This window comes from Haemaphysalis longicornis, unplaced genomic scaffold (genome assembly GCF_048455015.1).
Source record: "Haemaphysalis longicornis isolate Haplotype H1 unplaced genomic scaffold, Haemaphysalis longicornis Haplotype H1 scaffold_4, whole genome shotgun sequence".
Classification (NCBI taxonomy): Eukaryota; Metazoa; Arthropoda; class Arachnida; order Ixodida; family Ixodidae; genus Haemaphysalis; species Haemaphysalis longicornis.
Window position 1 is genome coordinate 101808726 of NW_027526361.1, and position 70871 is coordinate 101879596.

At 48.7% G+C, this 70871-nt stretch overlaps 1 protein-coding gene across 1 annotated transcript; it reads right to left on the reverse strand.

Annotated features, from left to right (window-relative positions):
• Positions 1-30306: 30306 nt before the first annotated feature.
• Positions 30307-53969, reverse strand: LOC144179181 (uncharacterized). The gene is made up of 6 exons (XM_077707432.1): positions 53454-53969; positions 49951-50054; positions 44001-44101; positions 43154-43285; positions 33417-33514; positions 30307-30912 (listed from the first exon to the last, which is right to left on the reverse strand). The coding sequence occupies exons 1-6, from the start codon at positions 53807-53809 to the stop codon at positions 30534-30536; spliced, it is 1170 nt and encodes a 389-aa protein (XP_077563558.1). The 5' UTR covers positions 53810-53969; the 3' UTR covers positions 30307-30533.
• Between the last annotated feature and the right edge of the window lie 16902 nt (positions 53970-70871).

Genomic DNA, 70871 nt, shown 5'->3' on the forward strand with positions numbered 1-70871 from the left:
GTTCAACGCACGCACTCTGTCTAGCGAAGGAGGCTTAGCTGTACTACTACAGGAGCTCTATGAAATTAAGTGGGATATTCTGTGCTAAATTGGACTCCAAGAAAAGAAAGAACACGGGGTGGGATTTTTAATGCACAGAGAAATAGCACGAAACGTAGAGGAGTTTTTCAGCATTAGCCAGAGAGTCGCGGCTGTTGTGATCAAGCTAGAGGCTGTACAGGTTGAAGATAGTACAGGCCTATGCACCAACAACCAGCTATGATGACGAAGCCGTAGACTGAGTCTACGAGGACATCGAATCAACAATGGAGAAGGCAACGACGCAGTTCACGATTGTGATGGGAGACTTTAAAGCAAAGGTCGGTAAGAAGCAAATGGAAGGAAGGCCAGTGGGGAACTTCGGAACAGACAATCGCAACAGTCGAGGAAATACACTGGTTGGATCTGCAGAGAGAAATAACATGACGTTAATGAACACATTCTACAAACGAAAGAATAGGAAATGGACATGGAAAAGTTCCGATGGTACAAACAAAAACGAAAGTGATTTCATTCTAAGTGACAACCCGGGTATCGTGCAAGACGTAGAGGTGCTTAGTAAGATTCAGAACAGCGATCACAGGATGGTTAGATGCAAGTTAAGGCTGAATCTCAGAAAAAAAGAACGAAACCCGTGAAAACTAAAAAACCCCACATAGAATAAGTCAGCGCCAGATCACAGCTATTTAAAATAACTACTCAAAACAAATTGTCGCTTTTGAACGAGGAGAACGAGATCAGTATACACAGGCTAAATGACAACCTAACACCGGCACTCAGTGAACCAGCAGCAGCCGTGGGGAAGCAATGTGTTGGGAAGAAACTGGAAAATTAACCACGAAAACGAAGGGGCTAATTGGAAAATGTAAGGACATGAAAGTGTCAAGTATAGGGTGTACAGGATCGAGTTAACCGAGCTGTCAAAACTGATGAACAGAAATAAAACAAAATACACACGTGCATATCACATGGCAGTGATCCAGAAAACGCTGCAAGTAGGGGGAACCTTGAAAGCAACTAGGAGAGAGCTAGCCATCGCCAAAGACAGAATGTACGCACTCAGAGATGAGCAGGGGAATATTGCGCCCACCTTGGACGAAATAATTAAGGCAGCAGTACAATTCTGCACCAGACTTTATGCAGCGACGTTAGAGCATGAGAAACTACTGACAATACAAGCTCAACTTGCGATGTCCCACTAGTAACTAATGAGGAAGTCGGAACGGCTCTCAAAGGCATGAAAATAGGAAAAGCTGCAGGTGACCACTGCATAACCGCATAACCGTAGATCTTCTGAAGGAGGGAGCAGATATGTTGTACTGGAAAAGCTTCGTTTACTATTTTCGGGATGTTTGAAGACTTAAAAGTGCCCATAGCCTGGAAAAACGCCAACATTATTCTGATTCATAAGAGGGGAGATCCCAAGGACCTCAAGAATTACCTACATCAGCCTACTTACAGTTGTTTACAAGCTCTTTACCAAAGTTATAGGTAGCCGCATTGTTGACAGCCTGGATTCTCATAAATCCAGAGACCAGGCTGGGTTTAGGAAACATTACTCAACCATGGACCACATCCATGTCATCAACCAAGTGATAGAAAAATTCGCGAATTACACTAAACTCCTTCACACGGCATTTATAGATTACGAAAAAGCGTTTAATTCTGTGCTCACCACCGCCGTGCTAGAAACACTCTAAAACCATGGAATAGAGGAAACGTACATACATAAGACTTCTACTAGAAGGCCCATATAAGGGATGCACGGGCAACCCTTCTCATGCAAAGCGATAAATTTCCGTTTCGGAAGAAAGTACGACAGGGAGATACCACCTCTCCAAAACTATTCACAGCATGTCTGGAGGGGGTATTTACAAAGCCTGACTGAGAAAGCACGAGGACAAACGGGGAATACTTGAGCCATTTGAGGTTTGCGGACGACATAGTCTTTCTGTGTGAGACTGCAGAACACACAAAAACAATGCCTGAGGAACTGAAATCAGAAAGCATGGCCGTGAGGCTAAAAATAAATACGAATAAATCTAAAGTAACGAAGAATAAGCATGCCAAGAACGTCTTCTTCAGCTCAGGAAACGAAATGCTGGAAGAAGTAACAGAATATAAATATCTCGGACAGATGGTTAGGGCTGACCCCAACCACGACGGAGAAGTCCGGCGCAGAACAGGTACGGACTGGGGAGCTCTCGGCAAGCGCTCCCAGATAATGAAAAGCAAGTTACCTCTGTCATTCGAAAGAAATATCTGCAACCAGTGCATACTCCCGGATATGACATATGGAGCTGAAACTGCGCGCCTTACTATACAACTAGAAAGCAAACTTAGGTCGGCTCAACGGGCGTTGGAACGAATGTCACTCAGGGAGAAGAAACGAGCTGCCTGGATCAGACAACAAACTAGAGTTTACGATATCATAGTTCAAAGAAAACGAAATTAACTTGGGCTGGCCACGTAGTGAGGCGAACCGACAACCAGTGGACAATAAGGGTAACAGAGTGGATACCAAGGGGTGGGTCTAGAAGAAGGGAAGGTTAAAATAACATGATGGGGGATGAAATACGAACTTCGGGGGTAAACTGTGGACTCGATTAGCGCAAGACACGAGCGATTGGAGATTAATGGGAGAGAAATTTGTTCTGCATTGGACCTTAGCAGGTTGCTGCTGAGGATGATGAATGTGAGTGTCAGTTACATAAGATATTTATGCTGTCAAGCGTTAGGAAGTCGCTGATGAGTATTCTTACTCGTCAGCGTTCTGACCGGTACCAGATTCTGGGCTTCACTGATATTCTCCGTACATCTGTTTCTCAATGTTAACAAGCATACATATATCTTGTGTGCCGGTCCCGTTCTCGCGTGCGCTAATGATTTTCATACTTTTTTGCACGGCTCCCGAAATGTGACATATCTACTGTGAATATTCCCTTCCTGCCAGAACACCATAATGTATTTGCAGTGTTAAACTAGGTAAACAAGAAATTGTGATGCATGCTTAGAACTCTCAAGATTGTTAAGGCGATAACCTAGTTGGTGGTGTAGCCCCGAGCTAGCCCATCAGGATGGCTAGGTTCCGCTGTCTCACCCTTCGAAAGACGCTCCTCTCCGTTTTGTTACTTCCGACTCACTGCCGGGTTACGGCGGCGGCGTCGTCCGCCGCTCTAGCCCGGCCGCGGCCGACGCTCCTGCTTTCGGGGCGCAAACCCCTGCGAGTTTCAGGTAACGGCTGGCAGAATCTCTGGTTTCGCTCTTTGTAGAGCCACGTGTGTGAATTCAAGTATCTACTTTTGAAATTTTTTGTTGAACTTTGCCACCACCACTTGATCAGGCCCCTGAACAGCATCATCAGAAGCTCGTTTCGCTCGTTGGCCATCACCAGGGGCTTCCTGTTTTCCCCACCGGTACCTTAACCTCTCGAGGACGTTCGTACTCCTCATGCTGCGGAAACCTACCTTCCAACGGCACTAGTTTCTATTTCTGGGCGCGCGCTCCTTTGCCCTTCCCCAGAACCCCTCTCCGACTTTCCTCCAATGCTGCCATTTCCCTTTCCCGGCGCGCGATCCTCGGATCGCGTACCTCGTCTCTGTTTTGTGCGAGTCTGTGCACCTAAAAACTATGTTTCATTCTTCCGGCGTGAAAAGGTGTTATCTCATAAAAAACAAAACAAAACAAAAAAAAAAAAAAAAAAAACAGAAGGTACGCGAATACGTCGGTGAACGGTTCGCGTCCGTTCTACAGCGACAACATTCAGGCATCCAAGTAAAACGGGAGTAAAAAAAATGGTAATCCACGCTGTGAAGGAGGTTGCAAAGCACAGCTTTACACGACACCCACAACAATTTCCCATGCGAAGTCACTTGAATTCACACACGTGGCTCTACAAAGAGCGAAACAAGAGATTCTGCCAGCCGTTACCTGAAATTCGCAGGGGTTTGCGTCCCGAAAGCAGGAGCCTCGGCCGCGGCCGGGCTAGAGCGGCGGACGACGCCGCCGCTGTAGCCCGGCAGTGAGTCGGAAGTAAGAAAACGGAGAGGAGCGTCTTTCGAAGGGTGAGACAGCGGAACCTATAGCCATCCTGATGGGCTAGCTCGGGGCTACACCACTGCGCGACACAAGCGCAGACACCGAAACGATTCGGCATGTGACCTAAGTGATTCCCACTTACACCGATTTAAACTAGTTGGTTTAGTAAGTTTGAGAATTTCCAGACATCTGAGGGAACTTTTATAATTGCTATTCATCAGAACCAGTTGCTGCTTTCGCAGTTTGTAATACTTGTTAAAATACAGTCGAATTGGTATTCACCAATTCAGAAAACGGAGTCCCATTCAGGCCAACAGTGCGCGAAAGGTAGCGTTTCTCTAGCGTCCAGATTTCTGTATGTGGTCTCTACATTTTGTTTTCCCGTCCTGCAAACGAATCCTTAACGTATGTTTGCCGTACGACCATTTAATTTCGTCGGGTCCGGGTTACCCAGGAGGTGCTGTCGAACAAGTTAATCAAGCCGTGCGAAGGAAGCGCGCAATGGACGCGAAGCACGTTAGAACTGGCCAAAAACAACCGTCGCTAAAGCAGACGACAAAGCCGTACCTCCAACGCGCCCACCGATGCGAGCAGGTAGCTGCGCGCGGGGAACACTGGTTAATAGCGCCCTAACGCAGCGCCATCTACAGTGTGCCCGGGAGGGAAAACCGCCCTCCCCCTCCTCATCCGCGTTCAGAGTTTTTTGTCCCGCACGCCACGAAGAAATAGTTGGTTGGTAGAGCTAGAAAGCTTTGCTTTAAAAATTGCAGAAATTCAGAGAATTGTCGACGAATACGTAGCCTTATTACTCCGCTTCTCCAGAGTGCGAGTTCTTTACAGCCATATATGGCTGTGCGAAATAGGCTGGATAATTTAATTTTTTGTAAGTTTTGTTTTGTTTCTTTTCGCCAATGATGCAAATTTATACCATTACAGCGATGAAGTGCCTTTACTTCGCTAATTACGTTTTTTTTTTTTCGGAGGTGCAAGGCGTATCCGTTTACGCTATATTTATTTGTATTTACAATGTTATTTTGCAGGCTTTTTTGTTTATTCTTTGATTTTGGGGGTGCATATGCAAAAAAGACGCACATTTTTTATTTTTTCAGAAGTATTGGGAGATTTTTTTTTATTTTTCTAATTTCTTGGTTTTCTAAAATTCTATCTGACCTCAATTTGCGCTATTACAATGGATAAAGGTCTTACTTCCGCCAAATCTGCAGGGCGTTACACGGTTTATGATTTTGCATCTTTGTGTACGTATTTTGAATGTTATTTTGCTGACTATTTTGTCTATTCTTCAGCTTTGTGGGGAGATGTAAAAGATGCATATTTTTATTTTGTCAGCTCGTTTTTGTAAAGATTTTATTTTTATGCTTTTGTTTTCGGTTTTTCAAAATTGTGTCCGACCAATTATCTCCATTTACGCTATTACAAATATTACAGGTGTTACTTCCGCCAAATCTATATTTTTGTGTGATTACAGGGCTTTACACGGTTCTCCATTTTTGGTATTTCTTAAATTCATGTCTTGAACACTTTTAGATGCGATGCGACTGCATCTCATTCACTCGCCTTGCCCCTCCATACGGCGTTGTTGTCTGTCCACCCCTCCCCTCCCCCCTCCCCCTACACTATAAAAAGAAATAATAGTTAGCGGCGCCCGGTTTCGATCCAACGACCCTGTGGGCGGAACGCGAGGTACATGGTGCTCTTCCCACTGCATGCACCATAAAACCGAGACAGAATCAAATGCTACGAACGCGCCTTTTATCCTTGACTCATTCAAACTACGTCAAGCTGCTGATACAACGCATGATGGGGCAATGATTAACACTTGCAATAAAAGAAAAGAAGCTCCCACTTACAGCAACAATGATGGAGTAAAGGTAGTTGCGACAGCGAAGCCCCAAGCATACCACTTAGAGAGATTGACCAAGATTGGCCAATAAAGCATAATATTAATCATAAAACATGATAATCACACGCGTTCCCGACATGTTTCACGCGATTTCAGAATCAATCCAACGGAAACACCAAGTGAACCCCACGATGCGTCGCATCTACACATGGTTCCCCTCGCGGGGAGGTGGGCGCAATTTTTCGCGGACTTTTTTCGTTTATTCTTTGGCTTTTCGCGGGAGGTGTATTTGATGCATAATTGTGATTTTGTGAGATCGTTTTTCTTTTGAAAATTTATTTTATTTTTTTTCGCGTCGGTGTAAATGTCGATTTCGTTGGGGAGTTTACGGTTTCGGAGAGCGTTGAGCATTTCTCCTCCACTAGTTGGCACCGCATGGGCTTCTCCTGACCTCCCTTCCATCCAAGGCAAACGATCCCTTAATATTCCATGTGCTACCATCCTCTAAGCGGAACTCCATGCTATTGTTCAAGCCATAGACTACCTCATGTTTGACTTTGACTCCTCCGTGCCTTCCCAGATACGCATCCTGACAGACTCTTTCGAAGCCCTACAGACTCTAAAATGTCCTACGTCGACAAATACCATCGCCAACAAAATCATTCATCAGATCTCCATCTTGAAATCTAGCGGCATTCATGTTCGCATCGACTGGTCACCTGGACATGAGGGGTCATCACCGGGGAACCAGGCAGCCCACTCGGCTGCGCGGGAGTGTATAACCTCTAGTCCTCCGCTGCTACCCGACTTGGCTCCTCCACCTACTGAGACATTACCACCAGCGATACAGCTTCTACGTTACAAAAAGGAAAAAAAAGACCGCCTCAAGGCCCTGACTCCAACCGGCTTTTTATCCGCCCTGCCTCCGCTCCCAAGATCAGCCGAAATTTTCATAAACAAATATTTTGCTAATGCTAGCCTTACCCCTGAGACCTTCCGGAAATGGTACACCCCGTCTCTACCGCCTCGATGTCCCTTCTGCGCCTCCCCCACTCCCGCCAATCTCCAGCACCTAATTTGGCACTGCCCGAAGTTCGTGCGCTACAGAACCTTCAAGCCTCCTCCAAATACAGCCTCTCTTTACATCGACCCTCGTACACTGGAACCCTCCATGCTGGCTTTAATTGCACACTTTTCCCTAAAAAGCGGTCTAGCGCGAGCAGTCTAGAGTCGTGAGCCTGCTCTCCTCACCCCACGCGGCCTCTTCAGCATTCTTAAGGAGCCCACCTGTTTTGGGTCGAACTGTACGCATTTAAGATGTCCCAAGTTACAACCCCCCCCCCTTCTATTTCCCCTTCCGCCACTTGACGTAGAGTCTTCCTGCCACAATAAAGGCTACCTCCTCTTTTATTTTTTTTCTTGTTTCTCGGGTTTTCATAATTCTGTCCGACCAATTTATCCATTTACGCTATAATGACGCTTACAGATGTTACATCCGCCAAGTCTGCATTTTTGCGGGAATGCAGGGGTTTACACAGTCCTGGCTCTGGGGGCTACCCAGCAAAGAACGCTATGCATAAAAATATAGGGCATCTATATCCCTATCCCGTTGTATTTGCCGGGTTTTGGCTTGTCATTTTGCCTTAAGTGATATATCTGTTCTGCCAGTGTTTTTGTATGAATTTCTACTTTCTCCCTTCCACTGTAATGCCTTGAAAAGGCGCTGTGGGTATTATAATAAATAAATAAATACTTAACATCCTTTTGATTCCTCTGAAAGTTCAGAAGGCATGCATGTTTGAATTGGTAATAACACACCTACGTGGACAATAAAATGTCAATTGTCGACTTTTTATGATTCAGACTTTCCTGAAACAAACCGTGTGATGCGTAAACGCCCAAAACCAAACGAAGATTGTTTGTTCAATTAGGGGCAAAGCCCCGTAGGGGCTGGGGCTGTCGGCGTCTCATGTAGTCGCGGCTCTAAAACACCGGGATACTCGTTTTCCAACGCCTCGCGCTACTTCTTAGCATGCTGCGGCGTGTGACACTAAGACAACTTACGACCAGCCTGTCTCTCATATAATTGCCAAAATCCCGTTAGACGCAAGAGACGGCGCCACCACCTCAGCAAGCGCGCGATTGCTCCTCCCACGAACGCTTCTCCAGCGCCAAATAAGCGCTCACCGGATGGCAAGAGAGAAACTTACAATCTTTGAACACACTTATACACTGCATGCTTCGCCCCATCCACAGGTTTCACGTTAGTGGTAATGGCCGGGGATTATTTTGCCCCCAATACGTACTTATATGCTCAACATGGAGTAACCATCCCCCGATGCATCAAGGCTGCTTTCTGCACGTCGGTGACACACCCAAAAAGGGAAAATCGGCATTTCCAAGGGCGTTTACAAGGGTGTTTACATAGTCAGTGCAAAGTCTGCAGTTCATGCCCTCCGTTCCCATCAGTAAGCGCTTCAGAGTATCACCCGTCCTCGCGAGGGCAACCTAGAATTCACCCTTGACCTGTACACATCCTCCAGTGTGACTTAGTCCAAGCTGTTGCATGAATGCGTCAATAATCATGACCTCCATCCACATCACCAATTAGCATCGTTGCACTATGGCTATACCGTCATTTATCCGCTTCCGCCTCTGCTCTGCTCGAAAACAAGTCGACAGCGGTACAGTGGCATACCCGCACCGTATTACAGCTTCATCGATAGGCTTCAGGTTGAGAATGTGGAGCCCGTGCGCTAAGATTTGTCCCTCAAATTTAAAGGCAATTTTTAACACAAAAGAGACAGCCAGCAGAAAAAAGAAAACTCTTTTTCTACGTGTCCTTTCGCCACTCTTTGGGGAACTGACACTCCACAGCTTGGCTACCACAACAGTCGAATTTACTGAACTGCCCAGCGTACGGCACTTTCCATCACCAAACGGCCAGTCCAAACGTTTGTTCATGCTAATAAATGCGAGAGTTATTCTTCAACAGAGATCATAAGGCCCTTATGCAAGAAATTCGTTGTCACAAAAATCCCAACCAATTAGGCGATCAGAAAGGAGCAATCATGTTACGTCACTAGGGTGTGAACATAGATGAGTCCAAACAGAGGCAACCGCCTACGCGACTCAAAAGGCAACGAAAGGGGCCCCTACTAGTGTCAATAAAAAAAGAAGAAAAGAAAACGTCAGCCGGATTAAATTGACCCTGCAACGCTTTCGATAAGCGCTTTCACTCTTTCTTTCGCGTCTGAAGCCTCTGCGAAAGCTATAGTTATCGCCAGCACGGAGCGGCACTGCGTGATTTACTCGCCGCACAAGATACGCCTTCCATTTCTACTGTTTTTGTGGCTTTGTTTTTATAGTTGCTATCAAAAAGCGTTCATTGCTGCAATTAACTGAAGGAAAACCGGACAGCCGCTAAACGGGCTTAATGACGTAATTCGAGCCGTCGAAGAATGTCAATACCTGGAAAGAGAGAAAAATCTTTTGAGCGAGTTCACACGTTATTTGATGGGCATAGAGCAGTAATCTTTCGTTGAAGTACTTTGCGACCCCCTAGTCTAAGTTGTGGGTGTGTTGGGTGACTACGTTCTGTGCGCACATAAGATTTCCAGAAAGTTGAAGAAAGTGTTGCAGGGTCCCTTTAAAGTAGCGGAGTACCGCCCTCTCTTGCCATCATTCGTGAAAGTTTGAGAAAGTAGGATGACCTAAGGAGAACGGAGAAGGGGCGGCTCGCATGCACCGTGGAAATCGGGAGCTTTTAATCAGGGAGAAGCGGTGCTGAACAATGAATTAAAGGATTTGCGTTTAAATAATTATCGGGAAACTGCACAGGAAAGTACGAGCTTGGTTTCCCACATAAGCCACAACAAATAAGCTCTACTGCACCTGCTTGAGGCGAAGTCTTCATAGAAACATCGATGTAAGCTGTTGCAGTCGATTTTATTTTGGTTAACAGCGATTCCACTTGAAAGCGACGAGATGACTTTCAGTTCGCCATTATAAAGTCCGTTTTTCGCTTTTAACGAGTTTTGCGCTGAGAAGCAGGAGATCTCAGACCTGCGAAACAAGGTCCAATACTTGTGCTTTCTTCCTGGCCACCACCGGCCGCGATATTGCCATTTCAGGAAGACTCTGTGCAAATAAACATGCAGTTGAACTTTTCAGACGGTCAGCAAGGCGTATGCAAACGTTACTATTGAATTATTCTATGTATTGTCTCTGTGAGGATGAGCCGGTCTTCGTCAAACTTCTCTGTTATCATCGTGTACTCCATCACTGCGGTAGATATAGTTAATAAATATTACAGCGTAATAATTAAGTGCGGAGCCTGTGTTCCGCTCTGTTTTCGTGCAAACATGACGCCACGTGCCGTAGTGGATAAAACGACTTACGCATGAGTGATGCGCTCAGTTCCGAGAATATTTCTGCATTGAGCCAGATAAAGACAAATAAAGTATCAGACAGAGCCCGCCGAAATCTTATGCGCAATAATTAAATCATACCATACCAAGAAATACACATGGTATCTCACCACAAACGTTATAAGATTCAGCGTTATTTTACTGACTGGGAAAAGTAGGAGCAACGACACAGTGTTTCAAGTGGTGCAGGAACATTCGGAGGAGCCAACAGTTCGGGATACATAACAATTCGAGTTTATGGTACGCTTTACGACGAATCCCGTGATGGCATCTCTGGTGCTATGTGAACTGTATTTCGTGCGACACACTATCTGTTGATGAAGTTAATGGGCCCAGGCAACCCGGAATCTCCGTGCTGTGTTTGTTGGCAATGACGACGATATAAGCTTTGTTCCGAGCTCACCAAGAAAGGGGAGGACCAGGAAGCCACATTATTTAGCTGTTTAGCAAACTACATAGCGATACACCCTCTGGTCGCTCTGGCCTCATGGCAAACGGAGCTGAACCCACGCCGTGCGTGATCGTATATGGAGCGGCAGTACGTACTCCTTCACATTCGCAGAGAGGCTATGAAGCAACCACTCAAAACCTGTTTCGAAGTGGCACACTGCAGTTGCGGGTGGCATCAATCATTTCGTCTTAAATCGTTTGCATATATCGCTAGCCTTGACACCAGTAATCAACCATGAGGACTACAGCAACGTCTACAGCTTGCACGAATAAAGTGTTTACTCGGAATTTATGTCGAGGCTGTAATTCACAAGAAAACAACGGTGCATCGACCATTTCCCAATTACTGAAGACAATGCGCGAATAAAGCTGACTCGACATTAGAAAAAGTGGCGTCATGAGTCGCACACAGGGTGCTCTCGCGAGCCCCAGACAACGAGCATTGTCGTTGCTGCAACATTTGTACTGATGTGTTCGAAACGCGAAGTTTATTGCAGGATTCGTTCTGCTGGCCGTGATACTTCGTTTAGCGGGACATATAATTTCAAGTATCTTCCTTTGTTGTTGCCGTTCTGGTCTTTCACGACAGCAGATCAAGCAGTCATCATTGACAACACCAAGCACCCCCATTATATCAAGACGTAAGTCACCGCAAGGACAACGCAAGTAGAAACTGTCTTATAAAATTTTCCTGTTTCCGTCCAAAAGAAGCTAAAAATTTGTTTCTTATTTTTTTAGTTTCTGCTCTTGACTTTATTTAGTACAGCGTTGCAAATTCTGCGCTGCCCCGGGGCACCCTGTACCACATGGTACGGGAGTGTTCGGCAAACCCCAAGATTCAAAGAAAGGCGCACCCGTTCAGTGAGAAGTGGGAAAAGGAGCTGTCCAGCTACGGTCTCCAGTCCCAGCTTAGGATGGTGGAAAGGGCCTTGGCCGCAGGGGCCTCCAATATAGTGTCGTGTACCGAGGACCCCGCCCCATATTACGATGCTCGTAATAAAGTTTATTCTCCCTCTGCACAGAGTTGTGTTCCGGGGCTTTGGAAAGGATTCTCTACTGTAAAAAATATTTAATAAATGCTTTTAACCTTCGTTCTGTGTGCGCAACTCTCCGCCGAGGGCGCATTGCTGTGAAGTAATATATTTCCAAAATGTAAAAAAATGCTGCTGGCGCGAAATCTCTGCCTAGACGTAAGTTCGTAACAACACTTGTGTGGTATCCCATACACGTTTTGGAAACTAGAAGCGTTAATTACACTATTCGAAGTTAGGTCACAGCATTTAACGCGCCAGTACCTATTGCGCCACGTGGTCATTCCTATACACACCCACCTTAACGTTCTCTTAATAATATCAGCTGCTATCCTTTTCTTGAGGCTTACACGGTTGGCATCAAAGCAATATCTAGAGTGGCTTCGAAAGGGCAATTGTGTTTTAAGATATACATCATAATAAGATACTAGGCAAATTTGGCAGGGTAGGAAAAATAACGCAAGGATGAAACTTTGCCTTATTGGCTATCTACTTAGTGCAAATATTCACAAAGTACTGAAAATACATTACCTCTTCCGGATAACAGTGAACTCGTAAAAGAAGCTGAAAAAAAAAAAACAAGACAAAAGGTGAAGCGTCAACGTCCGCGAAAACAGCGATTGAACGTCGACGGAACAGCAGCGCTGAATTAATTCAGGCCGAGGAGGCCAGTTTGCCGTTCAACGGGCAGATTACGCTCACAGAAGTGCAACGAGCAAATTACACACAAGCTGCACGTTTGTAGAGGTTTATCGCATACCTTTGTTTGTTATCGCTCCTTTGTAATACGCAATTCTACCGAAATAGTTGGATGATATTGTTGTTCATTTAACGTGCTCGCTTTTCTTGGGAGACTTGTGTTGACTTACGTCACGTCTGCCGCTTGTACGAAACGACAGAAAGTGAGATATGAAAGGAAGAGCAACTGATGATAGAGGTAGGCAGGTATAGCGTTCGCTAGGCCAGCTTGCGGTCTGCCCAACGCACTGCCGCATGACAAGTACTCGAATGACAAAAAAAAAAAAAAAAAAAAAAAATTCACCCCACCTCCCCGAAGGGGGATCGTGAGGAAATGCGAATGCATTTCTTTTGCGCGAGAGTGCGCGGAATTTATAATTAATGAGGAGACGGTGATTTGTAGCGTAACCATTTATTTAACACCTGTTTGTGTTGTCGTTGACTTGACGGCCACGATCACTGCCTTGTGGTCGGTAAAGTGCACAGTCAAAGGGTCTTTAAAGGGGTCCTGAAATGCCTTCCGCCGATGCATGGATGTACATGTAACCAAACAAAGCAATGTATTAGCAATCTCCTCCTGCAAGAATTTTGTTAAAGCGATGAGTATTAGCTGAGAAATCGTAAATCAAAAACCGCGAATTATCGTCGCGCCGTATTTCCTCCTCCTTTCAACTGTTTCTTCGCTGTTGGCCTCCCCTCCCATGATGCTCCGCTCCTCAGCGGTGACGTACTTCCGCTATTGCGCTCCCACAGACTGCCGTCTGCTACGGGCCAGCTCTTTCGGCTTTTTCATCTCTGTAGACACCATGGACACAGGCTGGAAAAGCGAACGAATGACCTGGCCGCATGTGTGCGGCCTGGCCTTGCCCTTTCGCGGTGTACGTAGCTGCAGGGCTGCAGTTGGTATCGGCGGAGAACTCGCAGCCGCGTGGGGAGAATCGTGCGCTCGTTCCCTTTGGTGCACCGCGCACTGTTTATCCAAAAAGCGCGGTCTCAGATGTGGCCCCGCTGGTACCGGGTGTTATTTTGCGGTGGTTGTAATTCCTACTACCGGCGGCATGTGAAAAAAGACATTTTCAACCGACACAGAACCCGTGCACAAAACGCGCCGGATCGGATCGCTTTATCAGCGGCGATGAACGTGAAGGCGAAGAGCAAACCAACGCTGCACTCGATCAGCGAGAACCCGTGTTCTGACAAGCTGCACCCATGTGTTGCATTCAACACTGACGGGAAAGCGTTTGTTTGCACTTGTTTGGATAGTCGTAAAATGTCCAAACACTCCGGCACTCCGCTAGCAGATCAGCCGGCGAGACATTTCGGAAAACATTTGACAGATGGCGCCGTATGCATTAGTGTGTCGCTACGCAAAACTGATGAGACGCTCTACTAAAACTCCCATCGCGGTGTCACGTAGCGGGACGCAAAAATTTAGCGTTTAGCGTATGCAAAGGCCACAAACGCTGTACTAAAACTCTATTAGCAGCAAAATAGCCTGCGTATGTGAAACCGCTTGCGTTTACAAAGCTGCACGCCGAGCGCGTACGTTTCAAACCTAGTGACATCGTTTAAATACACTGGCAAGCACAGTGTAACGTAGTCAGATATCAACCGTATGCTCAGGCGACAAGCAAGAGCTTGTTTTATGTGGGGCGGAGATTGCGCATAAAGGCCCGTTCGCACTTGTGACGAAAGCGAGTGAGAGCGGCAGGAATTCCGTCGCTTTGTCGCGCGACGATCGTTTTTGTCGAATGGTCGGGACAAATTTTGGTTGCGCGACAGAATTCCCGTCGCTTTCGCTCGCTTTCGTCGCAAGCGGGAATGGAAAGTTCTGCCGCTGCCGTCTGCTACGCAGCTCGGAGGTAACCGCGCGATCTGCTCGAGCCGGATGAACGCGCACACTCCCGCACGGCAGCGCCCCAAGCGGCAGACGGCCGCGTACATCGCTCCCGGCGCCCACCTGGAGCCCGCCCTCGGAACACTAGCCAGTATATTTCAGGCACTATAATGGAGGAAAGATTTTTTGCTTCCGATGAACCTAGTTCTTTGCCCCTGTGTTTTTAAATACGTGAAGTGGTTAGCACGTCGTCCTCACGCAGCTCTGTATCGTCGTAGCATCGCTGATTGTCCGAACGAAGCTTGCAGCTAAGCCAATGCAGCGACCGAAGCTGTGTGTGTGTTTGTGCATCGCCTCCTGTGTGTTGTGGACGCGTTCGTTTCGCGATGAAATGCGACATTGTACTTCTGCGGGTGGATAGTGCTTCCCATGGTCTGGATTATCTTTCTCCAACGACGTACCACTCAACCTCGCATTTGGTATGTGCAGTGTGCCTGGCTAAAAGCCTTCTCGCTTGCGCGCCAGAGTTGTGACTTGCTGCTCGTCCCCGCAAACCGGGTGTGAGGTGAGTGCCGTATTTACGACGGTCAGGAGGAGGCAACTCATCGTCTGTCAATCGCGGTTCAGACTTGCAACGCATGTTGTGACGTTGCGTTCGTTCGAAACGCATCTCTGGATTGTTTTGAAGTTGAATTAAATGTACGCGTCAAACCCGGGCATTCGGCTCAGGGTGTTCTCTGCGATTGCACCAAAGAAGTGCCACGGGACTTTCTTTATGGTACGTACTCACGTAAGATAAAATCCACGTCGTGTTATGGCCGTGTTGCATTCAATACAAACGGTTAAGCGTTTGTTTACTCTTGTTTCGTTTGTCGTAAAATGTCAAAGCACTCCGGCACTCCGCTGGCAGGTCAGCCGGCGAGCCGACGCTGAGCAGACGACTCATCTCTTTGCCGGAAGTGCGTGAAAAAGCCGCCCAATAGCAGGATGTCTAGCTCATGACGAACATCTGGGAATCGATGATGTAGACATGTGAAGATGGCGGCGTCCAAAAACACGAAGGAAAGGGTGAGAAAAAAGCGACAAACTTTGCAACAAAAGTGTGAGCTTTCCGCTGCGCGTAAAAGAGTAATACTTGGCACAGGTGACGTTGGCGACCCAATCTAGCGATTGCGCTAGTTCATTTAGTGTGCTCAAAATGCCTTTCAGGGCCCCTTTAAGAAGCATGCGGGCGTGGGAGAGTGGGGCGAGCGTCGAGAGGAGAAGCACCGAAGCACCGCGCCTACCCTCGCCTACACTCTCCCACACACGCGGGAGCTCCGGCGAGCTCCCGTGATGCGAGCGCCCTCACACGCCCGAGCGCGCTCCTCCTCTCCACTCACTCGCCGCTGATCCGCCCGCACCACCTGCTCCGGTTGCTAGGGGAGAGGAGGAGCGCGCGCGCTCGCAGCTGTTGCTATGGGAGAGGGGGTGAGAGCGGAGAGATAACACCTGCGGGCGCGTGGACGCCGCACGTCGCCTGACATGGCTCGACTAAGAAATGCATTCGCATTTAAAAAGAGAGGCGTATCTGCTCACGTCGCTGCAAATAAAGCCCGTCCATACTGCTGTCGTCCGCCACCCATTAAGTAGCGCCAGAGCCAACCGACCCTCACCCTCCCCCTTTCTCCGGGCTATAAAAGCGGATGTGCCGCCATGTTTTGAAGCGAGCGTTTCCGCCGCCGATCGACACCGCGACCGCGCTATCACGGCGCGTTGTATACGCGCCGTATTGGATGGAGCTGCGTTGTTACTTTGCTTCCCAAACTATGTCTACGCCCCTCACATAGTGCTTTCGTCTTCCGCATGGTGAACGTGATCGAGTGGCTTCAACCTTTTCCTCGTTTTCGTCTAGTGACTGAAGCGGTAGCGCCGCCATGATATTTTTAACGGTGAACGCTCAGCCGCCTGCTTGCAACCACAACTGAGTCATCGCGGCGCGCCGATACACGCATTGGTATTTTTCAGCGCAGAACGTCGGCGTGGACAGTCAAAAAGCGTTCGGAAAACGTGCATAAGCGTGCACGTGTTTATCGCCCGTGACTTCTCTCCCAACGCCGGACACGGAAGGGAACAGGTTTTCCGAATCCGGCGGAAGCTCAGCTACGTGCCGGCACTCTTCAAAAGATGGCGCTACTTAAACAAGCGGCCGTGGGCCTCATAGAGGGGCTTTATCTAGAAATGTCCTGAAATAAATGTATAAAAATGGCTGCAATTGCCTGAAATAGCAAGTGAGTCCAAAACAGCTGCTACGTCTAAAAAACGTCTAAAAGCCCTCTTGCTAAGCCCTCATTAATTGTCAGGTATTCGTATATCTTGCTCTGTGTTCAGTTTCTTATTCCGTTTTTTTTTTGTTTCTTTAGAGTACAAAATGGCGCCCCGTTTATGAAGTGTGCTTTAAAGGGACACTGAAGTGATCAGTAAATATTGCTGGATTACGAGCGCAAATTGTAGTCCGGATTCCCTAGGCCCTGTTTCGACCACTCTCAGCGCGTTTACGCGATTTTATGTAGTATAAAAATCAATTCGAAAATGTTGTCCTCCTCTCTGCATCCTCGCCCATTTTCTGTGCCGTTTTCGTGCGACGTCAGGAGGAGATGACTTGGCTTGACTGCGCCACTGCACGGCTCGCCGGCCTTCCGACTGAGTCAAGTCGGCTAAGCGTTTCGTCCGCCGGCCGCCGACGGGTCGTCGCAATTCATTCACTCAGTTGAAACGAAGCCAGGACACGTTTGCGAATGGAAGAATGTGCCTTTCTTTACTTTGTTAGTTTGTACACTGTATCTAGCTCCAAGTTAGTTCGCTTCACACAAGCGCTGCACAAGCGCACATGCGACGTTTCGCTTACTGGTACGCCAGTACAGTGGCGTAGACTTCTTATTTTTCCGGGGGAGGGGGGCAGACCTGGGGTGCGCCTCGAAGCGGCGAAGGGAGGGGGGAGGAAGCGGTGGGGGGGGTCCCTATGAGATGACGCGTCATCACCCGCTACAAAGAGGCTACCACTAATAATAATAATAATAATAATCATAAGGGGCACCTGCAGCAGTGAGGGCCTTTTACATTGTGTGGGCTAACTACGAGGTGTCCCCAAATAAGACGTCCCGCAAATCTATGAACCGTGAACTTCAGCGGTTTGACGCATCCAGTAGAAATTTCTTTGAATACGTGTTTTACTGGTCCCATTTATTCAAAAATATTGCTTGACTGAACCATCACCACGAAAAAACGAGTCGATTTGTTTTTCTTTTAATGGGCAGTTCGGGGGTAAAAAGAAAGGGACACGAGAAAGGGACACGACAGGGGCGCTACGCGCTGCTATGTTCATTTCCGTTAAGAGCCCCCGAAGCGGGTCTTTGACCACTAATTTTCTATCCGTGTGTGTGTTGTGCCAGAGCGCCCGACACAAATTCGGTGTACCTGGCGACGTGCCGATGGCGGGGTTGATTCGCGCTTAGGTCAAACCGCCCGCGACAGACGTGCCCCTACTTGGTGGGAAAGGCGCCGCCGAGTCTGCTCTCCCTTTCCCATCGTGACGGCTGGACCAAATCATGCCTGGGACGAACTAATCCCCGCAGACACGCAGCAAGTAGCGCCTGGAGACAGCGCCGCAGAGTCGCCTTCCCTTTCCCGGTCGCGGCGGCCCGGCTGACGCAATCGCTTCGCCTCCATCCGCCAGATTCATAATGCGGCCAGTGATAGCTCCGAGTGGAGGCATTGGAACTGCACGCGGCTGCAACGGAACCCTGGGGGTATAAAACCAGCCCGGAAGCAGCGGTGGTGCGGCGGCATCTCATCGAAGGCCCTGAGTTGAGAAGTGATATCGCGCTTTTCTTAGCCATGTAACGGTCTTGCTACCTTTGTATATGTTGTATATAAATGCTACTTCAAATAACCGTCAGCTCGGCTACTTCGTCGCTATGGTCTGCGCCGCGTCGACAGCGGACTAGGCAGGGCAACGTCGCAACAGTAGTGACTGAGCTGGGATGGCCCAGTCCCAACAGTGTATGTGTATGTGTTTTGGAGGCTTGGAGGGGGTATCGCTCGCAGTCGACGGCCGCAGTGCACCCAGTTGCTGCCGGTGCTTGGCAGCCGTTACAGCACTGTCCAACTGCTCTGGCGTGCTTTGTGACCTCGAAAACAAAGTTTGCAGACAGGCTTTTTGGAGGCGTGATAGCTTGCACTGACGTCACTGTATTCCCGTGTTGGTGCGTTGGTTGCACAGTGGAAATCTGCAGCTCTTGGTTCGAGAAGCGCTGATGAAGCTGAGAGCTATCGATAAAAAAAGTGCGGTGGCGTCGTTATGGGCAAGCAACATGTTTTACGAGACGTTCCAAGACGCGAGCTAGAAGTAAAAACCCAACGTCTGGCGTTGGCGTTCATCATATAAAACGGCCCTTTCTCGAGGCCTTCCACAGTGCGAGCTTAAACTCGGCACAAGTTGCTAGCGAGGAGTGGTCGCCCCACCAGTAAACAGCAGATGAAGGTAGGGGAAGAACAACCACCGAAATTCACCGTCGTCGTCAGCTTCATCATTACACGGTGGCATAAACGAGAAGCAGCGCATCGGCTTGCCATTCGAAAGCAAAACGCTCCTCCAGCAGCTAGACGCCAGCGCTGTTCGACAAAATATGCGAGGCGAAACAAGACGTCACACGCGTTCGACTGGGCATTATGATGTCCGATTAACAACCCACAACCTGCACGGTGGCGCTATACGCTCACTTGTAAATGGACAGCACGAGGACATAGTCCTACCAAACCTGAGCAAAAAGTTTCAAAACGGAAGCGTAATAAAATCATGTGGTTGACACAAACTATGCAGTCAATTTGACGCGAATCACGAAAACTAACTGCGACTGTTTAAATGAGCGGTTCCGCTCACGAAACGACTCCAGAGCATGACATGCATCTATGAAAACTGCTTAAGACCAGATAAGAGCGACTTCAGTGCGCGTAGTGCATGCATTGTGAGCAGCCCCCACCGCTTCCCCTAAAACAATTTGAATGAAGCAAGCGGAACGAAGCAGCTACGCGTTCCCAGGCCACGCATTTGTAAACAAAAATAACTGCTCCAATCAACAGGTGCCGTAGAAACAGAGGAACTGTGGCCGCGCTTCCCACCGGGACCTAACCCACTCGTTTTTCCCTTTTCACCGCGACCCCTTAGCGAGCGACCACCGATAAACGCTAACAACGCCAAACAAGGACAGGCAAAGGAGGGAGGTGCAGTTTTCGTTGCCTGATTTTACCATCCTTGAGAGTTAAGCAGCACAGCGCCACCGCTAAATGTCTGAATCTCGTACACGTGCGTTCATACTTGAGTTTGTGATAGAACTTGTTTGTACTGCTGTACTCACGAGTGCGTGTACTCACGAATGCAAGCACTCGAAAATAGAGTATTCATGAGTATTGTAATCCAGTACTCATACTCATGACTACTCATGAGTTCTGTACTCACGAGTAGTGGACTTACCCCTGTACTCAATCATCATACTCACTTTTTTATTCTGGGTGTGTACTCACTCATCATCGTACTCACTCGTGAGTTTGAGTACAAATGAGTACAAATGAGTGTACTCACGAGTGAGTGCGCCGACCTATGCTCCCGACAAAATGTCGCTTTGCTGGCGCGCTGCTGAAGCCAAGCTATGGTGGCTAGAAGGGCCACCCTTCTAGCCACTATTCGCCCCGAGCGCGAACACAGTCGGCCCCTGGCGGCGGCGGGACGAACCGCTCCTAGTGTGGATGGCGCTCTCGCGTCGTCTGCTTTTTCACGTTGCGTGCGGCGCAAGGCGCGTGCTGCACACGACAAAACAACCAATATGTGTGCTCGTTTGGCAGTAAGCAATGACATAGTAACCTCTGCGTGCTCGTTTCCTCTAGAAACGCAATAATCAGCGGCCGTTCCGGGTTAATGCGCTGGTTTAATTCCACGAAACATCTTCGCTGTGGGTGAAACGTGTTATAAACATTGCTTCCACACATTGCACTGTTCTTATTGTTGAGTGCAGTCGTCTGCCGTTTCGGGAACGTCGAAGGGTGCTTTTTGAAGGTGGCGCGGCGATTATTTAAAGGATAAAAGTTTAGTACGCGAAACGGGTAAGAAGCGACAAGACCTGTGCATACGCATGCGAATTCCACACCCTTGTAAAATTGCGCTGTGTCCTTATAGAAAGAAGAAACAAACAAAAACATTTACACTGCACACGACCCGTGCGCTGCGTGCGCTATCGCCCATACATTACCGGACACGTATTTTACACCCGCAAGCGTCTATGTGATCGTGTCCTTCCCGTACCTTTTCTAAAATAAATACCATTTTTGGACAGTCGTTGGTTATACTCAGGAGGAGGAATAAACATTTATTCAACTGTATCGAGTTGCTAATTTTACGGATTATTTAAAATATTTCTATGGATGCGCAAGAGTATTTAGGGGGAATGTTTCGGCAAAATTAAGCAGTTGTGAGTTTGCGTCAGTCATATGTGGCATTTTGTGTGTCATTTTTATTTATATCATTTTCAAATCCGACATGAATCACCTTCTCCAGAAACGTGTCTCACTCAGCATAACCAAATGCCTAATTTGGTCACGTCTTAACCTCTTAAGGTGGACCTAAGTTTAAAGAAAGAGGAGAAAACGCGTAATATATAATGCACGTTGTTGCCCACATGTGTGTGTGTGTGCCATGATTCGCTGGTTTTTTTTTTTTAATTTTTTCCCACAGTGCTTGCTTTCAATACAATTTTGAAAAAAGCGTCCCACAATTCCTGGACAATCTCGGACGAAAGGGGAGTTAATCATTTTGGAAAATACGTGTACTTTTTCACCGCTACAGAACACGACGCCTAGTGTAGTTTCGATTGTAAATAATACTGATAACCATAGTTTGGCTTTTCGCGCGCGTTACATGCGTTCTCTTCTCGCTGCTCTTGCAACGTTGGCAGGACCCCCCCCCCCCCCCCTTCTCTAAAAAAAAATGAAATGCGCAGAATTTCATTTTTTAAGCAACCGTCAAAAATTAAATGCCAAGACAAAGGCGATATTCAGTTTACAAAACAAAGTAGTTACCGGGAACCCGTTACGCTGATTTGCAACGAGAAATAAAAAGGAATGTTTTACTACATCTGCAACAGCGCAACTTCATTTATTGCCGTCTTTAGGGTTCGTAAGCGACCTAATACGCAAGAATGCAAACACATATCGCCGTGCAGGCACCTGTTAGATTTTAAAAGGAACGCAAATCGTCAACAGAGCAGCCGTCACAGAAAATTTGTGCTCACTGTGAGGTCCCAGAAGCCTTGTCACTTTTCGAAAACCTAGCTAAACATGAGATGTTGATTGTACTGCGTGCGTTGACAATTCAATTCGCAAGTTCACTTGCGACGAAAGCAGCAAATAAGTGATCCGAAACCGTTATTCATGAAACCTTCCTTCAGAGTCGCTAAAATTTCATTTAAAAGACCCGTTAGAGCGGTTACATTTATATCTCTGCGCTGATTGAAATTCAGTAATTTTATGTTGCCTTTTGAACACAAAAAATATCGTAAGCTCTTAGAATGAATTTCGGGGCAGTTAAGTAGTGTTACCATTTCAGAGCATCCCACAAATGCAAGAATGCGTCATGCTACCAGTGAAAGCGATTGAGATTGCCGTTGTAAACTGAATTTCAGAGATCGAGGCTTCCTGATTTGTTTCTATTTATGCTTTTATTGAAGGCTCAAAGCCATAGTCTGGAAAGATCGAGCTTGCTACGAGCCACAGTGTACAAGTTCATTGTCACAATTACGGCCATTCTGAGATTCCCGATGAGTCGTCGCGTTTTTTGGCGTAGTAATGAAACTGACTGCCGCATCCATGCTATACATTGAACGTTGAGTAACCGAACTGCAGCATACCACTCTTGTTTGCACATGTCGCGCGCACATACGGCGAGAAAAAGGCACGAAGCGCGCCCACAGTGTGCATTCTTACGGGCCGCTCAGGGGAGCATCCACACTAGCAGCGCGACGCTGTCGCCACCTACATGTCGAGCTCGCGGCGAATAGTCAAGCGCAGCGCTACATTGTTGTCAACAATCCGCACACTGAGCACGTCTAACTCACCGTGAAGAAAAGCGACACGGCCCTGCGTTTCCCCCTGCCCATCGGGAGGACGGAACTGTCTTTCAAGATTCCAACCCCTATTGTAAACAATAGTTGGCTGACAGGACGGCCAACAGTACGATGTCGACGGGCGCAGAGCCGAGACAAGCCCTTAAAAAAATCCTCAGCCGGGCAGCCGGGGCCGGAGGGGGCTCTGCCCCCCCGTAAAGCCGTCCGGGGGGGGGGGCACGAGCCCCACTGCCCCCCCCCCCCCCCCGTAGTTGGCGCTTCTGCGCCAGTAGGAAAATATAAGGCCATTTGAAGGCGGGAGAAGAGTCAGCGAAGTCAATATAGGTACAAAGGAAATAAAATCAAGTGAAAATTTTACCGTACAGCGTAAAACTAGGGTGCAGGAAGCACTTTTTTGTGCTCGACGAACAAGCACAGCGGTCAGCAGCACGACTACGCATCTGCGAACGCTTTTCCGTCTAAGAAACGCAATTGCTAGACGTGAGATATTGTGGAAACTCGGGCGACGCCTACTGCACGAGTGCAATACAACAAATAGTCACCTAAGCTGCTTGAAATGCTAAAACTAAATAAAAGTGTAAACCGGTTATACATTATATACCTTATATTTCCGAGCTCAGCAGCGCGCGCCCGTGGCCGAATGGTCTGGGGCGCTAGGTATAATACTTGCAACTGTTTTGCAAGTCACCAGGTCGAATCCCCGGGAATACATTCTTTTTTTTCTATAAGTTGACTTTCGCTTTCGGCCGATGTTTTCTGTACTGAGTTCACCTTTTTTTGGGCCGTAACGTTCGCTGCTCCACGAACTGGTTCACAGAACGCGCGCAGGCTGACACTGGCGCGCTAGCGAGTTCTCGCTGGCGTGCTGTTGCCATAAGCACCGACTGCTTGCGGGCAGTGGGCACAGGCCAGAATCAACAGACCTTTGGCCTGGTGCGAACACGCGTTTTACGATAGAGGCATGAGTGAGGCAAGCTCCAAATATAGGGGAAAAGCGCATGGCATTTGAGCGTCTGCGGGGACGCGGAGGGCGTTCATCCACTGCGTAGGCCTCGGCTAGTGATTGCTACGATTCCAAGCTGTCCTGGGAGGCTTATCTTATGCATTTTACATGTTTTACAGCCGACAACATGGCAGAAGAGCGATACGACGATTACTAAGATACCGAGAATGCCCATCTAACGATGCCGTCGGGTGTCAAGCATGTTGTTTTACAGAACCGAAACCGAAACTTGTTTGAATGCTAACCAATCACGGTGCGTCTCCTCCCGTCGTCACAGCCTTTAGTTGGTGCGGCCGCCGCAAACCGCGCAGGGTAGTTTTTCTTCTTTCGCGCTTTCTAAAATAATTACCGACTTGTCAACCGGATAAACGATGAAAAGAGTGTTAATTTGAGCCAGTCTACGTAGTACAACAAAAACGGGAGCTTGACAAATTCACTTCCGTGTCCCTTTAAAGGGTCTGTGCAGTTCTGAATACGTACACTGAAACAACGCTTTATTTCCTTCAAATTCTGTTAAGCAATGCAAAACATTCAGGAAGCGAGGCCTAGTCAGGAGTCAGGTAATCGTGTTTTGCCTCGCTTACCTTGGCAGCATCGAGTAAATGGAACTGTCATAGCTCCCCGGTACCACAGAAGTATAACCGGTTATACCCAATTGCAACAGTACAAAAACAGGCCAACCGGCAAAGAGAATTTTGTCCACCCGAAGGTGGAGAGAAATTAACGGGAAAAGCTATCTTGTGACCCACCGCGAGGGGGACGGGCCCGGGGGGACCCCCCTTGTCCCCCCTAAGAAGAAGCCGGATGGGGTGGGTTGCTGGGAACGGGAACTTGGGCATCGGGATGGGTTATGGGAAAAAGGATGGAAATGGGGAGAGCGATTTTGCTCCAATCCAATTGTCTAACACTTTTTCAAGACTGATTGCTCAGCGCGGGCATCAGACAGTGCCAATTGCCAAATGTGCGGTCCCTGCCACGGTTAATGCTCACCCATAGGGTCCGATAACTGGGCCCCAACCGTCGGAGACAGGAAGTAACCTATTTGGTGGCGACGGTACTGGTTTACCCGTTGCTTCAGCAATGGTACGCCAACACTACGTGCGAACTGTACCGCTTGAGCGCAGTGATTACGGCGCAACATTGACCCGCTGGCTTCCTCTCACGCTGGATTACAGGGGCGCGTTACCACCCCCAGCCTTTGGCCTCTTCCCACACTGGATTACAGGGGCTCGCTACTTCCCCTAGCCAAGAGAGTCATAATTGCTGCACAAATACCATCTTTCGAAATACACGGGATCCTCTGAGGAACTCCCAATAGCTCCGCACTCTCGCCCCCAAGACTGAAGGTTACAAGGGCTCATCAAGTTCCCTCGGTCAGCAGACCAGCTCGAATTAAAGGCCCCTTCCATGCTCCGGTTACAGAGGTTCGCTACACCCCCGGCCTCATTGTGTGTACCCATGCTTCAGCATGGCACGATAAAACGAACTGTATAGCATATACCCCTCTGACTTGGGTTACAAGGGCTCGTCACCTCCCTCGGTTACAGGGGTTCGCAACTCCCCCGGCCTCATAGCAGCGCTCACATTGCTTCACCAACCGTGCGCCACTATAACACAAACTGTACCGCTCGAGTGAAGTCACTTCGCAACATTGACCCCCCGGCCTCCACCCACACTGGATTACAGGAGCGCGTTGCCGCCCCCGGCCAAAGAGAATTATAGTTGATCCACAGAAATTTGCGACCACAAATTTTGATCGAATTACCATTCCAAGCACCAACCTCGGTAGCCACCCAGGCTGTCCGGGCGTGCGTCCTGCGGGCCTGCACTTGCCCTCAGAGTGCCTTGGGAGTTGCTCAAGCTCCCATGGGCGTTGAATACCCAATACAGTGGGCATGGCACACCACTGACTCCTGCCATTGCGACGGACCAAAGCAGGACAGCCGAACCCGACCGACACAGCCCAGTCCGCCGGCGGGGGGGGGGGGCACGTGCAGGCCGACAGTAAGATTTCCCCCACACCTTGGCAACACTGGCCACTTTCCTGTCGTACTTTAAATGTACAATGACCGTAAACATCGTCTGTCAGAAATAAATTGAATAAAAAAAAATGTCGCCGATAGACGATAGCCTCCTGCCGCCTCTGCCACGTGAACGCCCCTTTTCTCTCCCCTCCCATGCTTTTCCCTCGCTTTAGATCGTTGCGCGATAAACACGGTGGAGATTTGCTTAACTCAATTTAATTTTCCTGCGTTGCACTGTTCGTGCCATCTACTGGAACCTTTTGTTACGGTTGAAGTTGGGACATTGCCACGAGGTCCAGGCTCGCGCGAGCTCTGTTTGCATTTTGGGGACGAAATCTTTTTTTTTAGGTGCGTATTGGAAAATATCGAGCGCACATTTATTTTCAATTAGAACACTGAGACTACCAATTTGGCATTGATATTATGCTTCATATACGCCCGGTGTTTTTTTTTTTTTTTTTTTGCTCATCAGTGTTGACAACCATGAAGTATGTTTCAAGATTCAGTTGTTCGGCAAGCTTTTGGCTATATACAAATTTCTCGGTCAACAATTTTTGAACTCTTAGCAGGATGTCTGAATGGAGGGACAGACTGACAGACAGACATGCAGGACAATGTTTTCCGGTTTAATTGATCCTAGAAGGGCTATTTAAAAGAAAAAAAAAACATACGGCTATCATTTGGATTGAAGCTGTGGTTGCCTACGCTAGCAGAGCGATTCTTCTTGTTCGATAGGTTTCTGTTGACGCACAGTTCCCTTATTCACGTTTTTCCTCCCACCACTCCTGCACTCCTTCCACCCTGCTAGTCACGCTGCGCTGCACACTTTTCCTGAGGCTTCCTGCTAACTACTGCGTCATGTTTTAAGTGCGAATGCACTTTATAAGCGACCCCGAACCATCCACCGCCGCCGGCGGCGGCGTCCGCAGTGCTCCTCTATAAAGAAACAGCATCCGGCGCCAGGTTTCGATCCGCGGACTTTGCGGCCGCAGCGCGACGCTCTACCGACCAAGCCACGGACGCGACGCTGATATCAGTGTTAGTGACGCGCCTTATATCTTTAACGCATTCAAACTACGTCGTCAGCGGCGTGCGTTGGCGACTCAGCGGCGTTATAGCGGCTTGATAACTGCGTGGTGTACACGTGATACTACAAACCCGATGGAAGAGATGGAAGAGAAGGCGGCGAGGCGGTGGGCTGCGGGGGCCGAGCGCAAGCGCCGCAAGCGGGCCGACAACCGTGCATTCGCACTTTCACATTCTCCCCCTCGGGGAAATGCGGGGGAATTTTTTGATAAATCCTTTCTCAGTCTCTTCCTTGTACCCTCTCAATATCGCGTTTTTGATAAAGTCGAAGTGTTTACAACCCACTAACCAAAACTTATGGACTGAAGAGTACCAAACATACTGTCCTAGTATGAAGAGAAAAACGGGGCACTGGTGGCGGCGCACTCGTGATTCGGTCGGTGATACCTCACTGGTTTTATAACTATTGGACGAGCTATAAAAAGCGTTAAGTCAGCCTTTGCATTCCTGCGTTTCAGTACCTACCGGTGAGATCAAGGTTACAAGTTGTATTATATAACCGTACTACTGCTTCCGCAAAGCCTTAAAGGAAAATTGGGCACATTACAGCTCAGCGGTCACAGATAACGCTGAACGTCGTGTTACGTTCGCGGGATCGAACTAAGCATTTCTCAGAACATCGATTTTTAGGGGTACTTGGGGCATTTGTTGTGATGTGCAAAAGAAAAGTTCACAATAGTGTTACGATCACGACAGGCACACGCACTCACGCTCTTCGCGTTCAGGTGACGGCATAGGCGTGTACCGGAGAAGTACCGGCGGAACGCGGTCGAAAGTAACGGCTCGCGGAGGAGCACGAGGCTTCAAATCCACCGAGGCTGTCGGTTTCCGAAGAGGCTTTGGGAGCGTTGTGCGTGTTGGAGCAAAGGCAGCCTCCGAGCCTGGAATCGTCGCCGAAGTGACGAAAACGGGGGCCCCGCTCATCCTGCGTTCGGAAGGGCGAGCTGGAGTCCCAAAGGCTGGACGAACCATGTCAAGGGAAGCCATGGCGGTTATGATGATGACCATGATGATAATGCCTTCAACGTTTCTCGCACGTACCCACAAGAGGGGATTGGCCAGGGCTAAATCACTATTGTAATTCGTTAGGTCTGTAAAATAAGAACTTATTTCCGGAAAGAAAGACGCCGTGAAATGAAAGTCCACTATGATTAATACAACAGAATGAACACCTGGGCGAGTTGGTACTGGTTCACAACTTTTAGTAACAGCGCGCACAGACAGCGCTCGTCTTGTCTTATTTCTTTTTTGTCTTCCGTATGTGCGCGCTGTTACTTTAAGGTATGAACCCTATGATTAAAACCCCAATTACACATTGATTACGTATCCTTCAGCAATTAAAGCGACATTAATCAGAAAGGTAAGCTTGAATACAATTGTATATATCCATCTTCGCATACCCACAATTTGTTTCTCCAATAGATAATATAAGTGCAACCGGTAGGGTCAACCCGAAACGTCCAATTGTCTAGCAGTTGTCTAGCTGCCGAGAAGCGACGGCGGGAGAAAAAAAAAATGTTGGATTGTTTTCGGGACCTGGCACCGCACACATAGTTCCGTAGGTCAAAGCCCTGTTCTGAACAGACAGAAATCCTGCAGCGCAGCTCAGTGAAGGTCACTTCGCATTGTTGTGACCCATAAAAAGTGGCATTTCACCCGAACTTTAAATATTTCTGCTCTTCAACTGATAGGACTGCGCCTGAACGAGCAGCGCCTAGATGCCAATATCTTCTTAATCTTGAAGATGCAAAACGAGCCAGATTAGGTATGCGGAATTGAAAGGTAGCTGTGACAGCGAGATTAGCTAGGTGGTCCGTAAATAAGAATAGCACGTGCACTGAAGGCTCGAGGTGTTGGGGAGTTGAAGGGAGGGCCAAATATTTCGGTGTAGAAACATCCCAGCGCATATTCAGAGGAAAATCGTTTAGGGATGTTTCGATTCGTGAGCCAGGATTATCGACAAGCCTCCTGGGGGCGTCCATCCTGCGGTGTTCACCGGTCTTGTACATCTCGTGCCCACAGCTCGTTGCGGTGTTCCTTGTACCGGCGGTGCCCGCGTGACCGGTCGCCCCCGCTCAACGGGTCCACGGCGAGGCCTTGAATCTGCTGTCTTCAGTAGTTCACGTGGGCTTTTTTTTTTTGCGGGTGGGCGCAAGACGATCGAGTTGTTGCTTTTCTTTGTGTTTTATTTCCGAGGAGGGTCCGCCTTGAGCTTTAAAGGCACGAGTATCTGGTTTCCTACCTCATCTCCCACTCCACCGCGCTCGCTTCCATCTCCCGACTTGGCGTCCTCCGGCTTAATCTCTTAAACGGGACACTCACGCTCCCCCGTGCTAGTGGAGATGGGCCAGCCGCATGGGGAGGAGGATCGCCAGCGTTTGTTTCGAGCAAACCAAGCACCCGTTCAACAGGATGACCACCCCAATAGCAGAATGGCTGTTGATAGACGACTGAGAAACAGGGGAAGAATAAACTCGGTGAAGAAGCGACCAATTAAGATGGATTCGAATGGTTCAGATGACGCAGGGTGGGAGAGGTTAGAGATGTGCGGGAGAGGTGCTGCTCTACCTGCAGTACACATCCCAAGGGTGCTTTGCTTGAGTTCACGTTGCTGTTGTTGCTGTTGTTTTGATTACGTTGACGATGGTGTGACGTTCGGTCGTTGCCACCGGGGCCACCGTTCGTACCGTTCCACGTGCATACAATGCCGTGCTTCGCGGGCACGAGCCCAAGCCCACCTTGAAGCGCCCGCAACGCTGGTGGGGGCGCCACGTGCGCGCGAGGAGCGAACAATGTTTCATGTTTAACCCGGAATAAAATTGAAATGTCATGATTCTTCTCCTCGAACTGAAGCACACAAACCCCGACGGCATTATACAACCTTGATCTATACTTGACACTCACGTAACCTGCGAATGTGCGATGCAATTAAACGACCAAGCAGTGGCGTAGGCTTGCCAACTTGCGTCAGATGGCAATGACATGAGCCCTCAGCGATCAGAGGCCTGCTAAACTATTTTTAAATCAAATTTTCGCGCTAGTGCAGTCAAGATGACGTCACTTTTTGACCGAATCTTGCGTCCATCCCTTTTGTTTTTTGTTCAGATACAGTGGGCACCGCTCAAACATCTCACCGCCAATACCCGTGTCGTCTGCTGCACAATGGATTGTTCTGCTAGCACATGCGTGTTTCGGCGGATTTCTCTTGTATGTAGACTCTAGGCCAGTGGGACATTGTGTTTGTTTCTCGAAAAAAAATGTTGGTAACTGTTGCTTACGGCTTTGCTAGTAATGTTTTTCAGGTGTCATGATGTCCGATTTGTATTCCCTTGCCTATTACGTCAAATAAAAAGATCGGCTTGACGCGACAAAAGGTTTCCAGGTGAGGTAGATGGCAGAAAAGGCAGGCGTAAAAGCTGCCCTGTAGCGTAGCAGACGAAACCGGCGGAACGGCACGGCAGCGGCGAAGGGCACTCTCGAACACATGTTTTATCTCGTCGAAGCTTTCCGTTCTCGTGGTTGGGTCGCGCCACCAACATCTGTCCGCTGCTGTTATTTTGTTCAAGCTTACACCCTCCATGTTTGTATCTTCGAAAAAATGTTTAAATTCGACGAGTCCTTTTTTCTAGTTTATTGGAAAGAAAACCGGATGCTTTGCCCGGTACCTCACTAAGAAAACGTGCGGTGAGGTCACAAACTAAAAAGCAAGCTCCGTGTGTATATTAGACAATAAATGTGTAACACAAAGCATGCGGATTAAACAATTAAAAGCCTGAAAATAGGAAAACATAAAAACAAAGCAGGCTTAGGTAAACCTTGTGCATTCACTAAAAAGCCAGCTGCTTAAAGTGAATCCCGTCTGTCCATAGAAGGATCATCATGGTGGAACTCGTGCGGATTCTCCCAGTGGCGCGGGACATCAAAAGGACCATCACGTAGGTCGTTCCATTCTCGCAACTGCATCTTTTTCAACGCCAGCTCCACTTCCGAATCGAGATCCCGAAAGAATGTCGTGCGGCTGCTTCGCCGGTGGAGGTCGCCGAAGTCGCAGTCGCAGTGTCCATAGGGAGAGCAACAGTAGCAGACGTTGGGGAGACACGATGCAACCGCTACTTGTGGCCTTCCGTAGCCTATGTCATCCCAGGAGCTCCCATTCTGCATTTTGCCGTGGCTTGGCCCGGGTGAAAGGCGTAAGTCAGAGGCCGTTGCGGACAGGCTGGTTCTGGAAGCAAGAAAATTTGCAGTAAGGATGAGAAAAAAAAATTGAACAGAAGTAGCAGTTCCGCTAGTTTTTTTCGCGCAACCAGGAAGTAGTCAACTTGATCAGCACTGTCAATACCATGTTGCTCAAGGCTTTGTTCAGCTGATTACTGCATGGGAAGGGTTACCGAAGAAGTGAACACTCACTCAGCACTTTGTGCGGAGAGTGCGCACAGGACAAGCCCAAAGCCTGTCTCTTCGCGAGAGATGCATCAACTCTCCCAACAAGTTGAGCTTAAGTAAAAACACGCCTAGGTACCGTTATGTGCGACAAAATCGTCCGGTTTCAGGTCTCGTGATTGGGAATGTATTTTTTTTTTCAAGATTTCAATCTCGCTCAGAGCATCTACCACCCAGTATGTCAGTGTCTCAGCATGAGGCGAACCCGCGAAATCAGCTAGAATAGACACCACCACCACCACCAACAACAACAACAACAACAACAACAACAGCAACAACAAAACATTGAAACACGACCCTCGAAGAGCACTGTTGCAAAACAAGACCACGTCTCTTGTTCGTTGCCGCAGAATATGGGCCAGTCAAAGATCCTTGATGCAGCACTGCGGCATCAAGACGTATAGGCACGCATCCCCAATTTGCTGAAGTATACCTATTGTAAATTCTAACAATGAAAAACTTGAAAGCGGAGAACTGCAGCGCCACAGTTTGTACAACAGAATGTTTATTATTTCTTAGCTTTTGTTAAATGCCTTTTTTGCAATTAAAACCCCGTTTGCACAAAAAGTTTGTAATGCATTTTTCTCACACAGTTTGTGCAACATCTGCTTGCGTTGTTCTGTGTTCCTGAAATAACGTTTGATCCGGTATAAGCAGTACACGACTCGTACACATCTGAACGACCTACTGCAACACAGGCAAAAGAAACCTACGCAAGGGGCTATTTTTATTTGGGACAAGGCCCATTAATTATGGTGCATTAGTTGTGCTACACGCGTACTTTCAAGAAAGATTGTTTATCCGATGGTTACTTGATCGAGCACGTAAATGTAGGCGCAAAGAAATCAGTTTTGTATCTCGGGGACACCTTGCTGAAGCGTAGGAAACAAAGGCGAGATCAGCAGTTAGGGAGAAAATGGTGTAGCTGGCACGTGTCAAAGTTCCTTAAAATAGCAGTACATGAAGGCGTGTCGTAGTAGAAAAAGCAGACTACAATCAAATGAACCAGTTTTGAGGCATTGCCCAAAGGATTTCGAGAGGAAAATTGTGCTAGAACAGAAATACAGCTTCCGCTGAAAAATGAAAAAAAAAAGTCCAACTCCCCATTTACTTCGCTGTTTGTTTTATGGCTTGAAGGAGGCCATACATTTTCTCGTCAGGATCGAATCGTGAAACCGCCTGCCTTGTAACCGGAATATACAAATAATTATATTTGACACTCGGGATGAGAAATGAAGGGTACACGGAAGTACACTATGAAACAATATTTAGAAATGAGAACGTAAGGAAGGATGGCGGGCAAAACAGACTAAACAATTTCGTAGGTTTCCAAACTAAGCTACCATTCTTTGAAAATTCCCCCAGGAAGCGGCATCCTCAGATGCGCGGCAGAAGCCATTCAAAAATGGCACCAAACACACCCTTATGAGGCTCCACCTAGTAACTGCAAGTTGCGTCATCACGTGATGACGCTTACTGTCATACTTATTTAGAAAGAAAGCATTCACTGACTTTTTGTTATTCAGTATATGCCGCGATGGTGCTGCGTTACTAGTATTGCGAAACGCTTGTTTACGTCTGGTCGACTCCCTATACAGTTCGTGCTCACATAATTTGTTTCTTTTTTGACAGATTAGAGCGATCTTTCGCGCCAAAAGTGCACTGCGCTAGTAGCAATGCCTCGATTTTCTCTGAAGCCAGGCAAGAAGAGACAGTTTGAAAATATGAAACGAAAACTTAGAAGTGGGATTTCACAAAACATCACTGACCGAATAAACATTTTTTCTGCAACCAATTAAATTTCCGGAACAATTTATGAGGGTTTTATTATTGCTCATTACACGCTCTGAACCAAAATAAGTATGTTGTCGCAAGAAGTTTTTATCCCCACTTTTTTTTGTCGAATATCATTGAAAGTTGTGCTTGGAGTAACTAAATATAATTTTTTTTAAATCAGCGGTTATTGCCACTATTCTTTTGTCTCAGAAGAATGCCGGAAGTATTTACCACAAATAGAAAATGTTTCGTCTCTTAGCCTGTAAAAACATTTCTAAAAATGATCCTGAAGCTCAGAAAAAGAACTAAGGAACTGTAGAATGTTATTTTAAAAGCCTCTGAGTATCACAATGTGAAATGTTGCACACAGTACGTGTATAGTTTAAACGCCATACGAAATTTCAAGTTGATTGCTGAAAAGTTAGCGGAGCTAGCCGCAGACGTATTTGAACACCTACTGCACTATCCGTCCCCCGTTAAGACAACAAGTTCGGACGATGTAATACGAACCTGAAGGCAAAGGAGTTGATCTCCTGTGCAAAGTTCTTCAGCCCTTCAGGTCCACGGCAGAGAATCTCTGGTGCCCACGGATGCGCCTGGATCGGGCTCTAAATTTTATAAGAAATTGTAAAACGTTACGAGGTTGAAAGATTTGGGCCCCGAATTTTTTATTTCTAGCGAGAATTGTTTTTCTGCGTGTTTTCGTACAGCTTTAGACCTCAGGAGCATATAAATAAAAAATTACGCTAATAGTGCAAGTATTTATTAATTTACAGGGACGACATTAATTAGGTCAATAGGCAATTAAAATTTTTTTCAAGTAAAAAAAAATTTTACGTAAACTTACGACACCGTGCTCTTACAGAAAAAATATAAAGCTGGTAATCTAAGTATTTACATATTTATAGACATTTTGACAAACCGGAATTTCCGTTTCCTTACCCGCCCTGTCGTCTTACCCTGTGTCCACTGAAGCTTCTGTTTCATATCGTGCAGCCCCGCGAAAACCCAACAATGGTGATGTCTATCGCAAGAGACATCCGTCGCCCAGAAAACTAGCATTTTTCGTTTAGTTCTTAAACGGGCCCTGAAAGGCATTTTGAACACACTAAATGAACTAGCGCAATCGCTAGATTGGGTCGCCAACGTCACCTGTGCCAAGTATTACTCTTTTACGCGCAGCGGAAAGCTCACACTTTTGTTGCAAAGTTTGTCGCTTTTTTCTCACCCTTTCCTTCGTGTTTTTGGACGCCGCCATCTTCACATGTCTACATCATCGATTCCCAGATGTTCGTCATGAGCTAGACATCCTGCTATTGGGCGGCTTTTTCACGCACTTCCGGCAAAGAGATGAGTCGTCTGCTCAGCGTCGGCTCGCCGGCTGATCTGCCAGCGGAGTGCCGGAGTGCTTTGACATTTTACGACAAACGAAACAAGTGTAAACAAATGCTTAACCGTTTGTATTGAATGCAACACGGCCATAACACGACGTGGATTTTATCTTACTTGAGTACGTACCATAAAGAAAGTCCCGTGGCACTTCTTTGGTGCAATCGCAGAGAACGCCCTGAGCCGAATGCCCGGGTTTGACGCGTACATTTTATTCAACTTCAAAACAATCCAGAGATGCGTTTCGAACGAACGCAACGTCACAACATGCGTTGCAAGTCTGAACCGCGATTGACAGACGATGAGTTGCCTCCTCCTGCCCGTCGTAAATACGGCACTCACCTCACACCCGGTTTGCGGGGACGAGCAGCAAGTCACAACTCTGGCGCGCAAGCGAGAAGGCTTTTAGCCAGGCACACTGCACATACCCCATGCGAGGTTGAGTGGTACGTCGCTCGAGAAAGATAATCCAGTCCATGGGAAGCACTATCCACCCGCAGAAGTACAATGTCGCATTTGATCGCGAAACGAACGCGTCCACAACACACAGGAGGCGATGCACACACACACACACAGCTTCGGTCGCTGCATCGGCTTAGCTGCAAGCTTCGTTCGGACAATCAGCGATGCTACGACGATACAGAGCTGCGTGAGGACGACGTGCTAAACACTTCACGTATTTAAAAACACAGGGGCAAAGAACTAGGTTCATCGGAAGCAAAAAATCTTTCCTCCATTATTGGCGGTGAGATCTTTGAGTGGCGCCCCCTGGCTCTGACGTCGGCTTAGGGATTCGCGCCGCTGTCGTCTGCTACACTCATCTTGTGAGGGGCAACAGTGCCTGGGCTAGGAATCGCCCGCTTCGTTGCTGTAGTGCGTTAAAAAGCGTATTTCTAGTGACTCAGTTATTTTGCCAGCTTATGACGCATCTGAATAATTCGAAGCTGTATCCCCCACAAGTTTGCAACACACGAAGAGATAGAGAACAACTTTCTTCATAGTATCGGTCAGAAGATCGTGTGTAACTCGTCCTTTCTTGCTTATTCGCGAGGATCAGCGATCAGAGCTTCTCGATAAGTATTCAAAATGCGTAGGCTTACCTGCAGTATTTTTGAGATGGTCCTATGAAGACTCAACAGTCTAATACTACGTACCAAGCAGCGGTTTCTACACGCTCATCGCGCAGCAGGAAATAAAGCGGCTTTCTTCTGTTTCTTTCGTTGTTGTCTTGTATCGGATTAATGTTACTTGCTTTTTTTTCTGCCCAACGCATTAATTTTTCTGCGCCGTCACCAACTTCTTATTAGGAGGTTTCGGGATGTTACGGGAGCCTCACAAAGGTCGTGTGGATATTTCCTTCATTTTGTATGGCATACATTCCCTTCTTCACAAATTGGCTTTCATTACGGCTGCGTGCAAGAAGGTGCATATCCTCAGCGTGCTTTGTTTATTCACATGCAAATACAATGAGAAGGTTTGTGCTACGCCACCGCGATCGCGCCCTAAACAACGTGGTCCACAGTACTCGAAGGCGGCTTTTATGCTCCGAATTTCTATCGTAATTATATCCTTATCATAACGAACTGACTCTCAACTCGAACAATGATGAAATGATTACGGTGTTGAAGGCATGATATACTCGCTAACTAACGTAATAACAAGTATACCTGCATATATTACAAGACTCGAAACCGAAGAAGAATTCCAAGTAGCTCTTTATTGCTTTTCAGCCCTTCCAGGCGCGAAGAACAAATCCTATTCTACTCGGGATGGCGTTAAATGATTTGAAGAAAATTACTTTTACTCTCTTGTCCTGGGCTGAGGACCCGGCCCACTAACCAGATCGATTTAATTGTTAAACAAAGTTTTCCCCTCCTCCCCTTACTCTTCCTCCTCTTGAGTGCAGTTTTCCTATAACGCATATCCGAATATCGGGAAGATATGGCTGTGCAAAATGTTCCGAAATATCCCTCCAGGTCTTAACAAACATATATGGGTTACTATAAATTTAACGAAGACGTGACTCGTTTTGCTCAATAAACCTCCATACTGGTTAGATGCCTGGTATAGAATCAGCACGCGCGTATACACACTGGGTTATTTGGAACTCAACCTACAGTTTTTGCAGTCTATAGTGCATGTCGGCAAACTTTCATGCCTTGACAACGTAAAGTGATGTGACAAAACGCGTTCGAGCGTTCGGCAAGGTTGCAAAAACTGTTTTACCTTACATATGATTACCGGGAATCGTGATGCCTTCTGCCAAAGCCGACAGCCCTGAAGGCTTAGAATTTGTTTTGATCTTCCATTTTCGCTGTTGTCGGTTATTAGCAGCTGACTGTTCCTTTTGTTCGAATGCTTACATGATAAGCTGACGCCTAGCTCCGACTCTTCGCGCTCCGCACAGGACCGGCTTCGCAAGGAATGGGGTGGCGCCGGCAATGCTTCTCCTGTAGCGGAATCCAAAACTATACTTTAATTGACACCATGAGCTAGTGTGTGCGATTTTAAGCCTATTATTATGATAAAAAGTTACCCACACGCCAATTCTGGTGCGGACAAGCATCAGACGTTGACCGAGCGCAAAGAAACAGCAGGGAGAGCGAGCCTGAGTGAAGCAGACGACAAATGCGAGAATCCCTAAGCTGACATCACGGAGGCGCGCTTCGCAGCGCCGCCTGTGTTCGCGCTCACCGCCAATACTAACCATCGTTATCATAACGAACTGGCTCTCAACCCGAACCGTTATGACATGATTACGGTGTTGGCGGCTTCATATACTCGCTCACAGACGCAATAAATAGTACTCGTGCCGGTTTCCAGTATAACAAGAATCGAAACCGATGAATATGTCCAAGCAGCTCTTTATGGTTTTCCAACCCTTCCAGGCGTAAAGAACAAATCCTGGCATACTCTGGATGGCGTGCTATGAATTGAAGAAAATTACTCTTACTCTCGTGTCCTGGACTGAGGACCCCGACCACTAACCAGCTAGACTTCACTGTTAAAAAAGTTTTCTCCTCCTCCTCCTCCTCTTGAGTGCAGTTTTACTATACGATCTCAATATTGAAAAGATATGGCTCTGAGAAATGTACCGAAATATCCCTCCAGGTCTGAACAAACATAGTGCTACTATATTTTTAACGTAGACGTGAGTAGTTTTGCTCAATGAGCCTCCATACTGATTATAAGCCTGGTATAAAGTCAGCACACGCCTATACACACAGTAGGTTATTTGGAACTCAACCTACCGTTTTTGAGGCCCATAATGTGTGCGGGCATAGTTTTATGCAGTGACAACATGACGTGATGTAATACAATACTTTCCAGTTTTCGGTAAGGTTGCGAAAACTGTTTTACTTTACATACGATTAAATGCCTTCTGCCGAAGCCGAGAGCCCCGAAGGACTGGAATTTGCTTTGGTCTTGCATTTTAGCTGTTGTCGGTTATTAGCAGCTAGCTGTTCCCTTTGTTCCAAAGATTGCTGAATACAGAAGCACACGCCTAGCTTCGACTCTTAGCGCTCCGCACAGGACCGGCTTCGCCGACGCCGGCAATGTTTCTTCCGCAGCGGTATCTAAAACTGTGCTTCAAATCACGCCTTGAGCTAGTGTATGTGATTTTAAGTCTATTATTTCGATAAAAATTACGAACACGCAAAGTGTGCTGCGGACAAGCATCAGCCGTCAACCGAGCCCAAAGAAACAGCAGGGAGAGCGGGCCCGAGTGAAGCAGACGACAAATGCGAGAATCCCTAAGCCGACGTCACGGAGGCGCGCTTCGCAGCGCCGCCCGCGGTCGCGCTCACCGCCAATAGTGCCTGAAATATACGCCTCGAGATTCGCGATCGCTGCGCCGCCTGCCGCCGCTTCTCCGCGGCGTTTGCGGGATTAGCGCTGCGTGGCTGATATGTGGTCATGCAGTGTTTTGGTTTTCTTTCGCTTCTCTTTGCCTTTCCGCGCTCTAAACAACTTGTTATGGTGACGTCTGTAAGTTAACTGCACGTTTAGGGCACTTAAACAGCTGCGTCTTGGTAGAGCGCTCTAACGCCAACAAGAGCTACACGGGGAGGCGGTTCTGCGCGCTTCTTGGCCGCTCTTGCGGGCGTCGGCGATGGCAGCAGCATATCACCGCTGTCACCTTCCAACACGTCAGCACAAGTGAATTCTATTTATTGTCGCCTCGTTTAGACCTGATATTGGCACTGTAAGAGGTTGGTTCGTTTTGCAGCGCAGACAACAAATGCGGCTTTGCTTCGAATATGTACGTCGTAGAAAAATATGTTTCGGGGACGTGATAACCCAATAGCTGACAAAAACTTGTGCCTTTTATGGGAATATAAGCCACGCGAAAATGTTAAGTACAGAAAAGAAAATGTTAAGTCAGATATGTGCCCACTCATGCCTTATAGTAAGAACCAAGGTATATGTTAATAAAACCATGGGAAAATGAATGGTCTGCAAGTAAGGAATAAATAGAATAGTCGTACGGGAATGAAAAAAAAAAAAAAAAAACGAGTGCAGTTTCTGAAATGCTAAAGACGTTTGTTTGAGCAAGGTAGTATTCACCAGACCAACTAGATGCGAAATGTACTGATATTTCGCTAGACATGGGGGGGGGGGGGGGGGGGGATGAGGAGGAGGACGCTCAACTATCGTTGTTTACAAATGCGGAGCGAAATCAGCGAATGAACGTTTTAGTAATCACACACACAAGCTGCGTGTTCACTTTTCATTTGTTTTTCGCCTTGAAAAACGGCTGATCACTCGGCGGACTCATTTTTTGAAGAATACAGGGTAGGCAGTTCACAAGCGATACGAGGTGTCGTTGGAAGAGTTGATTGATTGATTGCAGGGTTTAACGCGCCGACGCAACAGGGACGATGAGGCACGCCGTAGTGGAGGGCTCCGGATTAATTTTGACCACCTGGAGTCTTAACGCGCGCCGAAATCTCGTACACACGGGCTCGTTGGAAGAGTGTCGTATCTGATAAGGGTCTCTGATTTCGGTTTATGCTAGATTCTGCAGTCTCCCTGTGTCACGACTCGTATGACGGTGTTTCGAAGAAGAGTTTGGTCACGGACGCGGATTACTCTATAAGCCCACTTTCACGCTTCTCGTCGAGGATAAATGTAACAGATGAATCTTTGCGAGCGCTCACCTCGGGACAAGTCGACCCAGCATTAAACTTGTCGTCGTGTGCTGACTCCGGAGTGTAATTTTGCATTATTTATCGTACTTCTTTGGTACAATGTTTGTGAAATTTATGCCGCATTGGCTTGTTCATGGTACTGATCAATATCTGATATGTGATATTGGCAGGCGTAACTTGCGTGCTGTCAGGTATGAGTGCTCCGCTAGATTTTCTAAGTGCACAAAGTCGATTTACATCATAGTGTGTATGGCCGCTACATGACCATCGGAGGAAACACTGCTTACGGAGACACAGTCACTAAATTTCAAGGCAGCGGAATTGCAATCAGCTGCATGCAAATTCTGGCTTCGGGACGCCCGCCTGTGACACACGCCCGGCGCTCATATAGATCTCACTAAGTTCGCGTCATAAACGTTTATACTCTCGTGAACATACCACGCTTGCAAACAGAGTGCCTGCTCCACGTTATTCGGTATTTCGAACGCAGACAAACGGTAAATCGCTGTCTTGAACGAGCCCCAAAAGCAACGGCGACAGTGGGGAGCGGGCCGGGGACTCCCGCGCCTGCTTTCGAAGCGGGCCGCTAGGGGGATTTCAGTGGCGCCCCTACAGGCCGCGCTCGAGGCGTATACTGGCTAGTGTGCCGAGGGCGGGCTCCAGGCGGGCGCCGGGAGCGATGTACGCGGCCGTCTGCCGCTTGGGGCGCTGCCGTGCGGGAGTGTGCGCGTTTATCCGGCCCGAGCAGATCGCGCGGTTACCTCCGAGCTGCGTAGCAGACGGCAGCGGCAGAACTTTCCATTCCCGCTTGCGACGAAAGCGAGCGAAAGCGACGGGAATTCTGTCGCGCAACCAAAATTTGTCCCGACCATTCGACAAAAACGATCGTAGCGCGACAAAGCGACGTAATTCCTGCCGCTCTCACTCGCTTTCGTCGCAAGTGCGCACGGGCCTTTATGCGCAATCTCCGCCCCACATAAAACAAGCTCTTGCTTGTCGCCTGAGCATACGGTTGATATCTGACTACGTTACACTGTGCTTGCCAGTGTATTTAAACGATGTCACTAGGTTTGAAACGTACGCGCTCGGCGTGCAGCTTTGTAAACGCAAGCGGTTTCACATACGCACGCTATTTTGCTGCTAATAGAGTTTTAGTACATCGTTTGTGGCCTTTGCATACGCTAAACGCTAAATTTTTGCGTCCCGCTACGTGACACCGCGATGGGAGTTTTAGTAGAGCGTCTCATCAGTTTTGTGTAGCGACACACTAATGCATACGGCGCCATCTGTCAAATGTTTTCCGAAATGTCTCGCCGGCTGATCTGCTAGCGGAGTGCCGGAGTGTTTGGACATTTTACGACTATCCAAACAAGTGCAAACAAACACTTTCCCGTCAGTGTTGAATGCAACACATGGGTGCAGCTTGTCAGAACACGGGTTCTCGCTGATCGAGTGCAGCGTTGGTTTGCTCTTCGCCTTCACATTCATCGCCGCTGATAAAGCGATCCGATCCGGCGCGTTTTGTGCACGGGTTCTGTGTCGGTTGAAAATGTCTTTTTTCACATGCCGCCGGTAGTAGGAATTACAACCACCGCAAAATAACACCCGGCACCAGCGGGGCCACATCTGAGACCGCGCTTTTTGGATAAACAGTGCGCGGTGCACCAAAGGGAACGAGCGCACGATTCTCCCCACGCGGCTGCGAGTTCGCCGCCGATACCAACTGCAGCCCTGCAGCTACGTACACCGCGAAAGGGCAAGGCCAGGCCGCACACATGCGGCCAGGTCATTCGTTCGCTTTTCCAGCCTGTGTCCATGGTGTCTACAGAGATGAAAAAGCCGAAAGAGCTGGCCCGTAGCAGACGGCAGTCTGTGGGAGCGCAATAGCGGAAGTACGTCACCGCTGAGGAGCGGAGCATCATGGGAGGGGAGGCCAACAGCGAAGAAACAGTTGAAAGGAGGAGGAAATACGGCGCGACGATAATTCGCGGTTTTTGATTTACGATTTCTCAGCTAATACTCATCGCTTTAACAAAATTCTTGCAGGAGGAGATTGCTAATACATTGCTTTATTTGGTTACATGTACATCCATGCATCGGCGGAAGGCATTTCAGGACCCCTTTAAGGTGCTAGAGGATATTATGTGTTGTGTCGTCAAATGACGGCGCCAGGGCCGGAAAGGTTATTGTCATCATTGGCTAATTGCCCGTTTTAATATTTTTGTTTGAGTTCATGTTGTGGCCTCCTTGGAAATCTAGAAAGACCTTACAAGTTGCCTAGGGAAGGCGGATCTCCGGAAAGGAAAAGATTGTATTCAGCATATCGTATTTATAAACAGTTCGCGTGGAGCACGAGAGAATGCCGAACAGGAGCACTTACTTTCGCCGTAGTTTACAAATATCGAATGAAACTTCGCGCTCTCGAATCCGAACTCTTGCCCACAATGGGCTTGGAGGCAATGAGGCGGCTCATGCAATGGCCCGGGCCGAGCGCTCACCTCCCGGAAATACCCTAGCCCCATTGCTTCCCACGGAGCCAGGTCAGCTCGCGACAGCCTCTTCGGCAACCACGAGATCACCACGTATTACCGCCTGTCTCGCCTCTGATACAGCCCCGCCCACTCTTCCCTCAGGTTCACGGAAGAATGGCTATGGATACTTCTACAAACAATCTTTACCTAACAGCCCTCCTTCACCGTATTCACCCCTCCCTATTCTCCTCTCCCAACTGCACATCATGTGGCACGAAGGCCGCCGTACAGCATTACATGTGGGCCTGTCCCGACGACCCCTTACCCCCAATCACCACTCCGGAGCTATGCGAGGCGGCACTGGGCCGCTCTGACCTGACGATGCAACAAGCCCTGATGGACAGAGCAGCCAAGGTCGCTGAGAAGCTGCGGCTGCTGGCTACCCTCCACGCCTAACAGGGCCCGATTTGGATAAGGTCTCTCTCTCTCTCTCTCTGTCTCTGTCTCTCTGTCTCTCTGTCTGTCTCTCTGTGTCTCTTTGTCTGTCTCTCTGTCTGTCTCTCTGTCTGTCTCTCTGTCTGTCTCTCTGTCTGTCTCTCTGTCTGTCTCTCTGTCTGTCTCTCTGTCTGTCTCTCTGTCTGTCTCTCTGTCTGTCTCTTTGTCTGTCTCTGTCTCTCTCGTGCGTGCGAGACCTACCCCTGCAGCCCTGTAAATTAGGCAGTTTTCATTTTATTCTAAGGGCCATCATTAAGCCCAGACTTACAAACTTGTGCTCCCCATTCCCTGCAAAATAGAGCGGTACTCCGCATTCATGCGTTTTATTAGCGTGAGTAATTCTTGACGCACTTCGTACAACTCCTCCGAAGGGGGCGGAAATGTGTAGTTGGCTTCTACCTAAAGGGTTAACTGATCTACAAGTCCAGCCGTTACATCCCGTTACCGTTTAGATGCCCTATTGCTCCAAGCTGAATCTCTGTTGATCCTCCCGTTCTTCCTTGGCCCCGGTAAGCATGCGTGCGACGCTTTCGAGTGCGTACTAACACATTCCGTACTAGTCGGTCAAGACTCCCACATTGGAAATGGGCTTACCTAGGGCGCGCCACTACATTGCGGCTTGATTCAGCTTGCTCAATTTTGTACTGCGAGTAAGCTGAAGATATCTGGGACAGCATAAATGGTAGACAGAAACTACAACTTGTTCGCTAATAAGCAAAATACTCCCGGGTGGCCTGACCTGAGGATGGCACAAGTCCCCGCAGTTTCCTTCCTTCAGACAGAGCACAACTGGTTCGGCTCCCGCTGGCCAGCAATCGCCGGTCAGCTCGACGACACGCATGGTCAGTCTGTAGTAGCTGTTTTCTGGACGCTGCACAGAGTACAGCAGAAGAAGAAATACAATGGTTTAGAGGACTACACCTTCGAGCCTGAGGGAAACATTAATAAAGCTTTGCAATGTTTTTCTTTTTTGACGAGCGTGAAACCTTGAGGCTGTCGCTCAAGCGGCAGTTCAAATGCTTTTTATCAAGAGTTCGCTGGAAACCTTCGCCGCCAATTAGAAGCAGCTCTCCACTGCGTATCAGAAAGCGCCGTTTTTGCCGTGCCGCTATTGTAGGCTTATAGTCATAACTGACCACGTTGCCACCATTGAACGAATTCATTTCATACTTCGAAAGTAAGCCGATAGTTCGAAACAAGTAAATCCGTCGGTTGTAATATGCGGGAAGGTGTGTTCAGCTCCACGGTGAACAAAAAGAATCGTATACAAGGTTTAACTGCAGCGCTACCCCACAACCACAGAAGCCTATCCCGCCGCTATGATTCACGTATCCGAAATAGTTCCGTGACCATCGCTACTAGACCCGCGTGAACTGTATACTGTGATCCTGGCGGATGCAATCGTCAAATATTCTACTGCCTTAATCTGTTTAACAATGCGCACCTAGAAGTTTGGAGCCTGAGGACAGATCACCTCGATACCTGTAAATCACGAGCTCAGTTACGAAGCATGCGTGGGCGCTGAAGGCTACAAACAAACGTACTGCCCTTCACTGCCGCGACAGAAAGGAGAGCGATACACTCACGCCATGCGTTCGCCGAAACACTGACGCCACGTTGATCGTAAATTCGAACTGGAACCACTGAAATCCATCCAGGTGATTGGGCTCCGTTATGAGGTAGTGGTCTGCAATAAAAAAAATGACGGAGGCCTGGATATTCGAGTGCCCATGCACTAACCGAAAGCAAGCAAGTCTGAGGGCACAGCTATGCACTTCTTAAGGGTCCTCCACGCGAAAGCACGGTTGTCCAATGGAACGCTTGAGACGCTTTGCTACCGTACGAGTTCTCGAATAGATTCGTTCGCTTGCCTGTTGAGACGATTTACTTCACGAACCCGCTTCCAGTTTATGCGTTATGATGGCTTCTAAGTATGTCCTACGTGTTACGCTGATGCACGTTTTTGCCGCCATGCATTAAGGGAGTTTACAATGGTTGATATTGCTGCCCGTCTCGCTTGGCTTGGCTGCGTTATTCCAACCTCACTTTTACTGCGGTGTACCTTCGTGTACTCCGCTATACGGCCTTCTTAATAAGCTGTAGCTGAGTTTAGACGCGTTCCATGACGGGACGCCTAGGGCCATGGAACACTTGAGGCGCGTGGTCGAAGAGCCGTTTTGCTCTCCCAGACGTCAACTTGTTCGCTCAATGGGCATTCATTGTGTTATACAATAAAGAAAATGTCGCTATATGGGTTGTCATGTTGCTTTAAGTACACCAAACAAGCGCAAGCTTAGGAGAATGTAGAATTTGTGTAAGAATGCCGACATGAGTTCTGTAGCCTTTCTTAGCCTTAGTACGCGAACGTAAGATTTAGTTACAGCGGAGCTGCCGAAGCGTTCGTTTCCACTGTGGGGAGTTACCAGAAAACTATCATCATAAGCGAAGTAGAGAGGGTGAAAATGTGTGACGGAAAGTAGCGAGGAGGCTGGAGCCCACGAGCAAGTGTTCGGAATGCACGCCTCGAAAAAGAAAAACGTGGTTACGGAGGCGCCAGGAATCGAACCCGGGATCTTTACGCCGTTAAAATGGCAACCCAACCATTGGGGCACCCCGAAGACCCGAAGGGTGCAGGGTTAGCAGCCGCGGGGAACAACAACATGCGCGCCAATTGGAAAGCAAAAATGGCTGTGTTGGCGCGCAGTGCACAACACTTGCAAAGAAAAAAAATACCAGATAGGAATTTTAACAAGTTTAAGAGCCAATTGAGTCAATTTTAAAACGCAAATAAATGCCGGGAGGCTCACTAACGGGTAAGACTTGAATGTAGCGAAGCTGTACGCAATCTTCACCACCATCACTACAGTTTAGGTCCACTATAGCAGCCGATATGCTTCTTCGCTGCCACAACGACCTTTACTCCAGCATTGTTGCTACAAGTTTTAGCTTCTTCCATCTTTTTGGAGGTGGTTATCATTGGACACTCCCAGTTCTCTTCTGTCCACTAGACCACGGTAACATAGGACGTGCCATTTTTCAGCAACGTAAAGGCTAGCTCCACCTGTCCTCCTCACCTCACTAAGCCCTATTACATTCAACTTAATGCCCTCTAATTCCTCGAACCCTTATAGACTCGCCTCGCTGGACAAAGTCCTCGCGTTAAACGTTGCCAGGTTCAGATTCCAATGGCGGCCTGTCCGGCTTCAGGGATTCTTAGCACCCTCTGCTGGGTCACAGGTCTGACCGCCGCCGTGGCCAGTGAAAGCAGTGAAGAGGCGTCTAGGCGTGGGGAGAAATCCGATGTGTGCACTTAAAGACAAGCAAGACAATGTCATCACAAATAGGGATAAAATAGGCATAGTAGCCGAGGATTTATATAGAGATCTTTAGAGTAGCCGGGACATCCAGGATAATGCCGAAAGAGAAAGTTCAGAGGAGATAGACATCCCACCAGTAACGGCACAAATAAGGAATGCTTTGAAGGAAATGGAAGGGGGCAAATCACCTGCTGAAGAAAAAATAGCAGCAGACTTCTTGAAAGATGGCGGGCAAATTGTACTAGTAAAGCTGGCGAACCTCTACACGCAATGCCTAATGACCGCGAGTGTACCGGAATCTTGGAGGAACGCGATCATCATCCTAATCCATAAGAAAGGTGCTACGAAGGACAAGAAAAATTACAGGCCGATCAGCTCACTGTCAGTCGTCTACAAGGTACCAAGGTAATCGCTAACAGAATTTCTGCCGCCTTAGATTTCCGTCAACCGTGAGAACAAGCAGGATTTCGTAAACGCTGTATAACAATGGACCATATTCACACGATCAATCAGGTGATAGAGTAGTGCGCGGAGTATACTGAACCCCTATATATAGCCTTCATAAACTATGAGAAAGCATTTGACTCGGTCGAACCTCAGCAGTCATTCAGAGGCTTTACGGAACCAGGGTGTAGGCGAGCACTACGTAGGAATACACTCAATCCCGGCTATAACGAACCCGGATAGAGCGAATTATACTATATATCGAACAAAAATAATTCAGTTACGGAAATACATGGGAAACATATTCCTTATAACGAAGTTCGCATCCGATATATCGAACTCTACGCGCCTAGAATGGCCGCCGAAATGCATGGTCTCGGAGCGGCGATTCGCGGGACTCACGACGGAACCCGCGCAGTCAGCGAGTCCGGACCAAGACAGCAGCATCGGTGAACTGTGGGAAGAGCTCCCCCACATTCCCGATGATGTCGCGAGTGAAAGCCGTCAGACGCTTATAATAAAGCGCTTTCGGCAGTCAATGTGCTCCGCCAATGCTTCTTAGATTTTGGAGGACGCGGACTCGAACTGGGGCAAGTAATGTTTCGTGTAGAGAATGCTATGCTAGTTGAAGCCGCCAAAAACGAAAGTGAAAACAAAAATCGCCGCTTTTTTCTTTGCAAAGTAGGCAGTTCAGGCGGAAAGTAGCTTTAATACTTGCAATAAATGGATTATTTGGGTATGGTAACGGCTACCTTACTGTGTTCTTTTTGCATGCGGGGATGGTGGAGTTGAGGAGAGGGAGGGGGGCTCCAGCGGATTGTGAACTTGTAACGATAAGTTCGTTATAGGCGGGTTCGGCTATATCGAACTATTGGATATATCGAACTAATCGCGGTGCATATTGCAATTCGCTATAAGCGGGTTTGACTGTACTAGAGGATATTTGCAGTGGGTCCACAGCTACCATAAAGGAGACCAGTAAAATATTTATAAGAAAGGGCGCCGTACAAGGATTTGATTGATTGTAGGGTTTAACGCGCCGACGCAACGCAGGCGATGAGGCGCGCCGTAGTGGAGGGCTCCGGATTAATTTTGACCACCTGGGGATCTTTAACGTGCGCCGAAATCTCGTACACACGGGCGTTTTTGCTTTTCGCCTCCATCAGAAAAGCGGCCGCCGCGGCCGGGAATCGAACCCGCGACCTCGTGCTCAGCAGCGCAACACCTTAGCCAGCGCCATACAAGGAGACAGTCTCTCTGGTGTTATTCACAGCATGTTTACAAGTATTCAGAACACTGGATTGGGAACCGGGAGAATACCTCAGTAACCTCAGATTTGCTGATGACGTTGCCTTGCTAAGTACCTCGGGGGATGAATTGCAAAGTATGCTTACCGCACTCGACAACGAGAGTAGAACGCTGGGCCTGAAAATTAATATGCGCAAAACTAAAGTAATGATCAATAACCTCGGGACAGCACAGCGGTTTGAGATAGGTGGCGAGGCAGTGGACGTGGTAAGGGAATATATCTACTTAGGCCAAGTGGTGAACCCGGATCCCAACCATGAGGCAGAGGTAATTCGAAGGATAAGAATGGGGTGCAGTGCATTCGGCAGGCATTCCCAGATAATGAATGGCAGCCTACCATCGTCCCCGAAGTAAAAAGTAGGCTCACTATAAGAGGGTTCACCTTAAATTAAGGACGAGACAGCGCGCAATGGCCCGGAAGATGATAGGTGTAACATTAAGAGACAAGAAGAGAGCGGAGTGGGCCAGGAAACAAACGCGTGTTAAGGACATGTTAGTAGAAATTAAGAAGAAGAAATGGAAGTGGGCAGGGCATGTTGTGCGAAGGCAAGATAACCGTTGTTCATTTAGGGCAACAGTAGATCCCTAGAGAAGGAAAGCGAGGCAGGGGCGGCAGAAAAGTAGATGGGCAGATGAGACCAAGAAGTTTGCGGGGATAAATTGCTCGCAGTTAGCGCAGGACTGGGGTAGTTGGAGATTATTGGGAGAGGCCTTTGCCGTGCAGTGGGAGTACGGACCTTAGGAGTAGATAGGCTGGTGATGATAATTGGACATCACCCTGGAGGGGCGCACGCTATGACGTGTCTCTCGTTCCTGGAAAGTGTTGCTATGATTACGGCATACGCTGGAGTGTTTTTGGCCAAAAGTGGCGAATCTCCTTAGATGCGTATGTTTGGCTTGACAAACGTGTGCCGGGGACGCTGGGCGGTCGTCACGAGGCAGGCACACACGAGCGGTCCGAATTTTCTCGGTTTTTCTAACTGCCGGGCGGTCGCCGCAAGGAAGGCGCTCACTTGCGTGCGGTCGGCATTTTTTTGCTATTTTGAATTTTTGGACAAGAAATATTTCAATTTGGTAGACAGCTTCGCTGCTAAAAAAAATGAGCTTAACTAAGAAATACAAGGTCCCCACAGCGTGCAAAAGCCATTCCATCTCGTCTTCCCGGGCCGCCTATTACGAGACGGAGGAAAATGCACACATGGGTTGGGGAGGCTTGAAATAAATGATAAATGATAAAAAAAAAAACTGATAACCTAACCCTCCAAATTAAGCACAACGAGAAACAACTCAAAGACCGCCGGCGCATGAAATAAAAAGAGACGAAGTGTAAAAATTCCCCCGCACCTCCCCGAAGGGAATCGTGCAGAAATGCGAATGCATTGTGTGCACCGATGAGTGTGTTGCGAGTAATGGCGTAATTAATGACGAGAGTGTGAACGTAATCATTTATTCATCAGCACCTGTTTGTGTTATCGTCGTACCTGACGGCCACAATCACTGCCTTGTGATCGCTAAAGTGCACGGTCAAAGGGTCTTTGAGAAGCATACGCGCGTCACAGTTTCGCGTAAAAACCAGATCAATGCAACTCCCGTGAATGGTAGTGGGGCACGTGTCGAAGCCGGCAGAGAGACAATGCATAGAGTGCCTGGTCTGCATGTACTCGACCAGCCACTCGCCACTCTTCTTGCGCACGTCAACGTTGAAGTCGCCAACCAAGACTATGGGGTCAGAGGGTTTGGAGCGCACGCGCACACTTTCCATAGCCGCGTCCAGCTGCGCGGCAACGGCGTCTCGAGCGAGGTTGGGCGCGAGGTACACGGTCACCACAAAGACTCCGTCTCCGGTGTAGGCAAGGGTGTACAAGTCCTTGTACGGAGACGTGTCTCGAACGGGAGACGTGGCAACGGCGTGGGATATCAAGTTCCCATACACGTTAGACACGAGACTAACACCGCAGTACTCGCCGTCCTTGCCGCTTCGAGCAAACTAGTACAGCTCGCTTCAAGCGCATGCGTTCGGCATTGAGCGCGGAGAGAACACCTGCGGGCGCACGCCGACGGAGCACGACAACCCCCGACTAAGAAATGCATTCGCATTTACGACGACGACGACGACGACGAAGGCAGAACTACGAGGCGCGCGCTCACGTGCGCTCGCGCTGGAGGAATGCAGGCGCACGCCGCTCGATGGACGCAAGACAACCCCCGACTAATAAATGCATTCGCATTTAAAAAAAAAAAAAAAAAAAAAAAACCTTTGGCAGACAAACAACGCAACTGTTTTAGCCGTATAAGATATTCCTCCAGCCTGCTTATCCCCAATCCATCATCATTACGGCGCGAGAGATAGGTGCTGCCAGATTGACATATTCAGGAACACTACAATTTTGCTCGTCAAAACCACCCTCACAGATCACAAATGCCTGTCACAATTTAGAAACCATCGCCATTTTGAGTGGCATCGTACCGACATCGTCTCTGATGTCTTCACCCTCCACTTCCAAGTCCAAGGAAATGAAGTAGCGACGCAGGAGGTCCAGCCGTCGAAGTTTCACGTGAAGACAGCGGGAACTGGGTAACAACAAAATCGACATTTAGAGAGAGATGCAAGTTGGGCTAGTTGGTGGTTCTGAACTTAGTCATTCAGGAAAAAATATCATTGCGATATGAGTAATTATGAGTAGAGTGCGTGTCAAGCTTATCTAGGGGAGCGAGTGCACGGCTCTGGAGAATGCTTTCGACATCTGCATGGGGGTACTAGGTCGGAGATGGCTGGCCATTGCGCGTGCGCGGATCTCGCACGGGGTCGGGCCGATCGTCGTTTCGCATGGAACCGCCTAGTATGCCGACGTAACCACTCATGAACGGCACTTTTCTTCCGCAATGCTAGCCGTCAGCTGACATGGGTGATAAGCGTGTGATTTGACGCCGTGCAGTTACATAAGCTCTACAAACGACTTTCGCTAATCTTCTGAATCTTGCAGCTATAGGAACGGAAAACAGCCGTGGCATACAGCACTTCCTAGGAAGCGCCTCTCGCGGATGGCGTCTCTGCAATTGAGAGGGTCCCATGCAAAACGACGATCGACTCGACCCTCCACGAGGCCCGCGCATGCGCAATGGCAAGCTGTGTCCTACCCAGCAGCCACCAAAAGATGGCGCCAGCATGCTCCATAATCGCATGCTCGTTTGTCGTAGTCAAGCTTGATGCGCACAGTACAGGTGTCATAATTAGAACAAGAATTTGTGAATATTCTAAAATATTTGTCTCACTGCCTTTGTGATGACTACCGGTTTACAGGTAGCATTTTCTGTTAGAGAAGACGCCTTTAAACGCACACCAATCCAGTTGCGCAGTTGCAGGAAGAGGTAATTCCTGTAAATTAGCGAGACCGTGTTCCAGTTACTTTTGACGGCTCCTCTACATAGCCAGCGAACGGTTCTAGATGTACAGGCGGGGACTTAATATTGCAGACCATGCGAGCGCGTGACAAAAGCCACCGATGCGCACTCTGGAGGCCCGACGCCTGTTGTCGGGACCGGCGCGACACGCATATTTTCTCTCATCCTGCAGCGGTGCTGCAATGGTCCCTGAAGCACCGCAGAGCGACGCCTCTGTAGCATGCCCCTCATCCTATCTTAACGGCAGCGGAAAGTGAGCTGAAAGATAAGTCCAGTGGCCAAATAGATTACAAACTAAACAACATGAATAAGGTTCGCGATTAATATCACTGGCATTTCGTTGTCCGTAGCGCGGCCCCCTGTGATGGTGCTTCCTACGCGCTTCACTCGGTGACGCCGTTCGCAAGCCGCTAGTCTCACCGTCTTTAAGCGATAAAGAACAAAACGAACAAAAAATACATTCCTCGCAAGAGTATATCAGGACGCGAGAAGCACTTACGCAAAGCCGGCGCAATCGTCAAATTAGGCCCAAATGCGCCATCGGGACGCAAGGAATGCTACAAATCACCACCATAACGCACTGCGGTGCTTCAGTGACCACCGCAGCGCTACTGCAGGAAGCGAGAAAATATGCGTGCCTGCGACTAAAACAGGACGCGCAGGCGCGCCGCGCCGGCCTCGACAAGACGCGCCGGGTCTTCAGAAATCGCATCGGTGGCTTTTGCCACGCGCTCGCATGGTCTGCAATATTAAGTCCCCGCCTGTACTAAAATGACATTCAGGCGTAAAAATATGGTGGTCCATATCAGTAGCAAGGACGCATACTATCGCAGCAGGAGCAGTGTAATAACCAGTGTAATGCTGAAACTATGCGAAAATTCAGTGCCTTTCTACTCTGAAGAAGAGTTACCCGCGAAGCTGGACGAAACAAACCACGTTTGTTATCTGCGACTGGGCATACCTCCTAACGAATTGATTGAATGGACTTTGAATGACCCGAGCTTTATATAATCTGGCGGACAAACATGGGTCTGCCCGTTTGCCTTCCTCGCAGTAGGAAGGAATCTTGTGGCGTATTCGGTTGGGCGTTTGCGAGCGCTCTGGAGTGCTCTGAAAAGCGGGCGCGCCTTCGGTTGGTAGAATTCGAGCGCTCGAACAACTCCGGTTGGTTTTTTCGGAGCGTCAGCCTCCGACTCTGAGCGCTGGCGGCCGCTCTGACTTCGAAGTGAGAGCGTGGCGCGATCTGGCCGGGATGACGGGTCACGTGACACAAAACGCCGCGGTTTACCCAAGGAGGTTAAAAAATCTGGCGACTCCGGAGTCAGAAGACCGGAGCGGCCAACCGAATACGCCATTACTTTCTGTAACACCAACTTAAACAGCTCGAGTACGGAGGACAGATTGCATTGGGCCGTGAGACCATGTTTAAAACTCCCACCGGCCCAACGGGCATGTCATCGGTGAGCACGTGCCCTGGTGAGCGTGCCCTTCCTCAACGGTTAACAACTCGACTGTTAACAAGCCATGCAGACCAACTGCGGCAAGCTACGGAGGCAAAGGTAGTTTCTAGCTGGACTTCACATTTCCTGCTTCGGCACAGAAATGACAACTTTCTGCGTGCGAGAGAACCATGCCAAAGCCCCACCCACTACTGCCAGCGAGCATCCTCCGGTCCGCCGCACCCAACTCCGTTTGGCCGAGCCGAGGGGAAACAGGCTGACGGCGCGTAACAAAGATTTTAAACGGAGCCTGCAACACATTTTTAAACTTTCTACATCATGAATGCTTTCAAAACGTAGTCAACAAACACATACAGTACTTAGAATAGGTCACAAAGTACCTAAGCCAAAAATTGCTTCTCTATACCAATCAGATGTCATAGAAACATGCTTTCAAGATTTTTTCCCTTTCCCGGTCTTGGCGTTCTTCGACCGCCGGCATTACGTCCTTGCAGAACTGTAGCGGCTATTGGCTGGCTTTCATTCAGGTGCAGCAATGAACGCATTCGATAGGCACTTTAAAAAAATGCCACAAAAGCAAGATAGAAAGGGAAGGCGCATCTGCTGTGACGAGCAAATAACGCAGTGCCTCTCCGGGCTGGCGATATAACGGTACCTTCCGTAGTACTCTCAGACGCAAAGAAAAGAGTGAAAGCGTTTATCGGAAGCGTTGTAGAGTTCCTTTGAAGTGCCCACTTTTCGACGGGTAAGAGAAAGGAGCAAGACTGCGTGCTTACAATTAAGCCCAGGCGGAGCGGGAAGAGCACCGCTGATAACACTCACGCACGAAAACACGTTATCATGGCAAACAGGTGGGCCCTGCTTCGTGGTTGGGTGCAGTCAGACACATGCGCTCAATCGAAGCACGTAGTGTACAATTTCCATGCGTGCCTGTTACCCCACATTTTTCTAGAGAACAGTGTCCTCAATAGGCAGCACCACGCCTGGTTGGCCGAACGACATGCCTTCGACTTTCCAGCCCCAATTCCCGGGAAAAAGCCACTAAAATTTCCCACACAATCGTAGCGTCTATGAAATGGGGCATGCACTGCGCGAAAGAGAGCCTCACCTGCCATAAACGGTCGCTGCCACGTTGCCGTCGGTGCTGATGACGTTGGCGGCTGCTGAGATGAAACTTTCCGAGGGGCAAGAGCACGGCGCCAAAGCCGGTGGCTGCTTCGAGCAAGCGGAGCTGACCATACCGGAGACGACACGCGGTACGTAGCTCTCATACCAGACAGCAGCATGACAATCGGCGTCACCTCGTTTGGCGCACTGCGGCTTACTGTTGCGGAAACTGCCGCCCGACCAGTACACACCGTGATTCGCACCCGCTTTGAAACCGCTGGGACCACCGAACGACGGTGTCAGAAGGCCAGTCCACGGCCTCGAATAGGCCTCACCAGCTTGCCCGGCAGCATCCATGAAGGACTCACGCGGCTACTTGCAGCTGAAGATTGCCTGCAGATATTTCGACACCACTACTGCTTTCTGGTGAAGGATCGTGGCCGAATGCTACTTGCACCCGAATGCCGATACGCTTCCCTCTCTCCCATTTCTTCTTTTTATCTTCTTTGTGAGGCAATTGCTTTGATGGGGCGTTAACGGCTAGACACGTTATCTGCGAGTGCGGGCGTGAGCTCACGCATATATCCCGTTCGGCAGAACGAAGTATCTGAACTTGTGACGCAGCAGCACAGCTGTGATCAGATTAAGATTCATGGTGAAAAAACAGCGCAAAGAACACGGGGACAAAAAGAAGAGTGGACGACGCACATCGCTGTGCGTCGTCCACTCTTCTTTTTGTCCCCGTGTTCCTTGCGCTGTTTTTCCACCATGAATCTTAATCTGCACCAACTAGCCCAACTTGCCATCTTACTACAGCTGTGTTCACTGCATCCTTCCTTCTCCTGGCGAAAAGAAAGCACTCTAGACGCCCTGAACTGCTCCACACAAAACGCTGTCATTGTAATTTGCACTCCTAAAATTAAAGCCGTTCCACTCAATGTGAAAGCTGTCGGAAGTGCAAAGCAGAGATTCGCCATAATGGGCTGTACCGCCGTTATCCGCTTACTGCTACCACCCCATGCAATTCAAATTTCCCGCCTTCGCAGTGCTCTCGCGCCCCCTGCCTGAAACTGCGCCAGCGGGAGTTCTGTTATCTTTGTGCTTTTCCCCCCCACGTGCCGGTGTTGCACTGCCACATTTTTCGCAAGCGCGGGGATTGGATTTGATTGGATGATAAGCAGCAGTAAGCATGATAATCAGCTAATTCTAGACAACCACGAAAGCTAAGAATAACCAGCTGAACCTTAGCTCACGCTACGTATATCCTGGCCGAGCTAAGCCACTGCTAAGCGCCAGCGGTTCACGAGTTTCGAGCACTTATGACTATATAAACCGCTTGGCTTTCCAAGCCTCTGGATTACGCCGCGGCGAAGGGACCGTGACAGGCTACATCGTAACGCCGCGGCGATATGCTTGTTTCGAGCGAGCGAGCTAGGACCACAAGGCGAGCGCTTAAAGGGCTCTGCACTTAGCATATGTATAGAGATTGAACGGGTTGAGTTGTGAACAGGGCTGCGGCAAACAGCAGCTTACTATTCGACATGGCATCTACGATGTTGAGCACTGATGGAGCAGCGAGCTTCTCTCCCCAGCAGCCACTTGTGCGCAACTGTGAGAATGGGTGAGATGCTGACCTGTTTTCCACGATGAATTCTATATTTCGAATTTAAGCACGTGCATGCAGATGACCATTGCAGCAGCAGCTTCTTACTTAAGTGACATGAACACAAGGCGAGTATTTCCTATATAGCTTCAATAAAGCACAACTCTCACGCAAGAATTTGATTTGGTGGACAATATGCATGCGCATGTGTAGTGAAAGCTGAAAGGTGGTTTATTTGATTTCAGTACTGCGTTCCACGTATTTACATGCATTGTTGTAGCTGGTCATACCGGGGAAATCTGGCTGCTTAAATGCCACTAGCGCGAAGCACAGCTTACGAAATTGAACTTACAGTGGTAACACTCATGCGGAATCTTTATTACCATAGACAATGCAAACTCACAGCACATCCCTATTCGTATTTATTTCACAAAAGTTTTTGTCCGAAACAACAAATCAAAGCACCAAAAAAAAAAAAAAAACAGGCGACGAAAACGTACCATCGCAAATTAACACATTTAACAATCTAATCTCAGCGCAAGCGAGAAGAAAAATAGAAAAGGTGGCACCTTAAATCACATCACGCAGCTAAGCTACAGCTCGTACGCATTCACGGTCAAAAAGCGCGAAAATTCAGCTTCTTATATTTGGCGACTTGATTACAATTTGGGCGAATACGCTTGCGCCCGGCGTGGGCTTGGGACATACGGCTCGACTAATGTTCTAACGAAATGCAGCGCGCGATGTTGCGCTGTTTGTGTTTCGCCCATGCATAACTCTCCATGGCGTTAACGTTGAGCATATATATGCACAGCAGTAATATTTACAACTGACTGGCGTAATCTACGAGAAATAAACAAGGAGTTATCGGCCCCTGTCGCAGTCACTGGGGCGATAACGTCGGCAGCTCAGACACAGGAAGGACTAAACAGTAGGATGAGAAGCACTTTACGCTCAAGACCAAACACCCGCACAGCATGATGACGACCGCTTCGTATCACACAGTGCACACAGATTCCAGTAACTGCAGCGGTTCCCGGCAACGCCGAGCGCTCACAAAGCAGAAGAAAAAAAACTCCCCCCACCTCCCCGAAGGGGATCGTGCGGAAATGCGAATGCATTGGGTGCACCGGTGAGTGCGCTGCGGCAAGCAGTAACGGAGAGAGGCGTGCGCTCCACTGCATTTATATACATTTTCCGAGCGCAGCGAGCGGAGAGAGAGACCCGCGCAACACGCCCGCCCCGCGCGCGAGCTCTCTCTGCCGCCGAGCTCCGCGATGCGAGCGCCCTCACACGCCCGAGCGCGCTCCTCCTCTCCACTCACTCTCCGCTACTCCGCCCGAGCTCCGCGATGCGAGCGCCCTCACACGCCCGAGCGCGCTCCTCCTCTCCCCTTGCCCTCCGCTACTCCCGCCCGAGCTACCACCTGCTCCGGTTGCTAGGCGCGCCACAGCTGTTGCTAGGGGCGAGGAGGAGCGCGGAGAGATAACACCTGCGGGCGCACGCCGACGGAGCACGACAACCCCCGACTAAGAAATGCATTCGCATTTAAAAAACACCATAGCGATTGTCGTTACCCAGCATGTTAAGAACACTGCACACAACACGCACACAAGGAATGCGACTGAACGCCACTAAAAATCACCCTCCGAGTCTCGCCCGACGACGCCGGAAGAACACGCTGTGTGACAGTGATTTCTTCTGTGAGCGCGGCGTGGAGGCGGGCTGCCGCGACGTCACGTTGATACGGCGACACCATTGGCTGGATGGGGGTTCTTCGATGAGGAAAAGCCGCATTTTCTTGATTTGTGTCCGAGTATTGGCGGTGAGCGCGAACACGGGCGGCGCTGCGAAGCGCGCCTCCGTAACGCTTCCGTGACGTCGGCATAGGGATGCTAGCTTTTGTCGTCTGCTTCAATCGGGCTCGCTCTCCCGGCTGCTTATTTGCGCTCGTTTGACCTTTCATGCTCGTCCGACAGATTTTGCGTATGCGCAACTTTTTATCATAATAAAAGACATAAAATCGCATACACTAGCTCAGGGCGTGACTTAAAGTACTGTTGTTGATATCGCTCCGGAAGGAAACGTTGCCGTCGTCGCCCCATTCCTTGCGAAGCCGGTCCTGTGTGGAGCGCGAAGAGTCTGAGGTAGGCGTCAGCGTCTGTATTCAGCAATCTTTCGAACCAAGGGAACAGTCAAAGTCTAATAACCGACAACAGCAAAAATGCAAGACCAAAACAAATTCCAGGCGTTAGGGACTGCCAGCTTTGAGAAAGCATTACGATTCCCGGTAATCGTATGTAGGGTGAAACAGTTTCTGCATCCTTGCCGAACGCTTGAAAGCATTGTATGATATCACCTTACGTTTTCATGGCATGAAAGTATGCCGACATGCACTGTGGGGCGCAAAAAATGTAGGTTGAGTTCCAAATAACCTAATGCGAGTGTAGGCGCCTGCTGGTTTTATACCAGGGTTTTAACCAGTATGGGGGCTTATTCAGCAAAACGAGTAACGTGTACGGCAAAAATACAGTAACACTATATTTGTTCATACTTGGAGGGATATTTCTGTACATTTCGCACAGCAATATCTTCCCAATATCGTATTTACTCGCATAAAGATCGCACTCGCGTAATGATCGCGCCCCTGAAGTTTGCCGTCAAAATTCGATTTTTTTTTAAATTTCCCGCGCAATGAACGCACACTGAACTTGCCGCAGCAGTATGTCGTAAGTGTGCCAAGTCTAGCTGATGATGATCATGCTTACGTCTTCCCTTTCAAAGCGGGCATGGCTACGTTATTACCGCAGACTTGCCGATATTAGCGACATCGGCAAACATGCGTTCAATATTGATGAGCAAGAAACTCTCACTAAATGCACATAAAGTACTCACAAGACAAAGAAAAAATGCGCTCAGCTTGCTGCGTCGGCCCTAATGTCTGTTTTGATGTCCCGCACTGTGACAGCGGCAGCCTCTTACTGGTCGGCCTAGTGTCACCTCGCAGCTAACTTGTTCCGGCGCGTTCCGTAATTCATGAAAACACTGCATTTTTCGTCACTTTGCAAAGCGGCTAAGGGCGGTGTGCGGAGTTTTATTATTTTATTATTAGTATATCACGCCTTCATGTTATAACTGTTCTGGTTCAGATGTAGCTCGTTACAATAACGATGGTTAAATTCGGGTCACGAAAGCCGCCTTCGAGTACTGTAGACAACGTTGCCTGAGCCGTTTCGCGGGGGCGCAGCGCAAACCTCCCCATCGCTCGCTGAAACGGCGAAGCGGCAGGCAGCAACAACGGAGTCCTGGACTGAGGACCCCGCCCACTTACCAGCTCGATCTCACTGTCAAATAAAGTTTTCTCCTCCTCCTCCTCCTCATTGCATTTGCATCTGAATAAACAACGCACGCTGTAGATACGCACCTTCGAGCAGGCAGCCATAACAAAAGTCAGTTTGTGAAGAAGGTATACTGTATGCCTTACAGCCTGAAGAAAATATCCATACGAACTTTTTGTGACTCCCAAACATCACCGAACCTCCTAATAAGGAGTTTGTGACGCTGCAGGAAAATGCATTGGGCACAGAAAAAAACATTTATGTGATACAAGTCGACAACAACAACAACAACAAAAAATAGAAGACAGCTGTTTTTAGAATGTTGAAAGTTGTAGAATTAGAATGTTGAGTCTTCATAAGAGCTCCTCAAAAATATTATAGTGAAGCCTGCGCATTTTGAATACTTATCGAGGAGCTCTGATCACTGAACCTCGCAAAAAAGCTAGACAGGACGAGTTATACACGATCATCTGACCGATGCTCTGAAGAAAGTTGGTCTCTCGCTCCTCGCGTGTTGCACACTTGTGCGGGATACAGCTTCAATTTATTCAGAGGTGTCAGAAGCCGGCAAAATAATTGAATTACAGGAAATACGCTTTTTATTGCACTGAAGCATCAAATAGGGCGGGTTCTAGCACAGGCAGCGACGCAGGTGTAGCAGACGACAGCGGCGAAGGTCCCTACGACGTCAGAGCCAGGGGGCGCCACTCAAACATCTCAGCGCCAATAGTTAACATCGTCTTACCCACAGTTCGAGCGTGAAATCGGATGTTGAAAATCCCTAAAGGACATTGGGGGATTTTTTGGCTTGGTTGCACGCACGCTTCGTTCCGCTAACGCATAAAATAAACCGTTAACTACTGTTTTCGCACCGTATTCGCTCACTGTGAATTGTATCAGCATGGGCGATAAAGCTACTCCATTTGGTTAAATGAAAAAGGTTATCTTAATTCAGAAGCATTTCGTACACATTGGAAGATGATATTTTTATAAAAAAACTGAAACCACTGCCGTTTCGATAAGGGACCCCCGGGCTAAAATCAATAGAGAACTAATGCTGTAGAGGTCGCTCAGAATCGCAGGCTAGATGTAGTCTAACTACGATTGTTGTCCTAGTGTTACACTAATGAAGCAGACTTTATCATGGATACCCTTTAAGCTAGGTTAAAAAATATCACCGTTAAGTTTGATGTCTGAAATGTGTCGCACGAATTCATATGCAAACAACGGATTTTTCACCCCGTCACAACAAGTTTCATCGCGCCTGGATTATAACGACAAAGTGGCGCTTCTTAACTTTCATTCCAGAGACGTCATCAGAGTGGAACGACCTTCTAGCAGCCTTGGTTGATACTAAATATTTTGAAGAATTCAAAAAGCAGTTGCTCGCTCACTATGTTGTGGAAGGCTGTTAATTAGGACTTTGCTTTGCATTGTTGTTGTGTAGATATTTTTAATTTTTGTGTGGTGTAAAATCTGAGCGTTGTATTGCTCGTTATCGAGAGTTTTTCCCTTTCCTGTTTTAATTGTAGAGCAAGTTGATAACGCCGTTCTCATTTTGCGTGAAATTGATGCCTGTAAAATAACCTGTTAAACATTGTTCTTTCCAAAGAACGCAGGCTGTACCATTGTCCTTTTCAACGCCCTTCGGGTCATGAGGGTAAATGAAATAACATAAGAAAACTTCATTAGAGGGGGTGGACAGGTCCATCTGCTGGGGGATTGAGGGATGTAGGGAGAGGGGTGAAGGTTTATAAGCTACATTCGGCGGTCAACGCCTGAGGAGCGCGTGAACTCCCACAAAAAAACAAAAACAAAAAAAAAACAGCGTTTGCCGTTTATTGACGGTTCGAACCGTCGTTGTCCAGTTCTGGAATCACTGGACTCTGGCGGGAGACACATAAGCGAAGCGTTTGGAGGCCGGGACTGTCCCAGAACATTTGTGGTACACTTGGCGTGGCTCACAGGAGGTGAACGCAACCGCGGCCACAGGTTGCTGATCCTGGACGGCAAGTTGATTTGCACTTTGGCACATAGGCACTCCACTTGGCCCGCACATCCTCGGTGAGCGCGGCACCAGCGCGTGCCTCTTGCAGGAGAGGGAGAGAGAGAGAGAATCAACTTTACTGAGCTCGAAAATTCGATGTTGCGCGCAGGCACCAGACGGGGTGGTTCCCTATTCACGGGACCCATATGTCTCCAGCAACTCCTGGCCCCTGGCCGTCAGTGCGAGCTGAGTTGGCAGGGCGTGGCTGGACAACAAGGTCTCCCATCGCTCGGGGGGGTTGGGGATTGGGGTTGTTGGGGGGAGGGGATGTGGGGGGTTCTTGAGGTCTTTGCACTCGGCTATGATGTGTGCCATAGTGCCTCTTTCCGTTTTGCTGAAAGGGCAGGGTATGTCGTGCTGCGCCGGGTACATTCGGTGTAACAGAACGGGATGCGCTGGCGATCCCGCCTGCGTGCGCCGCAGGATCTTTTGCTGTTGCCTGGTTAACTGCGGGTGCGGTTCGGGAAGTTTGCACCTGGCGTTTCTGTACATCCGAGTAATGTCTTTAAAGCTCGTCACGGGATACGGTAGCTCCGCCGGCTCGTCCTCGGCAGGAGCCCTTGTGCGCCACGGGACAACCCAACGGGCAATGGAGCGGGGTCTGGTGGAACCAAATTCAGCAACGACTACTTGGACGCGTGCCTGGCTGCAGCCTTGGATTCTGTGGGGTCGAGGTCGTATCATGTAAATGGGAGGGGAAATGCCAGGTTGGAGCGGATTTCAACATGCTCACTCGCGCACGCGTAAGCGGTCTCCTTGCCGATCCCGGCTACCCCAATCCTGCCTACTCTGCCTACGTCTCCTGCCCACGGTCTCCTGCGATCCCGCCTACTCCGTCTACCCGAACAACTATATTGCGCGCGTCCTGCGTTCTACGACAAATGGTATTTATGAGATCACATGTGGTTTCGACAATTAGCGTCTGGCCAAGTCGATCGAGAGCTTCGTGGCTGTTCGTGAATATTGTAAATTGTTGGTTCTCATTCGCGCGTAGGTTTCCTCAATGTGCTCTGCAGCGAGAAGTACTGCTTCGAGGCGTGCTTGACACGTACTAGGCGTGCAGAGGAATTGTATCGTGCGAGACATCCACATTTGGAAATCAAATAAATAAATAAATAAATTAATGAATAAATTAGACTGAAAAGAATTCCATTATGAGGTTTAACATGCCAACGCTACACAGGCGATGAGGCGCGCCGTAGTGGAGGTGTCCGGATTAATTTTGACCCCCTGGGGATCATTAGCGTGCGCCGAAATCTCGAACACACGGGCGTTTTCGCTTTTCGCGTTCACCAGAAAAACGGAGGCCGCGGGAGGGATTCAAGCCCGCGCCCTTGGGTTCAGCAACCCAAAACTTTAGCCACTGAGCCACCGCGACGTGTGAGTTGAAAAGAAAACTGGGAAGATTCCAATCTACTTGGGAATCTAACCCAGCCCCTAGGGATCGCCACCGAGCCCGCTTCCCTGGCACCAGTACGACGCTATGGCTTTGAACGAATAAAGGTGGACCTAGTCAATGCGTCGGCGCCTCCGACTGAAAAAGGCAGGCTCCATATGAAAAAAATGGCGTCGTTAGGCTGAAGATCATACGGTCACCCCACGTTAAACTGAATGTTGGCATAACACACCAACTTAGGTGGATCGGCCATTGGCAATGGCAGCTGCAGCCAGAAGGTAATGACCATTTCATCAATTTCTCTTTGGCTGTAACGTCAACATAACCAACCGATAATCTTGCGTGCCCGCTCGGAAGAACTGCCTGGTGATAATGACAGGCGTCATCACAAGCTCACGACCGATTCGCCATTTCCCATTTCACTGACGTCAACATAACTGACCAATTTTATCGCATACGCGCTCTGGAGTATTGGTGAGCGATAACTGAGCCATCATCAAAAGCTCACGACCGATTCACCAATTCCCATTTGTCTGCGACGTCCACATAGCCAACCAATATTCTCGCATGCCCGCTCTTGGAGTTTGCTAAGCGATGATGACATGCCGCTCTGGGGGATCGATTAGTGGTGATGACAGGCGTCATTAGAAGCTCACGACCGATTCACCAATTCCCATTTGTCTGCGACGTCAACATAGCCAACCAATATTCTCGCATGCTCGCTCTTGGGTTTGGTAAGCGATGATGACATGCCGCTCTGGAGGATCGATTAGTTGCGATGACAGGCGTCATTAGAAGCTCACGACCGATTCACCAATTCCCATTTGTCTGCGACGTCCACATACCCAACCAATATTTTCGCATTCTCGCTCTTGGGGTTTGGTAAGCTATGATGACATGCCGCTCTGGGGGATCGATTAGTGGTGATGACAGGCGTCATCAGAAGCTCACGACCGATTCACCAATTCCCATTTGTCTGCGACGTCAACATAGCCAACCAATATTCTCGCATACCCCCTCTAGGGGATTGACGAGTATTAATGAGTGAGCAGTATTCTTATAGTCATCATCTTCATGTCCAATCCCAGTGCCACCCGAATAAATAGATCCACCACCACCCATCAACATCATCATCATCATGAAAGTAATAAGAACAGCAGAAACCTTAACGTCACCCCAAGCAACATTTTCCCGCTAACTCTAGGACGAGCACCTCTCCCACACATTTCCGACAACTCCTGCCCTGCGTTATCTAAGCCGTTCGAATCTATACAATCAAGCTTACCTCTGCGCTGAGTTTTCTCTTTCCAACCTCGTAGCCGTCTGTCGATAGCCATTATGCTATTCGGTGGTCGTCCTAATGAACGGGTGGTTGGTTTGCTCGTAACAAAGGCCGGGGGTCCTTCTCACCACGTGGTTAGCCCATCTCCATATCAGTACGAGCGACCGTAAGTGCCGCGTTCGTTAAGTCTGCGAGATGAAGTCGGAGTACGCCAACTTGGGAGATGGAAGCGAGTGCGGAAATTGATCGGAGGAGAGCGCGCTGAAACGGGGTATGAGGAACGAAAAACGAAACCCCCTACAACGGCCCGCTCAAGGCCAGAGTGGATCCTTGGCAGAAATAAAACACCAAAAAAGCCCAACAACACCACCCTCCCCCGCTCTCTCGAAAGAATGTAGATTCCAGGCCTCGGCCGTGCACCCGCGTACCGTGGGCTGCCGGTCACGTGGACATCGCCGGTAGCGACAGTCCGTTTCCCTGTGGGTGCAAGCTAGGTACTTCCTGTGCCCACCCAGCACCACTTACTGCCTCGCTTGGAATGCTCTTTCTATTACTTTGAAGAATGTATAACACAATTCCGTTGTTCGGCTTCCCAGGGGTAGAAGCTCGGGTTTTGGAGCGGATGAGGCGGGTTTGGGTCACGCAATGTTACCTTAAAAAAAACTGCTTCTTCTTCTACTTTGAATCCACTCTAAGCTCAATATTGCGCATTGTTTTCGCGAACAAGAGTAGTTTGGTATACTTTAGGCCAGTTTAAGAGATGGGTGAAGCCTTCGAACACCTTCAATCATCGTTCTGCGTCTCACCGGAAGTGCGTGGCTTGTACGTATCTTGGAATTGAAATTCACCCGCCGTTACTGGGAACGCCGTATGTAACCACGAGATGAACAAGACCGATCATCCCAGGAGAACTGACGTGCCCAGGAGGCTTGTAGATGAGCCCTGTTGATAAACTGAAACAATTTTTAACGTTTTTTCTCTCAATATGTGCTGGGCTGTTTTCTACACTGGCACAATTAGCCCTGGCCAATCTTCACCCGTGGGCCTGTATGCCTGGAGAGCACGCGACATTCTTGTGAAGGCATCATAACCGCCTTGGCTTCCCGTGACTCGGTTCGTCCAGCCGTTGGGGCTCCAGCTCGCCCTTCCGAACCCACGATGAGCAGGGAACCCGTTTTCGTCACTGCGGCGACGTTTCCAGGCTCGTCGGCCGCCTTTGCTCCAACACTCCCAACGCGCCCAAAGCCTCCGGCAGCCTCTGTGTATGCGGAGCCTCGTGTTCCGCAACGCGTTACTTTCGACCGCGTTACGCCGGTACTGCTGCGGTACACGCCTATGTCGTCACCTGAACGCAAAGAAGAGGGTGAGTACCTCTGCCTATCGCGATCGTAACGCTACTCTGGATTGTTTTTAAAGTTACGCTGTTAACAACAGTGGCCTATTTAGTAACGATGAGGGGATAACTGGTCAGCGGGACAATGCGAAGGCCTTCAGCGTTGGCTGTGGCCACTAGAAGTAATGTGCCTAAGAAGAAGTAATGTGCCTAACATGCATTCACGTCTTTGCGAGGGCAGAAATGCGCTTGTGATAGAGCGCGTAACCTTCATCCCACCGTAAAACACAGAAAGGCCGAGTGGAAAAGTCTGCATCAACAACTTATAAAGCTCGCCAGGGAGTTAAGAAATGGTGAGATATCATCGGCAGAAATTTGAGTGCACCACGACTCATTGCACAATTTGATGCCAGTTTAGGGAAGTTCGTTTGGTTCTATTCAAAGCGGAAGTTTTAGTTATAAGCACTTCTATCTTATAAAAAGAGCGTAAGAAGTGGGGTACAAAAAAGATACTACAACGATTTCTCAAAATCCCAGCGCATTTGTTAGTTGGAAGCCTAAACTAAGGTGTACAGGGCAGTGGGATCAGGAGGCTCGGCGCAGTGGGCGAGTGCTACGACGGGAAACGGGTTGAAGCGAATTGGGCGTCAACACTAATCTAGCAAAGAATCAAAATCGCTGTGCTAGCGCACATTCTGCAGCCTGTACCGGAATGATCGCCAGTCGGTTCTTTCTGTTGTGTACCGTCGGTACACCTACATGTACCTGCCTGTCTCTATCATCAGATCCTCTCCCTTTCAATCTCGCTTTCCGTCATCCTCGTACTTACATGCGGCAGATGTGACGTGGGTCAGCAGAAATCTTTCAAGAAGAGCTTTCACTCCAGATGAACCACAGTATCAGCCCAGTGGTTCAGTAGAATTGCGCATTACAATGAAGCAACAACAAATGAATGTGCTCCATAAACTATAGAAACGTAGAAACGTGCAGCTCGTTGAGTGTAATGTGCTCGTTGCACTTCTGTGAGCGTAATGTGTACGTTCATTGTGTGTTCATTGAGGAAGGTAAAAGCGGTCTTTTCGAGTTGAGTTCATTTAGCAGCGCTGTTCGGGCGCCCAGTCGTTGTTTCGGCGCAAGTTGAAGCTGTACCTTTCTTCTTCGATTTCAGCTACTTCTATGGGTTCACTGTTATCCAGAAGCGGTAATGTATTTCCCGTTCAATCCTTCGCAAATATTTGCACTGATTAGGTAACTTATTATGCAGAATTCTACCTTTCTTGCTTTAGTTTTACCTACCTTACAAATTTTGCCTAGTATCATACAACATGACTCTTCGTACAAATACGCCCTCGCGAGGTCACCCTGATAATTAATTGCTTAGATGCCATCTTGCAAGCCTTGAAGAAAGAATTGCAGCTCATGTTATTTGGGAAATAATAACCGCCCACGTGGAGCAACATGTTGTGGAGCATGAAATGCTACTACGCAACGCTGAATCGTTTAATTACCGCTAGTAGTTTTTAAAACGTGTTTTAGGATGCAACGCAAGTGTTTTTACGAGCATACATGTCACCTCCGTTTGTTATGAGGCCAGAGCGACCAGAGAATGTGTCTCCAAGTAGTTAGTTAAACCGCTAAATAATGCCGCTTCCTGGCGTCCATTTCTCTTGGGAAGGTCGTCCCAAATCTAATACGTAGGCTACACGAGCGTTTGAAAGGACATTCGAGCCACATGGCCCTTGAAATTTCAAATGTCATTCAAAATGGAAGACGTTCCAGCGAACTATATACGGAGCAATTCTTTTAAAAGTTCCCGAGTCCATTTTCAATGTTCTTGTATCGCTACTGGTGCCCAGTTTCCTACTGGGAACTTGACGAAAAATTTAATTTTAGTGTTAAAGTTGGTCAGAAAACGCCATTTTGAATGATAAACAGGATTTTAATGATTCCTATGGGTGAGTTCGTGTACTAAAGAGAATGGGCAATGTGGATTCAATGTGTCGTTTCTTTTTCGTTTTCACACCGTCGTTGTCGAGTATTAAGTTACCTGGCAAACTGAGGGAAAAAAGAGAAAAACAAGTGGAGCATACGATTAAGAAAATGCAGTTTGAAGACTAGGTTTTACACACAAATAATTATTTTTCAAATGCGGCACGCCGAGTCGGCGCCACAGAGCAAGGACAATCGCAATTGAAAGGCCTATGAGAACCTCAGAGGTCGGTTGGGTTGCTCCTGTTGCAGAAATGGCATATCAACCTTTGAAGAACGCCGTGCAGCAGCTCGAAGGTGGCGTCTGAGTCAAACGACATTCTGTTCAAATGCCTTCGAAACACCAGTGTAGCCAGGGTATTATACCTTTGTCATTGCCAACACGCACAGCACTGAGCTGCTGAGCTGTCGCGCAGCATACTCCGCAGATAGTATGCCCCGCAAATTATAATTTCAACGTCCGAGACGCTATCACGGGACTTGTCGTATAGCGCATACCATCAGCTCGAAGAATTATGATGTATCTCGAACTGCTGCCTCCGAGTGTGCCTGCATCTCTCGGCGTCCAAGTCTGTGGTTCTGTTTGCCGAAACCGTAAAATAATGTACCTACATTGAGGCTTGTAACTTTCATGGCGATGATAGCGTGTGTCTTCCTTGGTATGGTAAGATTGCATTACTGCTCATTAAGAACGCGACAGCGATGTGTTAATTCTTACTGTCTTCTTATCTGCCTCGATGCAGACATTTTCTCGCAGCTGAGCGCATCACTTACGGGTAAGTTGTTTTATACCCTGTGGCGTGATCGTTGCGGGAAAACAGCGAGGGAAACAGGCTCCCTACTTAACTAATATACTGTGGTAATTATTTATTACATCAACTACCATGATGTGGTACAGCATGATGAGAGCAATTTGACGAAGCCAGGCGCCTCCTGCCAGCGACAACCAGCACCGGCTACATGTTATGAATAAAATAATTCAGGAGGGTAGTTTGCATACGTCTCGCTGGGCAATTGAAAAGTTTGACACCATATTTCATCGCCCGAAGAGTTCTTAAATGAGAATAGTGTGGCAGCTGGAGGCTAGGAAGAGAGCAGGAGTGTTATGCTTCGTGTCGGAGGTCTCAGTAATTGTGAAATTCGAGATCTCTTCGTCTCCTCTGTGCGAAACAGGTCAAAAGTGAGAGAGAGAAGCAAAACTTTTATTGCCGCAAGAGTCCAAAAACGGCGTGCTGCAGCACGCATTTCTAAAGCCAGTCTCTAGCTGTTAACTAATTTTAATCTTAACGAAGAGAAAGCAGTACAATTACGTGAAAGGAGAGTCTGCAGAGCTGGCTCTGCTTAACATAGTTGAAAAAAAAATGTAGAAAGCTCACACTAACGCGTAAGACTCGAAGGTAGCGAAGCTGTACGCAACCTTCCCGACCATGACGATTAAGCCCATGATTCAAGCCGATTTGGTTCTTTTTCGCTGCCGCAATGACCTTTACTCCATCGTTGTTGCAATAAGTGCGAGTTCCCTCATTTTTTTTGGAAGTGATAATCATTGGACATCACTTTGGAGGGGCGTACGCTATGACATGTCCTTCTCGTTGCGAGCAAGTGCTGCCACGATTAGTGCGAACGTTCAAGTTGTTCTTTTAGATGCGACTGCATCTCATTCACTCGCCTTGTCCCTCCATACGGCGTTGTTGTTGTCCGTCCACACCCCTCCCCCATTCTCTCCGCCGCTCACCCCCTCTCCTCTCCGATAGCGAACACTCTCTCGCGAGGGGCATTGGATTGCATTCGATTGGCTTGGGTTGGCTTGACTTGGCTTGTATTGAATTGGATTGGATTGGATTTGGATTGCATTGGATTAAAGTGGATTGTGTTGGATTGTGTTGCGTCATAGCCGCGCCATGTTGCTTCATAGCCGCGGCAGGGGGTTCACGGCACGTTTCACGCGATGGGAGAATCAACCTAACGGAAACAACAACGGAACCCCCTATGCGTCGCATCTACACAGGGGTTCCCGCGAGGGGAGGTGGTGGTGGTAAAAAACATTTTTTTATTGAGCAGCCAAGGGAGCTGGAAAGGGACGTGGTCAGCCTCCTACGTCCAGGAGGCCGCGAGCCTGCGCCGAATCCAGGGCTCGTTGCACCAGGGCGATTTGATGCTCCGGCGCCGAGCTGGTCAGCGCAGACTCCCACTGCTCAAGGGAGGGGGAGTGAATGGGGTGGGGGTGGTGGGGACATGAATACACAAGGTGGTAGGTTGTGAGAGGGATGTCACATTGTGGGCAGTTGTGGGGGAAAATGGACGGAGATATGTGGGAGAGGATAGTGTGGTTGTAGAAGGTTTCTGTTTGTAGACGCCGATATATGTGAGCTTGGTGGTTGGAGAGACTGTGGTGTGGAGGAGGGTATGTTCTTCTGATGTGTGTGTAGTGCGCGAGGAGGGAGCTGTAGGCAGAGTCCAGCGGAGTTAGGATTTCATGGTCAGAGATGAGGCGCCCGGCGGTGTCGGTCCTTGCGGTTGGGAGTGCCCGGGTAAGGAGATCGCGGGCTGCGGCATGAGCCGCCTCATTCCCGGCAAGGCCAGCATGGCCTGGGGTCCAGACGATAGAAATTTCAATGTCCTCGGGAAGGTGTTGGAGCACAGTGAGGGCCTGGGGTGGTGCAAGGCCAGCTTGATACAGCCGACAGGCTTGTTGGGAGTCTGTAATGATGGTCAAGTATGGTTGATGCTGGTGTGTGGTAGTTGCATGGGCGATGGCAAGCGCTTCGGCTGAGGTGACCGGCAGATTTCGATAGGTGACGGCTGTGGCCAGATGTCCGTTCGAGTCCACAGTAACTAGGGTGGTGCGCGTGCGGTCGGGAGTTGTAGCAATATCCGTATATCGGGTTTGAGAGTCGGCGCCGTACCGTTTATCAAGCATCTTCACTCTGGCTTCGCGACGTCCTCGATTGAAAGATGAGTGCATGTGTTTGGGTACCGGGCTAACCTTCAGGCGTTGACGAATGGACAGGGGGATGCGTTGGAGTTCGTGTTGAGGGGAAGGGGAGGGCCGGCCAATGTTTTGGAGAACGCGTCTACCTGAGGGAGTGAGGGCGAGGCGATGGAGGTGGGACGTCCGCTGTGCTTCTAGTAGTTCGCTGAGCGTGTTGTGCAGGCCGAGGTGAAGCAGACGCGCATTGGAAGTATAAGTTGGGAGTCCAAGGGCAGCTTTGTACGTTTTCCGTATTAGAGCATCCAGCTTGTTGATTTCCTGTGGTTTTAGGTTGACAAAAGGAGTTCCGTAGGTTATACGGCTGACCAGCAGTGCTTGGACCAAGCGGCAGGTGTCTTGTTCTTTGAGGCCGTGAGTGGATCCTCTTAGTCGTCGTATTAGGTGAGTGAGCTGTGTGACCGTTTTCTGTAGCTGCGGCAGGAGGGTGGCGCCGGAACCATCGTAGTGGATAGGCACACCCAATATACGGAGAGTGGGGACTTGGGGAATAGGTGAGCCCTGGATGGTAACTTGCGGATCGGGAGTAGCCACAGCAGGCCGACCTCGCGTGCGGGCGCGAAGGACTAGGAGAGCCGATTTGTTAGATTCGCATGTCAAACCTCTGGGCGAGAGATAGTCGATAGTTGTGTCGATCGCTTGTTGAAGAGCGTCTTGTTGTGGGAGAAATTTTTTTTCTTTTGCTAATCTTGGCAAATCTTCCAAAGTGGGTATGCTTCGCTTGCAAACGTGCGTCGAGGACGTGGGACGGTCTTCGCGAGGCACGTACACACGAGCGCTTTATGTATACGCATTTTTTTTACTGCCGGGTGCTCGCCGCAATCTTGGCCAGTCTTTCTAAGTGGGTATGCTTGGCTTGACAAACATGTGCCGGGGACGATGGGCGGTCGTCGCGAGGCACGCACACACGATCGCTCGGCAGTTTTTTGGTTTTGTTAACTGCCGAGCGGTCGCCGCAAAACCCGCCGTCACGTGCACGCGCTCACGTGCGCGTGCTCGGCAATTTCTTGGAAGACGAAAACCAAAAACCACGATTTGGGAAACAGCTTCGCTGTTAATAAAATTGGCTGCAATGAAATAGACCGTTGTTCCAGTAAAGGCATGTCTGCGTGCATTTGAATCCCATTTTATTTTGCTGTAGGTCAGGGTTTCTGGTGATCGGTATTATACTTTTGGTACACATTGTAGGTAAATAATTTAAACACAAATTCACAATTTCGCTCTTCAGCGCACCACATCACCCCGATTTAAACATCCTGATTTTCATTGCACCTGTGAGGTGCCCCTTTTGAGGCCCCCTTAGGCGATCTCGCTTTTTTTGTACTTTCACGAATGATGGCAACAGAGGGTGGAACTCAGCTACGTGAATCCCATTGACTTGTCGTTCGTCTCCTTTACCCCAGCAGCGACCGTTTTCACTCCCCCGAGTCGCCTCTGTTTGG

Bases quoted from the DNA above. Each gene is read 5' to 3' on its own strand.
- LOC144179181 (XM_077707432.1), bottom strand. From the start codon at position 53,809: ATGGATGCTGCCGGGCAAGCTGGTGAGGCCTATTCGAGGCCGTGGACT. The intron at 43,286-44,000 runs GTGAGTGTATCG...TACTCTGTGCAG, and splicing joins TGTTTCGGCGAACGCATGGC to CGTCCAGAAAACAGCTACTA. The intron at 30,913-33,416 runs GTTCGTATTACA...TCTTGCTTCCAG, and splicing joins ATCAACTCCTTTGCCTTCAG to AACCAGCCTGTCCGCAACGG.